Source organism: Sminthopsis crassicaudata, chromosome 3, assembly GCF_048593235.1.
Source record: "Sminthopsis crassicaudata isolate SCR6 chromosome 3, ASM4859323v1, whole genome shotgun sequence".
NCBI classification, from domain to species: Eukaryota; Metazoa; Chordata; class Mammalia; order Dasyuromorphia; family Dasyuridae; genus Sminthopsis; species Sminthopsis crassicaudata.
Window position 1 is genome coordinate 419,862,391 of NC_133619.1, and position 72,089 is coordinate 419,934,479.

Genomic DNA, 72,089 nt, shown 5'->3' on the forward strand with positions numbered 1-72,089 from the left:
TTGAAAAAACAGGCTAGAGCTAAAACAGCTTTAAGACCTCAGAGTTTTTAATCTCATACTGAGGTCAAAGGAATCTAGTTGAGTAACTTGAGCAGAATAGTAAGGCAGTCAGACTTCATTCTTTAGTTAGCTAGTAGAGGACAGGTGTAGAGGGAATATTCAATTGTAATTTTTATTTCTTTCATTCTTAGTGATTTAAGGCATTTTTCATATGACTGTTACTAGTTTGCTTTTCTTCTCAAAGTTTTTGTTAATGTTTTTTGCATATCTATTGAGGTTATGATTCACATATCATCTTAAGTGGTCTAATTAGTTTGTAATCTGTTTCTTTGGGTCCATCTTTTATTTTGTGCTTGCATTTTTACATAAAGATCTTTCCACAATTCTGTTTATTCCTTATAACTTATCATTCTTATTTGCATCATTATCCTTTATTACATACATTTGTCCCAATTTATTTAGCCATTCCACTATTCTTAAAGGTTATTTGCAATTGAAAAAATAACATTGCTATAAAAATATTTGCCAAAAAACAATTCTAGGATCTATTCTCAGCATGAAATTATTGAGTGAAATGCTATTCTTATTTTTATAATTTATGATTAATTTCTAAAAGCTTTCTAGTCACCAGTAAGGAATACATTTGCATTTCCTTACAAATTTTTACAATCCTACAAACATTGCGTTTTATTGTTTCAAATTATTTTGCCAATTTGATCAATGGATGCAACATATTACCTATTAAAATTTATATCATTTGAATGTCAGTAAGGTCAGTTGTTTTTCCTATTAGGTTTATTAATCAATTGCGTATTATTAACATTGCCTGATGGTGTGAAAATGAAATTATATTATTTTACCTTTTGCTCTGTTATTTACTAGATTTTTTTTTTTTTTTGGTAAATTGTTAACAATTTCTTATCCATTTTTATGTCAAATTTTTATTTCTAATGTTTGCTACAAATATTTTCCCAACCTGGTCCTTTTCTTTTTCTACTGGTTACATCATTTATTATCATATAAATTTTTTTATTTTAATATATCTCATCTATTTTATCTTAATAATCTATAGTTTAAAAAATTGTCACCACAATTGAAATACATATATTTCTTTACTTCTTCTGTCCTTTTAAGAACATTAAAATTTTTTTGTCTATTATGTAGCTGAAACTCACTGAGGTTCATTGTATCATTTCTTGAGATTTTTTCAATATCATGTTATCTACAAGTAATTAAATATTTATTTCATGATTTCTAATATGAATCCTTTGAGTGTATTTTTCTATCCTATTTGAATTACTAGAATATCTAATATTAACATCTAATATAATAAATTGATTATTAACCTCTTTGGAGGTTCTTACTTATTTTTTTTTGTCCTGAGGAATAATCTTTCTCTTCTTATTGTATAGTTTTAATATGATTAAATATTGGATTTTTTTCCCTTAGGACTTTTCTTCCTGAGTTAATATAATTATATATTTTAAAAGTTCAAAGAATTTACATGTTATTGGTTGATAGTTTTTCCATTTTTTGATCTAGATTTTCATACCTGATATAAACATCACTTGGTCATGATGAATAATACTTAATATACTGCTTTATTTTGTTAACCAATCTTTTATTTAGTATGTTTATATCTGGATTCATTACAAATGTGTCTGGATTTTTGCTTTTTGAATTATTTTTACCAGACTTTAAAAATTAATATTTACCTAAAATGATATTGGGTAATATTTCATCTTTTTTCTGATCCTGTGTGTTTGTAAGTGAAATTTTTATAGAATATAAATGATGTTTTATCATTTCTTGATAAGAATTCACCTGTGATTACATTTGCATCATGTGGTTTTTTTTTCTTTTAAGAGGAGGGGAGAAGGATAAGAGATGAGAGTAGGGAACTCTTTTTAATCTATCTCTTATTCATTTCTTCATGATTTGTCCATGTACATTATCAATTTCCTTTTATGTCAGTGTTCCAATAGCTGGCATTTTGAAGTTGCTTTTGCAGGGAGTATTGGAGGGAGAAGAAGAAAATAAAACATCTTTATTTCCTTGATTTAAACTCAAGGGAAGGATTTTAATGAGACTGAGGTAGGAAAGAAGAAGGATACAAAGACTGAATAAGATCATAATCACCACACAGATAATAATGAACCTTAATCTTTGAAGACATAGTATATATCTGGAATTAGGCCAGTATTAGGGAATGCACTGGCCTTGAATGATAGGATATTCAGGCTGTGGCAAGAATATGAAGGCAATCAATAACTTTAGGAGAAACTCCCCTAAGACTCATAAACCAAGTCAGACAGTTCTCTTGCCACTTTACCAGTCTTTTATAGGCATGTCTTTGCTATTTCACACAACAGATCTACGCAACATTATGTGAGATAGGTGCTTATAGGGAGTAGGAGAGTCTCAGACCTACCATATTGGTTTCTACCTCAGATTCACAGATAGGAAGGTGCTAGTTAGTTGGAAAGCTGAACATTCCCAAAGTAGAAGACTTCAGGATTGAGTTAGGGCAGAGGTATTAGGAGAGGCAATCTATCCCATTAAGATACTGGTTCTTCTCAAAAATAAGATATTCTAGATTACAACATTCAATTTTATTTGAACAAATGAATGAATAAATATATTTATAGGCAATAATTTATTTCTTTAACATCCCTAATTTGTTTGAATAAACTGTGTGTAAAATTCTTAAATATTTTAATTTTTTCTTGTAGTCACTTCTTTTTCATTTGTTATTTTGATTATAATTTTTTTTAAAAAAGTAATATTTGAAAATGCTTTTTCAGTGTTAATTTTTAAAAACTTCTGGTTTTATCAATTCAACTTCTATTTCTATTCTATTTTTTAATGTTCTTAGCTTTAATTAGTCCATCAGTTTCCTTTTTTTTTCTTATGCAAAATAAATTGGCTTTAAAATTTTTTTTTGGCTACATGATAGACATTTTTTTGGCCATTATTTAAAAAAATGGTTTCCCCCCTGCTTTTTTCCTTAATACAACAACTGTTTTTTAATGTCTGTATAATTCTATAACTCTAACTTATTTTTATAATTAAATTCTAATTTAATTGATTATGTCCTAAAAGAAAATATGTAGTTTTCTCTATTAATTTTATAAGGTTTGTTTATGATTTATTATGGCAATCATTTTTGTAAGTATTCTACATGCACTTTAAAAGACTGTATTTACTGCTTCTTCCTAAATGGCAATAATTTCTGAACATATTTTTGATTATGTTAAGAATTATTATGAAAAATCTAGTATTTATATAGTCCTTTAAGGTTTGGGAAATACTTAACAAAACAAATATTATTTCTTTTGATTCTCACAGCAACTCTGAAAATATTATTATACCCATTTGATAGATGAGGAAACTGAGGCAAACATCAGTTAAATGATTTGACCAGGATACCTTAGGAAGTTTCTGAGCCAAAGTTGAACTCAGATATTTTTGATTCCAGTTTTTCAATCTTTGTGCCACATGAGGCATTTTTTTTAACATTCGTTTTATTCACATTATCATTTCTTCCTAACAGTTAATTTATTAATAGTTAATGAATAGACTGCAATATGGGGAAATTTGTGCACAAGCTGAGAAACTTTGAAAATTCAAAAAATGGTATACAATACCATGCTATTTGAAATATTGCTTCAGATTTGGATGTAAAAAAATTAGGATCTACTGGACAAAAATTAAGGGATATATAGATAGATAGCAGACATTCAACCAAATATAAACAAAAAACCCCAGTGATTTGAAAGAAAAAACCCTTTAAAATAATAACAATAATAAAAAGTCTAGGGAAACCATTCTTTAAATGGAGGAATTTGTTATTAATTTAATAGAAAATTTATTTAGATCCATTTCACACAATATTCCTTATGGGATTTCATCTATATGATATATTTAAACCAAAAAAGAGATAGAATGAATCATTAAATGCTGTTGTTGGCAATTTACTGCAGTAGTGAAATCATAGATCTAGGTAAAAATATTTGAAAAAATATGGTTGGGAATAATAGGACAAATCTGAATTAGTTAGTCCCTCTCATCAAAGAATATATATTTTACTAAGTAGAATAAGAAGAGACACCAAATACTGTTTGGAAAGAGATGTGGACTCAGGGAAGATGGTGCAAGAGTGGTATCTGAATGAATGAACCTTGGATGAAACTATAAATTCTTTTGTTTCTTTATTTAAAAAAATAATAAAGCTTTTTATTTACAAAACATATGCATGGGTAATTTTTCATCATTTTCAAGGCCTTCTGTTCTAGATTATCTCCTCCTTCCTTCCACTCCCTCCCCTAGATGGCAGGTAGTCCAATACATGTTAAATATGTTAAAATATATTAAATCTAATATATGTATACATATTTATAGTTATCTTGATGCACAAGAAAACTCAGATCAAGAAGAAAATGAAAACCGAGAAAGAAACAAAATGCAAGCAAACAACAGAGAGAGTGAGAATGCTATGTTGTGTTCCACACTCAGTTCCTATGGTCCTCTCTCTGAGTGTAGATGGCTCTCTTCATCACTGAACAATTGGAACTTGTTTGAATCATCTCATTGTTGAAGAGGGCCACTTCCATCAGACTTGATTGTCATGGGAGGGCGGATCCAAAATAGCAAAGAACTCTCACTCTTTATTATGAATTCCTCCACTACCCTCAAACTATTTATGAAACTCAGCCTCTGAATTAGAACTAGATTGACAGGACCCATGGATATTGGGAGTACAACCATTACCAATAAAAGATAATCTCAAACATTACCAGAAAAGGTCTGTTTTAAACTGGTGCAGGCACAGGAGGAGGCTGGACTTGGGTGCAAGCACAGACAGGCAGAGCCTAGAATAACACAAAAATAAATAAAATACTTAATCTAATCTTATGGGGAAAAAGAAACAACAACAACAACAACAACAAAACTTCAGGAAGCTATCAATGAAATTCCTCTCTTCTTACCCCCATTAATGAACTTCTTAAGAAAAAAAATCCCCAGGACCAGATGTATTCATAAGCAAATTCTACCAAATATTTAAAGAACAATTAATTCCAATATTGTTATGGGAGTCATCTTCTAGTGGCTGCTGAGGATCTAATTTTGATAAGTAGAATAGATCCCTTCATTTGGGAGGATGACAATGAGCATTCTCATACCTCTCTCCTCTTCACTCTTGCCTCAGATTTTTTTCATTCCCAATTCACAAGTAAACATCTGTGTCAGTAAAGGCTGATTTGCAATTCCTTCAAGTGTGTTATGATTCACAGCTGTGGGGGCTTTCAGAAAACCACCCTGCCCCTTAATGGTACAGTTTTACACTTGGGCATGGTCCTTAACACAATATTATATAAACTATTTGGTAAAATAGGCAAAGAAGAAGTAGAACTAAATTCTTTTTATAACACAAATATAGTATTGATGCCCAAATCAGGAGGGTCCAAAACAGAGAAAAAATTATGGACCAATTTTTAAAATGAATATTGATGCAAATATTTTAAATAAAATATTAGCAAAGAGATCACAACAATATATGACAAGGATCAAATACAAAGACCAAGTGAAATTTTACTCAGAATTCAGGGTTGGTTCAATGGAAAACTATCAGCATAATTGACTATATCAGTTACAAAACTGGCAGATACCGTATGATTATTTTAATAGATGAAGGACATTTTTGACAAAATAAAGCACCTATTTAAAACAGTAGAGAGCACAGGAATAAATGGAGCTTTCTTTAAAATGATAAATAATATTTATCTAAAACCATCAGCAATCCTTATCTGTAAAATAAACTAGAAGTCTTTCCAATAGAATCGGGGTGAAAGAAAGATGCCCAATTATCACCACTATTATTTAATATTGTACTAGATATTTGTCCTGATCTATATTTGGGCACTGGACCCATCTGGCTAGACAAAGGAAAGTGAGGCAGGTGACCTTGCACAATCCTATCTCACTTAAATTCAATTGGATTGCATATCATGGCAACTTATATCATGTTCCTCTTTGTGAATAAAAGACAAAAAATAGCACTAAAATCTATAACTATTAACTTCAGCAAAAAGAGAAGAAAAAGAAATTAAAGGAATTAGAATAGGTAATGAGGAAACAAAACTATCATTCATTGAAGATGATATGTTATACTTAGAAAATCCTAAAGAATCAACTAAAACGCAATTATTAACTTTAGCAAACTTGTAGGAACTCAAAAAAACTCCCACAAAAGTCATCAACTTTTCTACATATTGGCAGCAAAATCTAGTATCTACAGCTATGAAGAGAAATTCCATTAAAAATAACTGCAGACAATATAAAACACTTGAGGGTCTACCTGAAAATTCATGTCTGCAAACTCAAGAACTAAATGAAAATGACTATCAAACACTTTTCTCATAAATAAAGTCAGATATAAACAGTTGGGAAAACATAATTGCTCATGGGTGAGCTGAGCCAACATAATAAAAATGACAACTCTACCTATTTTTTCAGTGTCATACTTATCAAAAGATCAAAAATTATTTTATAGAGATAGAAAAAATAATAGAAAAATTCATCTGGAAGTACAAAAGATTAATAATATCAAAAAAATCAATGGAAAATATGTGAAAGAAAGTAATTTAGCCATATCAGATCTCAAATTGTATTATCATGCAGTGATCATCAAAACAATTTGGTGCTGACTAAGAAATAAATCAGGCAATGGATTAGGTGCAAATTACATTATAGTAAGTAATCATAGTAATTGTGTACATGATAATCCCAAAGATCCAAACTTTTAAAGCAAAAGCTCATTATTTGACAAAAATGGCTGAGGAAACTGGAAAATAGCATGGCAGAAACTAGACAAAAACCAATATTTCACACCATATATCAAAATAAAGTCCAAATGGGTATTTGATTTATATACAAAGAAAAGATGATACCATAAGAAAATTAAAAGAGCATACAATAGTTTGTCTGATTTATGGATAAGGAAAGAATTTGGGTTCAAAAAAGATAGTAGAGACCATTACAAAATATAAAATAAATAATTTTGATTATATAAAATTTAAAAAGATTTTGCTGAAACAAAACCAATACAACCAACAGTATAAGGAAAGCAGAAAATTGGGAAAACTTTTTGCAACAATTGTTTCTGATAAAAGCCTCTTTTCTCAGATATATAGAGAATGGAGTCAAATTTATAAAAAATATGTTATTCCCCAATTGACAAATTGTCAAAGGGTATGAAGAGACAGTTTTCAGAAAAAGAAATCAAGCTATCAAGTCATATGAAAAAATGACCTTACCATTATTGATGAGAGAAATGCAAATCAAAACAGTTTTGAGGTATGACCTCAACCTATTAGAATGGCTAAATATGTCAAAAAAGGAAAATGTTGGATTGTTAAAAAACAAAGAAACAAAAACAAAACAAAACAAAACAAAGCAAAACAAAACAAACAAACAAACAAAAAACCTGGGACTGATGCATTATTGGTAGAATGTGTCATTCCAGAGAACTATTTGGAACTATGCCCAAAGGACTATAAAAGGATAAGTATATCCTTTGATTCAGCAATACCACTTTTAGGTCTATGGACCTAAAATGCCACAGACATTCAAAAAATGGGAAAGGACCTATTTTTACAAAATATTTATAGCAGCTCTTTTCTGCATCTATTGATGCAGATGATAATATAGTTTAAAAGTTTATGTTTGTAATAAGATAACCCCAGATTTGCCAGATAGGTCATGCTGGGTATATTCTGAACTCTAATACTCTTTGGAACATATTTTTCTATTTATTTCTCCTTTTAGTAGTGGTTACAGAATAGTCTTGTATTATTTGAATGTATTTAAAAGTCTTTCTCTGGATGGCTTGCAGAACTTGTTTCTGAATTAAATTGTTAAATTTGACCACTATATGTCTAGGAGTTTGCAGCCTTGAATATGATCTGTGAATTCTTTGAGTTGGAATTTTATTTTCTATGTTCAAAATTTCTGTATAGTTGTCTTATATTATTTCCTTCATTATAGTTTTAAATTTTTTGTCCTGCTGCTTCTTTTGGGGATCTACAATTTTTAAGTTATCTCCATATGTCTTTGCACGTTCCTGATTGTAGGGATCAGCAAGATTTTGCTCCCAAAAGGCTCTAATCAAGCTGACTGACTCATTCATATCAAACCTCTGCTGTTTAGAACCAGGATCTTCAAGTGGCTGGAAATAGCAAGAATGAACTGGAACATATAAGTAGGTTTTGTTGTAAACTTGTGTTGTGTCCTTGGATCTTCTTGGATAGCCTTGCTGTTAGTAGCATGGGAAGTATCTGAGGGTTGCTGAGTGAGCTCAGAGGCACTGATGTTTCTGTTTTTTTTCTTTTAATTTGGATTATAAGTATCTTAAATTATGATGTCAGCAAAAAATGCTTTATTTTTGGTTCATAATTTCTATTTTGGAGAAGTTTGAGAGATCTGGGGAATAGAGAAACTGTCTAGCATGCCCTGCATTTTTTGCTCACACCCTAACCAGTTATTTGTAAGGTGTTTGGCACAGAATACTTTGTCATTTTAAAATACTGATGTTAATTGTAACTAGTTTTTTTATTTGTTTTTGGTTGCCTAATTTGGTAGCCAAAATGTATCTAATATTATTTTTCTACTTTATTCTTATGATATTACAAGTATTGTTGAGTGGGAGGAAGTCTTAGAGGTTATTTAGACCAACCTATTATCTCTCAAATTACTTTCTATACATTCCTCAGAAGGGTTATGTAGCCTCTGCTTAAAATATTTGTGTGGTAGAGAATATATGGTTGGTATGATTGGTACACTTTAAATGTAAAAAGAATATTTTATATATATATATATATAATGTGTGTGTATTATCTCATTTGATTATCACTATAATTATATGTTATAGTTATTACAGCCAATCTTATTCCCTTTTGACAGATGAACAAATTGGCCCAGAAAAAATTAAGTGATTCCCCCCCCATAATTAAATAATCCATAGTCAAATGAATTGTTGGATTTGAGATTTGAAAACATATTTCTTGTGATTCCAACTCTAGTATCCTTTTAACTCCATCACATTGTTCCACAGGGCAATCCAATTTGTTTTTAAACTACTTTAATAGTGAGAAAATTCTACCATATATAATAGGGCTTTGCTTGGATCATGATAAAATCACCTAACATGGAAGACTATTACATTTAATGTTGACATTTAACTACCTTCTAACTTCCACTCAGTGATCTAAGAGAGCATATAATCATCCTTTAGATATTGTCACTTTCCTTTTTCTCCTTTATTAAAAACATTTATGATTGAAGTTTCATTAGGGTAAGAAATCAGAGGGACTTTGTAAGTGGGTTAGAAAGAAATAAGGAATTTTTTAAAATATTAAAAACACATTTTATTTTTTCTTAAGAACATTTTTATTGTCAAAGTGAATCAATGATATCAAACGAGTACTATTATTTTCATTAAGAAAATTCTCTTGTAAGAGCTGTCTGCAGGTCATCTCAGACAACTTATTATACCATATAGGTTTTCTCTTGCTAGCTGTTGTATTTTAGGAGAGGATGAGTCATGAACAGTTGCCTGAGTTCTGTTCAGTAAATGCTTTTATGTTCTGTCAGGAAAGTGTTAATTTAGCCTGCAATAAGCAGGACTATATCCTGACAGGGGCTGAGGTTTGAAGAGTTTGGACCTATTTTCTTCAAGGAAAGATGGTTCTTCTTAGCTCTGGTGCTTCAGATTCTCCTTCTAATGGCATCACTGATACTAATGTTTCTTTAATATGCTCAGAATTTTGCAACTCATTATATTATTTCTTGAAGACTCTCTCTCTCTCTCTCTCTCTCTCTCTCTCTATATATATATATATATATATATATTCTGCACTCCCTTTATATTTTTTGTTTCTTATCTTTTGACCAATAGTTATAATTTATTATATAGTATTTATGAAGTAGATAATGGGGCTCTTCAGACACCCATGGATCTGCCAAAATAGGGTTTAATTTGCTTCTCTCACAAATATCAGAACATTACTTGTACAGTAAACATAAAAAGCTGATTATCCAGAGAGAATCTTAGGACTTCCCCTAAGTTTTAAGCAATGAACAAAGATGTTTCATTCATATTGAATCAAAATAAAGTGACCTTAAATTAAGTGGCTGTCTTATTTTCTAGAAAGAAGAATGAGCAGACAGTGACTTATATTTCTATTCTAATTCAGGAAGATGACCTCTGGACATTGGCAAGAAGAGACACTAAAACAGATTCTTCACTGCATGATTTTAAAATGAACTGTGGTGTTCAGTATGTTTCAGGCAAATCTGTTTCCCAAATGATTAAACTATTTTTTTAATGGAGTATTAGGAGTAACATAATAGCAATGAGATAAAACAAAAATTCTGACTATTGACCTTTTATTCACTTGTGGAATTTTAAAAAGGGCAGGAGAGAACAATCATTTATTAAACACTCACTAGGTCTTAGACATTGTGCAGTGCTTTGCGAATATAATCTCATTTAAATTTTAAAAAAAAGCTGTAGTTATATGGATAACTTTTAATATGTGCATATCCTATTATAAAAAGAGGATTAAAATGAGAAATGCATACTTTTTGTTTCTACTTATTACTGTTGATTTCTTCTCTTATTGCCATACTAGGTAGGACTTAGGGGCTCATGGTAATTTTCATACCTCAGGAAATTTGGTGCCTCAGTCATGAAGCTGACAAAAATGCTTTGTGAAAGCTTGACGTATGGCATGGACATCCCCCAAAGAACATACTACCCTCAATGTGGATACAATCCTAAGAGGAAAGAATGAACAGATCTTTCCTAAAACCTTCATTTTCTTCTCTTCAGGTCAATGCTTCAGGAACCTAGATTTTTTGTAGGGTTATGTGAATCACAGATCTCTGGAAAATACCTCACAGGTCATCTACTCTAATCTCCTCATTCTATAAAGGAAAAAAAAACCTGAGGTCTAAAAAGGAAGTCTAGGAAGAGTTGCATAGGTAGCTATTATTAGCCCAGGTCTTTTTTATAATCTTTGTTCAGTTTTGTTCTTACCTCACTTTTATATGCTTTTCAGAGTAGGCCTGTTTCACTTTCTCTGCCATATGCAACTCCTACCTCCACTTTTACTCACAATTTATAGTTCCTCATCATCTCTTTCCAATTTTTTTTAAATCAAGGCAATTGGGGTTGTGACTTGCCCAGGGTCACTCAGCTGGGAAGTGTTAAGTGTCTGAGATTGGATTTGAACTCAGGTCCTCCTGACTTCAGGACTGATGCTCTCTGTTACCTAGCTGACTCTTCTTTTCCCTTCCTTCTCAACTATATAGCTCCTTTAATCACTTCTACTCTTTTTGCTTTGATGTCCCCCCCAAAAAAAGGAAAACATAAAAAGTCTAATATAATGATCACTTTTAATAAATGAGAATTCATCAAAATAAACAATTTCTCTATCACTATCAATCCCAGTCCTTTCAAGCTTGTGGGTGATGAATTTTGGGGAAGAATACCTTCTAACAAGTAGGCTCAGATAATAGTCCTTGGCTAGACCTTTATTTGAAATATTTCTAGATTCCTACAAAATGTTAGTTTACGTGCACAGTCCTCATCTTTCTCAAGCCAGACTTAGTTCCATACCATAATAAATGGGATTTTTAATAGTAACATTCGTTGTGAATTATTCAAGGACTAAAAACCCATTCCTTCCATTTTATAAGGCATATAAACAAATGTTAACTTCAATTTTAGCTTTATGTACTCATTTATTTAGATAAATAATTTATATATATGTATATATATATATATATATATATATATATATATATATATATATATATATATATATATATATATATATATATATATATATATATATACATATATATATGCTTTCAGTCCTTAGATACTTAGATTACATACAAATTAAATGGCCAAGATTCTCCCAAGGGATTCAGTTAGCCATACCCACCAATAATGTGTATGATTATGGATTTTTCTTTAATCAATATCTTCATCCATAACATTTCCACCTGTTTGGGTTGTCATTGTTGTTAATATGCTTACATAATGTAAGCTAGCACTTTTCAGGTTTTCATTCTATTATTCTTACTGTAAAAATTTCAGTGATTTTAAGGTCAACAAATTTTATTTTGACCTATAATTCCTGTGATTCCAATGCATTTTAACCATACTCTAACAGTAGAAGTGATATTCACTTGTTTCAAATCACTAATTTCGCCAAATCACATGTAAATTCACTAGTATAACCACAGCAAAAATTTATTAGGGTTCTTCTGCAATAGTCTGATCTTTATTAGTCTAACCTTGGTGATAATAATAACCAAAATTGGGAGGAAGCACAATGAGATATTTACTGCAGCGAGTTTCATACCTATGTATAATCTTATGCCCAAAAGTAAAATGAAATGCTAAAAATTGTGGCATTCTTTAAAAAATGTTGAAAAAAACAATATGATAAAATCAGGCATTATAATTTAGTTGAAAAGCACTGAATTAAGAACCAAGTGATTCAACATTCTAGAATTGAATCTCCTACTAATTACCTATATACTATTAAGTCCATCATTATTCTTTGTTGGTCTCAGTTTCTTTACCTGTAAAATATTTTTTCAGATATTTTCTGGCCTTCAAATTCTAAGAATCTATTTTTTCATCAATAGTGTTAATAGGTAGCTACATACATTATATATCATGTTGAATTTGTAGTATTTTTTGAGTATGATACACTAAACTAGTTATGTGACCTCCTGAATATTTTATTGTCTCCTACATTCATATCTTTGCTCAGGTTCTGATCTACATCTACGGTTAACTCTGTCCTCTGAGAATCTCTAGCTTTCTTCCAAGCACTATTTAGCTGTCACTGCCTTCCTTTATGAAGGAAGCCTTTATCCACTTTGCTGCCCCCTGGTGTTTAGTGTTCTATTTCATGTAATAAAATCATATAAATATAACATTATCATATAATATAATTTATGATGTTATGAAAATATATTAATATATTTATGTAATGAAATAAACAATATTTGTAACTTTTTTACATTTGAAAAATAAAATAAGTATATATGTTTGTACATGTATCTTTTCAGTAAAACCTGAGTTCTTTGAGAAATTCTTTGATGGCAAGAATTTTTATTTCTGTCTTTGCATTTATAGCATCTAGCATACTTTGTATGATGTAATATCACTTAATATCTCTGTTTCTGTAATGCACTATTTTAAAAAAAATTCTATTCTGGGAACCTTGAGGTGGCTTGTCAGTGAACTTGTGTAGGTTGTTATGTTTCAGATTGGGGTTCAGATTGTAACAAGAATTGCTGAGAGTGGAAAAGAAGAGAATATCTTTGAATACTACAGTCACTTCTGCTGTTTCTGACTTTTGGTTTTCATCTTTGGAAGGGAAACACTTCAGGTTGATGAAGGAAAAGCCACTGAGAAGGAGCTGGCATTAAAGGAATAAGGAGTCTTTGTTCCTATCCCTAATTTGCTACATTAGAGATCCTGAAAACTTTTCCTTGGGTAAGATCTAGAACTCTGTTATTTGATATATATTTCCTGTGTTTACTTTCTCTGATTTCTGTTTGCTGTGTAATTACATATAGGAATTTCTTTGATTATTCTTATATGTATTCATTATGGAAATGACATTTGATAGGAAAAAGGTCAATTTTGGGTATTAAGCTTAGGGTTTGGCTTGTTCTATTAAAGAAATGAAACAGTGAACAAAACTATTAATACATATGAGCAGATGAGCAGATTGACTAATATTCTGGTCTCAACCTCATGCTTTCTGTACCAGAAGGAATTAATGTCTCTTTTGGAGGAGGGTAGTAAAAAAGAGGTTAGAAATATCTATTCTGTCTCTCTTCAAGTTACAAAATAATACTCCCATGTTACATATCTCTGGCAACAATCTATGCATTATAAGTTTTATTATAAGTGAATGTTGTTGAATAATGACAATTCCAATCCATCTTCCAAAAGCAACCAAAATAGTTTTCCTGTTTTGTATCAATACAACTCACTAAACTCTAGTGTCTTTCTATTTTTTCTGGGATTAATACAAACTCATTTGAATTTTAAAAGTCTTTATAGTTTAGTCATTATCTGACTCCAGCGTCATGTGTATCTCTCAAAAAACCTCTCTTTTTTGAGACAAAACATTTTACAGGTCTCTACAAATGCCACTACTCTGTTTTCTTTAGTGCCCTATGTTTTCTCCTCATATAAATTTTTATTTATTCTATATATGCTTATATTTATTTTAAAATTCAGTTGCTATGATTTTTTAGTTTGGCTTTTTTCTGAATTGCTGAAATTTATCATTGTTGTAAATAAAGCTTTCAACTCAGACGACATGAATTTCTAACCATGTGACTTTGGACAATGTCTTTACTTCTCTGATCCTCTGTTTCATAATTTGTAATAATTACAATTAGAGATATTTTTCTCATGCTTAAATGGGATAATATATGTAAAATGCTTTGCAAATGCTAAAGCAATGATTTATCTTTTATTTTTTGGGGGGGTATATGCATCATACCTTTGGGAATCTAATGAAATTTATGGACTTTTCCACAGAACAATTATTTTAAATGGATAAAATAAACACATAGGTTGCAGAACCAGTAAAATTCTTTATTATTAGAGAATCATTGCTGTTATGAATTAAAATATGGTTTTCATTTTTTAAAAAAGTTTATGGAATCCAGGTTTAGAAATACTTCTCTAAAATAATGTAAACATGTAAATTATTCCTTTTGAGAGGGAGTGAAGCTCTAAACTTTTAAAAACTTTATTTTAACTGTATTTAAAAAAAAAAAAAGCTGCTACCCAGGTGAGAAAATTCAGATTATGTGATTTTTCTCTTCTATGGAGATATACATTGAAGATGGGACAGGATGAATATCATCTTCTGAAATCTGATTATCACCTATTTTATATTATAATTTTCACTAGTTAGTTTTGAATGTGGGATTGGAGTCTGATTTGTGGTAGGTTTCTTTCTCATTCAGGGCAGGAATTTTCTCTGGAGTTTAATCTAATAGTCTAATATTTCAAAGCATGATTTTATTTGTCAGCAAACAACTATGACAACTATGATTGCTGCACTTGGGCAATCCAGTTACAATATGAGCATTTTGGAGAGCAACTAGGAGTTATGTCTATAAAGTTATTAAACTGCTTATATTTTGAACTCAGCAATATCACTACTATTTCTATTTCCCAAGATAAATAGGGGAAAAAAAAGAACCAATATGTTTTAAAATATTTATAGCAGCTCTCTTTGTTGTGGCAAAGAACTGGAAATTGTGGGGATACCCATCAATTGGGGAATTGCTGAACAATTTGTGGAGTATGATTGTGATGGAATATTATTGTGCTATAAGAAATGCTGACCTTGATGGTTTTAGAAAAAATATGGAAAGATTTGCACAAAATTGTCAAGAGCAAAGTGCGCAGAACCAAGATAATGTGTTTTAAGAATAACTTTGAGCAAATAAATCATTTTGACTATTATAAATACCCAAATAACTACAAAAAAGGAAGATGCCATTTACATCTGATAAATAGAATTGATAAATATGTTTGTATGGAATGGTATTACATATGCACATACACATATTATGTCAGATGGTAGTTATCTGTAGAGTAAATTAAGATGAAAGGGAAAATTTACAGGATACATTTATTATATATTAAAAATCTACTATACACAGTAGGTTTTCAGTTTCATGTGTTATCTCTTTTTGTTATTTTACTATGTTATGGAAATTCTTGTTTAATAAATTAATATTTAATAAAATTTAAAAAATAATGCATAAAACTACAATGCACTCTCTGCTTTTCCTGATTCTTTGAACACCTGTGTAAAGCAAACAAGTGTATCATCCTAACCCCCATCCCTCTTTTTCTCTCTTTTACATGTAGGCAAATTATCTGAATTGAAATTACAAAAAACAGGGAGCCTAGACCTGCAAGATTTAGTTTTCCTCCTGGACTAGAGAATTTTATTTTGGGGTTGGATCAACAGGAAATCAATACTTTCAAAATGTACTTTTTAACTTGGCTTACACATTTACTCCTAAATATTATTTGCTAGTAATTATGGATGTCACAGCATAAAGATGATCTTAAATGACTCATTCTCAAACAATTCAAGAGAATGTTCATCTACAAATATCCCCTCTTCAAGCCTAAAACATTCTGAAGTGAAAGGTTTTTTGGAAATCTTTTGTAGAATGGGATCATTATCCTACCTATGTTGGTATCTCCATAGAACAAAGAGAACTGGAGGTTGTTGTTTTTGTTTTGTTTTGTTTTGTTTGTTTTTTGTTTTTTATTTTTTTCAAGTATACTTTGCTTTGAATATTCAATCAGGTCTGTATCCAGAACTTGCTTGACTTCTTGGGTAATCTGGATAATTTTAAGAGCTTCTCCTGACTTAACACTACATGGACACAGGCAAAGACATCTTTAAAATCACATGCTGCCCTAAATGTTCATTTGTTGTTATTTAGAATCAGTTTCAGAGAACATTTGCTTGACCTTGATTTAATTTAAGACTGGGTCCCAGGAGAAGAGAGGTGTACCAATGTTCTGGAGTTCTGATAGTAATACCTGGCAAACTTCAAGCAAAACACAGATGTTAACATTGCCTCAGATGCCAGGTGCTGGTTACTTCAAAATACCAAATAGCAAACTGAACAGATGGTCCAGAACATCTCCACCTAAGACCTTCATAACTGAATTGCTGAATAATACTTAGGGATAAAAAACTGGAGAACTCATTTGGGTTTTAAAAAAAGTTTTTTTTCTCTTCAGTTTTGTTGAAAGAATTTTCCTCCCCAACCAAATATATGAATTGCATTACATTCAAGAATTTTGGATAAGCTTATTCCACTCTTAGGGAAATAAACCTCACAGAACATCTGGCAAGTACAATTAATCTTTTAAAAAATGATTATAGAACACATAATTTCAGAACAAGTCAGTATAGGAAGAAATGAAAAAAAAATCAAAGTCATTGCTGGTTTTTTTCTTTTAGATTGCAGTTTAAAATGTGGTCTTGAATGGTTTTTACTTTTTTCATTTTGAGGCACTTATGCTATATTCCTCATCGAGTCTGCAAAATTACATTTTTTTTTAAGTTCAGTGTACTTCCTACAATCACTTACTTCCTGCAATCTGATTTGATTATCATGTTGGCCATAATGATTCCTTGATGTCTTTAAGTAAGAAACTTTACAATGAATATGGAAATTAACAAAACATGACTTCTTATCCTCCACATAAATTATTTCCTTAAGGAAAGACAGGGTACTTGAAAACACAAACAGAAGCTACCACCACATAGAAACTTTATTAAAATATTGACAGTTGATTCCAGAAGTACAATGTCAAGAGAAATTTGGGATGATAATGCATGATGTCCTAAGGAGAATATTGAATGTCTAGATTATATGAGGTCATCTCTGCATTAACTTTTGTTTTATTATTCAACTCTAAAACCAGACACCTCCAAAGAAAAGTTGATTATTTTTACATTGATGAACTGGAAGTGAGTTGGATCTTCTTTATGTTGAAGATATCCACTTCCATCAGAATACCTCTTCATACAACATTGAAGTGTACAGCGATCTTCTGGTTCTATTCATTTGACACAGCATCAGTTGATGTAAGTCTCTCCAAGCCTCTCAGTATTCCTCCTGCTGGTCATTTCTTATAGAGCAATAATATTCCATAACCTTCATATACCATAATTTACCCAACCATTCTGCAATTGATGGACATCCATTCATCTTCCAGTTTCTGGCCACTACAAAAAGAGCTGCAACAAACATTTTGGCACATATAGGTCCATTTCCCTTCCTCAGTATTTCTTTGGGATATAAGCCCAATAGCAGCAATGCTGGATCAAAGGGTATGCACAGTTTGATAACTTTTTAGGCATAGTTCCAAATTGCTCTCCAGAATGGTTGGATTCTTTCACAACTCCACCAACAATGTATTAGTGTCCCAGTTTTCCCAAATCCCCTCAAACATTCATCATTATTTGTTCCTGTCATCTTAGCCAATCTGACAGGTGTGTAGTGGTATCTCAGAGTTGTCTTAATTTGCTTTTCTCTGATCAGTAGTGATTTGGAACACTCTTTCATATGAGTGGATATAATTTCAATATCATCATCTGAGAATTGTCTGTTCATATCCTTTGACCACTTATCAATTGGAGAATGGTTTGATTTCTTATAAATTAAGATCAGTTCTCTATATATTTTGGAAATGAAACCTTTATCAGAATCTTTAACTGTAAAAATATTTTCCCAATTTGTTACTTCCCTTCTAATCTTGTTTGCATTAGTATTGTTTGTACAGAAACTTTTTAGTTTGATGTAATCAAAATCTTCTATTTTGTGGTCAATAATGATGTATATTTCTCCTTTGGTCATAAATTACTTCCTCCTCCACAGGTCTGAGAGGTTGACTATTCTCTGTTCCTCTAATCTATTTATGATCTCATTATTTATGCCTAAATCATGGACCCATTTTGATCTTATCTTGGTATATGGTGTTAAGTGTGGAATCATATCTAATTTCTGCCATACTAATTTCCAGTTTTCCCAACAGTTTTTTTCCAAATAATGAATTTTTATCCTTAATGTTGGTATCTTTGGGTTTGTCAAAGACTAGATTGCTATAGATGTACCCTTTTTTGTCCTTTGTATCTAATCTGTTCCACTGATCGACTGGTCTATTTCTTAGCCAATACCAAATGGTTTTGGTGACTGCTATATAATATAGCTTTAGATCAGGTACACCTAGATCACCTTCATCTGCCTTTTTTTTCATTAGTTCCCTTGTAATTCTCAACCTTTTATTCTTCCATATGAATTTTGTTGTTATTTTTTCTAGGTCATTAAAATAGTTTCTTGGGAGTCTGATTGGTATAGCACTAAATAAATAGATTAGTTTGGGGAGTATTGTCATCTTGATTATATTCGCTCGGCCTATCCAAGAGCACTGAATGTCTTTCCAATTATTTAAATCTGACTTTATTTTTGTGGCAAGTGTTTTGTAATTTTGCTCATATAATTCCTGACTATTCTTTGGTAGATATATTCCCAAATACTTTATACTCTCAACATTTGCTTGGAATGGAATTTCTCTTTGTAACTCTTGCTGTTGAGTTTTGTTGGTGACATATAAAAATGCTGAGGATTTATGTGGATTTATTTTATATCCTGCAACATTGCTAAAATTCTGAATTATTTCTACTAGCTTTTTAGCAGAGTCTTTGGGGTTCTCTAAGTATACCATCATGTCATCTGCAAGGAGTGATAGTTTGGTTTCCTCATTTCCTACTCTAATTCCTTCAATCTCTTTTTCGGCTCTTATTGCCAAGGCTAGTGTTTCTAGTACTATATTGAATAGTAATGGTGATAGTGGGCAACCTTGTTTCACTCCTGATCTTACTGGGAAAGGTTCCAGGTTATCACCATTACATATTAAGCTTACTGATGGTTGTAAATATATGCTCCTGATTATTCTAAGGAATAGTCCATTTATTCCTATACTCTCAAGCATTTTTAGTAGGAATGGATGTTGGATTTTGTCAAATGCTTTTCCTGCATCTATTGAGATAATCATATGGTTTTTATTAATTTGATTAGTAATATGGCCAATTATACTAATAGTTTTCCTAATATTAAACCAGCCCTGCATTCCTGGTATAAATCCTACTTGATCATAGTGTATTATGCTGGGGATGATTTTCTGAAGTCCTTTTGGTAATATCTTATTTAAGATTTTAGCATCAATATTCATTAAGGAAATTGGTCTATAATTTTCCTTCTCAGTTTTTGATCTACCTGGTTTAGGTATCAGTACCATGTCTGTGTCATAAAAGGAGCTTGGTAGGGCTCCTTTATCCCCTATTTTTTCAAATAGTTTATATAACATTGGGGCTAATTGTTCTTTAAATGTTTGGTAGAATTCACATGTAAATCCATCTGGTCCTGGGGATTTTTTCCTGGGGAGTTGATTAATAGCTTGTTCTATTTCTTTTTCTGAAATGGGACCATTTAAGCAATTTATCTCCTCCTCTGTTAATCTAGGGAGCCTATATTTTTGGAGGAAGTCATCCATTTCACTTAAGTTGTCAAATTTATTGGCATAAAGTTGGGCAAAGTAATGCCTTATTATTTCTCTAATTTCCTCTTCATTGGTGGAAAGATCCCCCTTTTCATTTGTAATACTAACAATTTGATTTTCCTCTTTCCTTTTTCTGATCAAATTTACCAAAGGTTTATCTATTTTTTTGGCTTTTCATAAAACAAACTCTTGGTTTTATTTATTAATTCAATAGTTTTTTTACTTTCAATATTATTGATTTCTCCTTTTAATTTTTGTATTTCAAGTTTAATTTTTGGTTGGGGGTTTTTAATTTGGCCTTTTTCTAGCTTTTTAAGTTGTAGTCCCAATTCGTTAATCTTCTCTTTCTCTATTTTCTTCAAATAAGCCTCTAAAGATAACATTTCCCCTTATTACCGCTTTAGCTGCATCCCACAGATTTTGGTATGATGTCTCATCATTGTCATTATCTTGGGTGAAATTATTAATTGTTTCTTTAATTTGCTGTTTCACCCAGTCATTCTTTAAGATGAGATTATTCATTTTCCAATTACTTTTTTGTCTATTTACCCCTAACTTCTTACTAAATGTAGCTTTAATTGCATTGTGATCTGAGAAGGAGGCATTTATTATTTCTGCCTTCCTACATTTAATTTTGAGATATTTATGTCCTAATATATGGTCAGTTTTTGTATAGGATCCATGAACTGCTGAGAAGAAAGTATATTCCTTTCTATCGTCATTCAGTTTTCTCCAAAGGTCTATCATACCTAGTTTTTCTAATGTTCTATTTACTTTTTATATTTCTTTCTTATTTGTTTTGTGGTTTGATTTGTCTAAATCTGAGAGTGCAAGGTTGAGATCTCCCACTATTATAGTTTTACTGTCTCTTTCTTCTTGCAAGTCTCTTAACTTCTCCTTTAGGAAGTTAGATGCTATACCACTTGGTGCATATATGTTTAGTATTGATATGGCTTCATTGTTTATGCTACCTTTTAGCAGGATATAATTTCCTTCCTTATCTCTTTTAATTAGATCAACTTCTGCTTTTGCTTGATCTGAGATAATGATGGCTGCCCCTGCTTTTTTGGCTTTACCTGAAGCATAATAGATTCTGCTCCAACCTTTTACCTTTACTCTGCATGTATCTCCCTGCTTTAAGTGTGTTTCCTGTAAACAACATATTGTAGGGTTCTGACTTTTGATCCAGTCTGCTATCTGTCTTTGTTTGATGGGAGAGTTCATCCCATTCACATTTACAGTTAAAATTACTAATTCTGTATTTCCTGCCATCATATTATCTCCAGATTATACTTTTTCCCTTGACCTTCCTGAACCCCTTCCCCAATATTTAATTTATAGACCCCACTTGTGACGTGCAGCCCTCCCTTTTTTAGTATCCTCCCCCCTCCTTCCAAGTCCATTCCCTTATTCACCTTTTCCTTTTCCCTTTTCCTCTCCCCCCTTTTAATGAGGTGAGAGAGAATTCTCTGAAAAACAAATATGCTAATTATTTACTCTTTGAGCCTCTTCTGATGAGAGTAAGGTTCACACAATGTTTCTCCCCCTCTCTAAATTCCCTCAGATATGGTATATTTTCTATGCCTCTTCCTGGGATGCAGTTTCCCTCTTTTTATCACTCCTTCCCCTTTTTCTGATACTACCCCCTTCCCTTTACTACTCTTCCCACTTTTTTTTTTAATATCAGTAAAGTCAAATTATCCATCCGGACTTTCTATATATCCACAACAGAGATACAGTTCTCAAGGGTTCTGTGTACCTTTTTCTGTTTCTCTTCAGTTTTGTGGATGTAGATCAAATTTTTTGTTTAAGTCTGGTTTTTTTTCTTAGAAACATATGGAATTCCTCTATTTCATTGAATGACCATCTTCTTCCATGGAAAAAGATGCTAAACTTTGCTGGATATTTTATTCTTGGTTGCAATCCTTGATCTTTTGCCTTTAGGAATATCAGGTTACAGGCCCTTCTATTTTTTAATGTGGAGGCAGCCAGATCTTGTGTGACCCTTATTGTGGCACCTTGGTATTTAAATTGTTTTTTTCTAGCTGCTTGCAAGATTTTCTCCTTTGTGTGGTAATTCTGCAGCTTAGCCACAATATTCCGTGGTGTTCTTTTTTAAGGGTATTTTTCAGAAGGAGTTCGATGAATTCTTTCAACGCCTATTTTCCCTTCTGTTTCTATTATCTCTGGACAGTTCTCTTTAACGATTTCCTGTAAAATAGAATCTAGGTTCTTTTTTTGGTCATAGTTTTCGGGAAGTCCAATGATCCTCAGATTATCTTCTCTCCTAGATCTATTTTCCAGGTCTATAGATTTTCCCAGTAAGTATTTGACGTTATTCTCCAGCTTTTCTTTCTTTTTTGTTTTTTTTGTTTTTGTTTTTGTTTTTGTTTTGGTTTTGGTTTTGTTTGACTGATTCTTGGGTTCTCAAAGAATCATTCATTTCTATTTGTTCCATCCTGATTTTTAAGGAGTTATTTTCTTCATTCACATTTTTTAGTTCTTTTTCTGTATTCCCAATTGAGTTTTTAAATGAATTATTTTGCTCTATTGAATTTTTTTCCATTTCCCTAATTTTTTTTTAGAGAATTATTTTCTTTTTCCAATTCAGAAATCCTATTTTCTTGAGATTTTTTAATGTTTTCCAATTCCGAAATCCTACTTTCCTGTGATTTTTTAACCTTTCTAATTCACAAATTTTTTTCCCTGAATCTCCTGTGGATTCTTTATTTTTTCCAACTCAAATTTCAGAATATTGTTATTCTCTATTAAAGCTTCTCTTTCCCTTCCCCATTTTTCTTCAAACTCTCTTAAATTTTTAATAGTCTCTTCTAGGAGAGAGTTATGTCATGGGGGGCAGGTACCGTTCCCCTTTATTTAGGCTGTTATCTGCTGACTCTCTGCTATTAAATTCCTCAGGGTTGGATACCAGCTCTTTCTCTGTGTAGAATGAATCAATAGTTCTCTTTAGCTTTTTACTCATGGTTAAAATATCTTTTGGGGTCTGTCCTTGGGGTAAGACGTTTATTTCTTTACCAGCTTCCTCCCAGACTGGATGGATGCAGCCGCTGCTGTGCCTGAGCTAAGAGAGAACTATGGCAGAGAGTTCCCCTCCCCCTCCCTGGAAGTGCCTCAGAGGTGATTAGTACAGCTGCACTGTGAGGGTTGCCCAGTGAAGGACCCCTGTGTCCTAGAGACTTCCCTGAGGCAAACAGTAAACAGTAAAGGCATCACAAAGCCCAGCCAATATGTCCTGTGGGGCATGGATATCAGCAGCTGATATGAAAAGCCCCTGCACTCAAACTGGAAGTGTCTGCCCAGAAACCGAGGTCCCTATTTCAAAGGTTCGGCTTCTCTGGGATTTTTGAGGCTGAGTTCCACAGCCTCCAGCCAAGCCAGGCACTGTGTGAATTAGATGTTGCCTTGGGTCATGTCCCCGCTTTTCAAGCTCTTAACTACCCCCAGGTGAAGCCCCAGGCAGCAGAAGCCGGGCACAACTGCAGTGCCAAGATCTGTTAGGTCACTTCTGGATTGGGGTGGTTCTAATATCTGGCTTTATATTTTAAAGTGGATTGATTTCTCTTCTGGACTGCTGTTTTATAAGCAGAGAAGATGTGACAGCCTGTGCCAGATTCCTCTATCTCAGTGGCTTCTCTGATCCCAGAGCCTTCCCCAGCCTGATGGGCGCAGTGTGTTAGCACCTCACCCTGTCTGTGCTGGCCTTTTTTTTTCCTCCCTTGGGAACCGACCTTTTCTGTTGAAACTCCAGATTCTCCTCAGCTGGTAAGTCATGCTTCCAGACCTTGTGGTTTCTATCATTCCAGCATTATTTTCGAGTCTGATTTAACTAATTGGTAATGAGGGAAGAAGGGAGCTCACAAAATTGCGTGTATCTTCTCCGCCATCTTGTCTCTGCCCCGCATATAAATTCCTAAAGGAGAAGTGAAGAGAGTTGCAAGAAAAAAATTGGCAGCAAAAGTATAATAGTGGGAGATCTCAAACTTGCTCTCTCTCTCAGAACTAGATAAATCAAACCATAAAATAAATAAGAAAGAAGTTAAAGAAGTAAATAGAATGCTAGAAAACTAGATATGATAGATCTTTGGAGAAAATTGAATGGAGACAGAAAGAATTTCACTTTCCTCTTGGCAGTTCATGGAACTTATATAAAAATCGACCATATATCAGGACATAAAGACCTCAAAATCAAATGCAGAAAGGCAGAAATAGTAAACGCATCCTTTTGAGATCACAAGGCAATGAAAATTATATTCAATAAAAAGCCAGGGGAAAACAGAATAAAAAATAATTGGGAACTAAATAATCTTATCCTAAAGAATGATTGGGTGAAGCAACAAGTCATAGACACAATCATTAATTCCGTCAAAGAGAATGACAATAATAAGATGACATAGCAAATTTTGTGGGATGCAGCCAAAGAGGTAATAAAAAGCTGTTAGAAATAATCCACAACTTTAGCAACATTGCAGGATACAAAATAAATCCACATAAATCATCAGCATTCTTATACATCACTAACAAAATCTAACAGCAAGAGACACAAAGAGGCAATATCTCTAGATGCTTAGTTGTATAAAATAGAGAAAAAGAAGATAAAAAAATTGGGCTTGCAATTAAAAAAGCTAGAAAAAGTATAAATAAAAAACCTCACTCAAATAGTAAACTTGAAATTCTAAAAATAAAAGGAAAGATCAATAACATTGAAATTAAAAAAATATTGAATTAATAAATAAAACTAAAAGTTGGTTTTATGAAAAAAAAAACAAACAATATAGATAAACCTTTATACTGATTAGAAAAAGTAAAGAGGAAAATCAAATTGTTAGTCTCAAAAATGAAAAGGGAGAGCTTTCCACCAATGAAGCAGAAATAAGAGCAATAATTAGGAGTTACTTTGCCCAACTTTATGCCAATAAATTTGACAACCTAAGTGAAATGGAGGGATGTCTCCAAAGATATAGATTTCTCAGATTAACAGAAGAGTTTATATATTACTTAAATAGTCCCTTTTAAGAAATAGAATAAATAGAACAAGAAATAGAAAAAAGAAATAGAACAAGCTATTAATCAACACCCTAAGAAAAAAATCTCCAGGACCAGATAGATTTATATGAATTCTACCAAACATTTAAAGAATAATTAACTCCAATATTCTATAAACTATTTGAAAAATAGGGAATGAAGGATTCCTACATAATTCCTTTTATGACACAGACATAGTACTGAAACCTAAACCAGGTAGGACAAAAATAGGCATAGAAAATTATAGACCAATCTCCCTAATGAACATTGATGTAAACATCTTGAATGAAATATTAGCAAAGATATTACAGGTAATCATCCCCAGGATAATATACCACAATTAAGGAAAATTTATACCAGGAATTCATGGCTGATTCAATATTAGCAAAGCTATTAGCATAATTGACTAAATCAATAACCAAATTAACAAAAATCATGATCATCTCAATAGATTCAGAGAAAGCATTTGACAAAATCCAACACCCATTCCTATTAAAAATATTAGAGAGTATAGGAATAAATGGACTTTTCCTTAAAATAGCCAGTAGCATCTATATAAAACCACTAGCAAGCATTATATCTGATGGGAACAAATGGGAATCATTTTCAATAAAATCAGGGATGAAACAAAATTGCCCACTATCATCATTGATATTCAATATTGTACTAGAAATGCTAATCTTGGCAATAAGAGAAGAGAAAGAGATAAAAGGAATTAGAATGGGTGAGGAGGAAACCAAATTACCACTCTTTGCAGATATGATAATATACAGAACCCCAGAGAATTAACTAAAAAGCTATTAGAAATAATCCACAACTTTAGCAAAGTTGCAGGATACAAACTAAATCCACATAAATCATCAACATCCTTACACATCACCAACAAAATTCAACAGCAAAAGATACAAAGAGAAATTTCATTTAAAATAACTGTTGAATCTGTCTGCCCAGGTTGCATATACCTTCGGATTCTAATGTTTATTGTGCAACAAGAAAATGATATTCGCACACATGTATTGTACCTAGACTATATTGTAACACATGTAAAATGTATGGTATTGCCTGTCGTCGGGGGGAGGGAATAGAGGGAGGGGGGGTAATTTGGAAAAATGAATACAGGGGATAATATTATAAAATATATATATATATATATATATATATATATATATATATATATATATATAATAAAAAAAATTGTTAAAAAAAATAAAATAAAATAACTGTTGATAATATAAAATATTTGGGAATTTATATGCCAAGGGAAAGTCGGGAACTGTATAAGCAAAATTACAAAATACTTTCCGCACAAATAAAGTCAGGGCTAAGCAATTGGAAAAATATAAAATGTTCATAGGTAGGTTGAGCAAATATAATAAAGATGACAATACTCCCTAAACTAATCTATTTATTTAGTGCTATATCAATCAAACTCCCAAGAAACCTAGAAAAAATAACAACAGAATTCATCTGGAAGAACGAAAGATCAAGAATTTCAAAGGAATTAATAAAGAGAAAAGCAAATGAAGGTGACATAGCTGTACCAGACTTAAAACTATAGCATAAAGCAACGATCATCAAAATTATTTGGTACTGGCTAAGAAATAGAGAAGTTGATCAGTGGAATAGGTTAGGTTCACAGAACAAAATAGCTAATGACTATAGCAATCTAATATTTGAGAAACTCAAAAGCCCCAGCTTTTGGGATAATTTTTCTTGATCCTATTTTTGCTGTGCAACAAGATACATATCAATATGTTTTCACTTAATGAATCTAACATATATTTCAACATGTTTAACATGTATTGGACTACCTGCCATGATTATAATCTGCTCTCAGGAACTCCCTACATTAGTATTGGTCTTTCAGGAATCTGGATATTTTAGTCCTATTGCAGTGTGGAACTGCCAAACCAAAGTGATCTTCCAGTTGCAATCTCCTTCAGAGGTTACAGTTGTGTGTTACCATGTACAGTAAGTGTGGAGTATAAAAAAGAATTAAAGACAGTATAAAATGAGGCAGTCATCAGACTGTTTGGACCTACCAGAATATATAGACTGAAATATTGTGGTCAGTAAATAAGAATCACACAGAGACACATAGATACATACAGACATAGACACACACGCCTGAACACCCATACAAATACCCACATACCCATGCATCCACACAGCCTCACCATAAAACACTTCATAATGTTGCCTTAACATTATAGTCCTTCTTGATTTTTCATTTGGCAATTATTTTGTATTTTATATATGTTTCATAATAATTTATATGTGTATCTATTGTTTACCCTAGTTGAAGCTGAGTGACTTGAGGGTGGGTAATCATGTTTTTGTCTTTGTATATCCAATATTTAATTTTGTTCCTGACAATAAATTGATTGATTTTAATTTAATTAAAAACATACTATGGTAGCTACATGGTGCAGTGGGTAGAGTACCAGCCCTGGAGTCAGGAGGACCAGAGTTCAAGTCTGGCCTCAGACACTTAACACTTCCCAGCTATGTGACCCTGGGTAAATTACTAAGCCCTATTTGTCCCAGAAAACCTACCTTTCCAGACTGGGACTCATTTTATCTTGAAAAGAAATGAAGTATTATTCTGTCTTAAATCATCTCCATCTTTGGTGCTTGCTTGCTTTGCAAATATTTGAAGAATTAGATTAATTAATGCTTTCTAGCATTTCATTGGAAAGAAGGAAACAAGAATTTATTAAGCATCTACTATTTGCCAAGCACTGTACTAAGTGCTTTACAAATATCTCACCTACATTTATAAGGATCTCATTTCACTTACAAATGTCACTACAACCTTAAGAGGTAAATGCTATTATTATTCTTATTTTAAAGTTTAGGAAATTGAGGAAAACAAGTTAAGTGATTTTCTTGGGTAACAGAGCTAAAAAATATCTAGATTCGATACAGGTCACACAGTTAGGAAATGTTTGAGGTAGAAAGTCAGATCTTATTGATTTCAGACATAGTAATCTTATCTACTGTCCTGCCTAACTGATTTTCCATTGAGCCAATTTATTCTCTATTGGAACTAAGCAAAAGGCTAGTCTTTTTAAAAATCAATGTAAAATTAGAAAATTAATTCCATACCTCAACTTCAATATTTTAAGGATCTCTAATTCAGCAATTTGGATATTCTCTCCACCAAAACAAATCTTCCATTATTTACTAAATAGTATTTGAGATTTTTTTTTTGGCTATAAAATTTATTACTCTGATAAAAACCTAATGATGTCTCTGAATTTAGGTAAGCTGGTTCTTACACACACACACGCGCACACACACACACACACACACACACACACACACACAGACACACACTTCCTTCTGAGTCTATTTATCTTTATCTATATATTTCACTGAGCCTATCCTTTCAGGCAATTTTAGATTGCCATAAGAACAACTTAATGTAAAGGGAAAAAGAGTAGATTTGAATCTGGGCTTTACTCCTTATTTCTTGCTGATATCACTTGGTCAAAATACATAACTTCTCATCATGCAAATAAAGAAAACTTATTAAATATTGGATGAATTAAATTGATCTGATGATCTTCAAGTTCCATTCTCTAAACTTATGATTATATACTTTGTCAGATCTTGTAATTTAGCTCACTTAACACTTAAAAATCTAGGGTCACTTTTGCACAAGCAGAAAGCATCATAATAATATTTTAGTAAAGTTAATAAACTAATAACTCATTAATCCCATTAATAAAACCCATTAATCATTTATGATAAGTCTATTTGGGTTGGAGATTTATGAAGTAGTTGGTACATATGAGTTTTTAAGAAAATTGTTATAATGTATAACTGATTTTTATATAGCAATCAAATGTGCAAAAACAAAAATTAAAACAATATGAAATTAAAAAATAATGCTCATATCTTTAGTACAAAGTGGAATTTTCTTAACTTTTGTTTTGAAATAACTTATAACAAAATTTTCTAGGGTTCCAAATATTAAAAATGTAACCTATGATGCACGTGTTCGGTGTAAAAATATTGCTAAGGCAGTAAGAAATGAAAAAGAGATGAAAGGAATTTGAGTAAATACTAAGGAAACAAAGTTATCACTCTTTGCAGATGATATGATGGTACAGTTAGTAGAGAATCTGCTAAAAAGCTATTAGAAATAATCCACAACTTTAGCAAAATTGCAGGGTACAAAATAAATCCACATAAATCATCAATATTCTTATAAATCATTAACAAAATCCAACAGCAAGAGATACAAAGAGAAATGCTATAAAATAACTGTTGATAATAAAAAAATATTTGGGAATTTATCTGCCAAGGGAAAGTCAGAAACTATATAAGCGAAACTACAAAACACTTTCCATACAAATAAAATCAGATTTAAGCAATTGGAAAAATACCAAGTGCTGTTGGATAGGTCGAACAAATATAATAAAGATGACAATACTCTCTAAACTAACCTATTTATTTAGTGCTATGCCAATTAAACTCCAAAGAAACTATTTTACTTACCTAGAAAAAATAACAACAAAATTCACCTGGAAGAACAAAAGTTCAAGAATTACAAAGGGGGGCACTTCGGGCCAAGATGATGGCGTGGAGGCAGACAGAGGCTTGAACTCCGTGTTTTCTCTCAAGACTTATTTCATGAAAAGCCTTAGAGTTAATGCTTGACCAGAAAAGAAACCCACAAACAATCACCAACTTAACACATCCTTGAAATTCACCAGAGAACGTCTGTGTTTGCTCGGGGGAGGGTCGAACAGACTGGGTGCAGACTGAGGGCAGGCAGCTCACACAGCTAAAACCAGAGGGGAGAGGAGTACGATCTCTTCTGTTTCTGTAAAAAGACATTTATGCCAGTGTGGATGTTCCATCTCGGAAGCAAGCCAGGAGCAGCAGAGAAAGTATAATCACTGGAGATGAAGAATAAAACCCTGGAAAGCCAGCTTCTCTGGTGACCCGGCCACCCCCATCCCCACTCAGAGTGACTCAGCCCGTTCTCAGAGCCTCAGAGAGAAGACACAGCACAGCCATCACTGCCCTGTTAGTGCCTCGCTGCTGTCTCCCTCAATCTGTACAGAGAGCTTGGTACACCACCGAACCCCATCCCCCCCCAGAAACAGACCAATTGTTTCTCTTGTCAATTTGTTTTCTTCCATTCTTGCTCTGAGAAAATGAACAAAAAATTCAAAAGGGCTCTAACCATTGACAGCTTCTGTATGGAGAGAGAGCAGACTTCAAAGATTGAGGAGACTAAAATTAGATTGTCTCCAGAGGAATCCCCTAAGGGGGATATGATCTGCTCCTCAATACAAAACAATCTCATAGAGGAAATCAAAAAGGCTCTCACAAGAGAGCTAGAAGAGAAATGGGAAAAGGAAAGGGAAGCTTGGCAAGAGAGCCTGGAGAAGTCATTCCACACATTTAAAGACAGAGTGGATAAAGAAAACAAATCATTGAGAAATAAAATTAGTGAGCTGGAAAAAGTAAACAGCTCTCTAAAAAATAAAATGGATGAAATGGAAAAAAATTCTATAGAAGAAAAAAACTCACTTAAAAACTCAAATGGACAATTACAAAAAGATATACAAAAAGTGAGTGAAGAAAATACATCATTGAAAATTAGACTCAAACAAGTAAAAATTAATGACTCAAGGAGAAACCAAGAAGTAGTCAAGCAAAACCAGAAAAACAAAACAATTGAAAAGAATGTCAAGTACCTTATTCGAAAGACAACCGACCTGGAAAACAGATCCAGGAGAGACAATTTGAGAATAATCGGACTCCCTGAAAAATGTGAGGAAAAAAAGAGCCTGGACACTATTTTCCAAGAAATTATCAAAGAGAACAGCCCAGATGTTTTGGAAACAGAGGGTAAAATGGACATTGAAAAAAATTCATCAGTCATCTACTGAAAAGGACCCTAAAATCAAAACGCCAAGAAATATACTGGCCAAGTTCAAGAACCATCAGACAAAGAAAAAATATTGGAAGCTGCTAGAAAAAACCAATTCAGATATGGAGGAGCCACAATAAGGATAACCCAGGATCTAGCAGTGTCCACATTAAAAGAATGAAGGGCCTGAAATATGATATTCCAAAAGGCTAAGGAACTTGGTATGCAGCCAAGAATAACTTACCCAGCAAAAATGAGCATCGTTTTCCAGGGAAGAAGATGGACATTTAACGAAATAAATGAATTCCATCTATTTTTGATGAAAAAAGCAGACCTACACAAAATGTTTTATCTTCAAATACAGAACTCAAGAGATTTCTAAAAAAGGTAAAAAGAAATCTTGAGAACTATATTTCTGCCATAAAGATATGTAAAGAACACATGTATAATTTTTCCTAGAAAGTAGAGGTGGAAAGGAAATTATATCATAAAAATGGGCAAAGTGATGGTACTACATCTCATGAAGAGGCAAAGGTAACCTATTATATCTGAGAGAAAGAAAGGAGGGAGATGAACATAGTGTGTATCAATAGACATCTTCAATTTATGGTGAAACTTCTGCTTCATTGAAAAGTGAGAGGGAAGGAGTAAGCTAAGGGGAAGGCAATACAGAAATTGTGAGAAAAAGGGATAAAATAGGAAGAGGAACTTTAAGGTGGGGAAGGGATACTAAAAAGGGAGTGCTATGAAAAGCAAGTGGTGTTCACAAGTTTAATACTGGGTAGGGGGGTAAGAGGGAAGGAAAGGGGAAAAACATAAGCAGGGGTTAACAGGATGGCAAGCAATATAGAATTAGTCATACTAACCATAAATGTGAATGGCATAAACACCCTCATAAAGAGGAAGCAGTTAGCAGTTTGGATTAAAAGCCAGAATCTTATGATATGTTGTTTGCAGGAAACACACCTGAAACAGGGAGAAACATTTAAACTGAAAGTAAAAGGGTGGAGCAGAATCTACTATGCTTCAGGTAAAGCCAAAAAAGCAGGGGTAGCCATCCTCATCTCAGATCAAGCAAAAAACAAAAATTGATCTAATTAAAAGAGATAAGGGCATTTTATCCTGAAAAAGGGTAGCATCAATTATGAAGCAGTAGCAATATTAAACATATATGCGCCAAGTGGTGCAGCATCTAAATTTTTAAAAGAGAAATTAAGAGAACTGCAAGAAGAAATAGACAGCAAAACTATAATAGTGGGAGATCTCAGCTTTGCACTCACAGAGTTAGATAAATCAAACCACAAAATAAATAAAAAAGAAGTCAAAGAGGTAAATAGAATACTAGAAAAGTTTGATATGATAGATCTTTGGTGAAAGCTAAATGGAGACAGAAAGGAGTACACTTTCTTCTCAGCAGTTCATAGAACCTATACAAAAATTGATCATATACTAGGACATAAAAACCTCAAAATCAAATGCAGTAAGGCAGAAATAGTAAATGCATCCCATTCAGACTACAATGCAATTAAAATTACATTTACTAAAAAGCCAGGGGAAAATAGAACAAAAATAATTGGAAACTAAATAATCTTATACTAAAGAATGTTTGGGTAAAACAGCAAATCATAGACATAATTAATAACTTCACCCAAGAAAATAACAATAATGAGACTTCATACCAAAATGTATAGGATACAGCCAAAGCAGTAATAAGGGCAAGTTTTATATCTCTAGATGCCTACATACATAAAATAGAGAAAGAGAGGGTCAATGAATTGGGCTTACAAATAAAATTTCTAGAAAAGGAACAAATTAACCCCCCCCAGACAAACACGAAACTTGAAATTCTAAAAATAAAAGGTGAGATTAATAAAATGGAAAGTTAAAAAAACTATTGAATCAATTAATAAAACTAAGAGTTGGTTCTATGAAAAAAAAAACAGAAAAAGCAAATTGTTAGTCTTGAAAATGAAAAGGGAGAACTCACCACTAATGAAGAGGAAATTTGAACAATAGTTAGGAGCTACTTTGTTCAACTTTATGCCAATAAATTTGATAACTTAAATGAAATGGAAGAATACATTTAAAAATATAGCTTGCCCAGATTAACAGAGGAATAAGTAAATAGTCTAAAAAGTCCCATCTCAGAAAAAGAAATAGAACAAGCTATTAACCAACTCCCTAAGAAAAAATCCCCAGGACCAGATGGATTTACAGGTGAATTCTAACAAACATTTAAAAAACAACTAACTCCAATGCTATATAAACTATTTGAAAAAATAGGGATTGAAGGAGTCCTACCAAATTCCTTTTATGACACAGACATGGTTCTGATACCTAAACCAGGTAAATTGAAAACTGAGAAAGAAAACTATAGACCAATTTCCTTAATGAATATTGATGCTAAAATCTTAAATAAGATATTAGTAAATAGACTTCAGAAAATCATCTCCAGGATAATACTCTATGACCAAGTGGGATTTATACCAGGAATGCAGGGCTGGTTTAATATTAGGAAAACTATTATTATAATTGACCATATTAATAATCAAATTAATAAAAACCATATGATCATCTCAATAGATGCAGGAAAAGCATTTGATAAAATCCAACATCCATTCCTACTAAAAACTCTTGAGAGTATAGGAATAAATGGACTATTCCTTAAAATAATAACAAGCATATATTTAAAACCTTCAGTAAACATCATATGTAATGGCGATAAACTAGAACCTTTCCCTGTAAGATCAGGAGTGAAACAAGGTTGCCCACTATCACCATTACTATGCAATATAGTACTAGAAACACTACCCTTGGCAATAATAATTTTGATTACATAAAATTAAAAAGCTTTTGCCCAAGCAGAACTAATGCAAACAAGATTAGAAGGGAAGTAACAAATTGGGAAAACATTTTTACAATTAAAGGTTCTCATAAAGGCCTCATCTCCAAATTATTCAGAGAATTGACTCTAATTTATAAGAAATCAAGCCATTCTCCAACTGATAAATGGTCAAAGGATATGAACAGAAAATTTTCAGATGATGAATTTAAAACTATTTCCACTCATATGAAAGAGTGTTCCAAATCACTATTGATCAGAGAAATGTAAATTAAGACAACTCTGAGATACCACTATACACCTGTCAGATTGGAGATGATAGGAACAAATAATGATGAATGTTGGAGGGGATGTGGAAAAACTGGGACACTGATGCATTGTTGGTGGAGTTGTGAAAGAATCCAACCATTCTGAAAAGCAATCTAGAATTATGCCCAAAAAAAATTATCAAACTGTGCATACCCTTTAATCCAGCAGTGCTACTACTGGGCTTATATCCCAAGGAAATACTGAAGAAGGGAAATGTACCCGTATGTGACAAAATGTTTGTGGCTGCCCTTTTTAGTGGCTAGAAACTGGAAAATGAATGGATGCCCATCAATTTGAGAATGGTTGGGTAAATTATGGTATATGAATGTCATGGAATATTATTGTTCTGTAAGAAATGACCAACAGGATCAATACAGAGAGGCTTGGAGAGACTTACATCAACTGATGCTGAGTGAAATGAGCAGAACCAGGAGATCATTATACACTTCAACAATGATTCTATATAAGGATGTATTCTGATGGAGTGGATATCTTCAACATAGAGAAGAGCTGATCCAATTCCAAATGATCAATGATGGACAGAATCAGTTATACCCAGAAAAGAAACACTTGGAAATGAGTGTAAACTGTTAGCATTTTTTTGTTTTTCTCCCCAGGTTACTTTTACCTTCCGAATCCATTTCTTCCTTTGCAACAACAACAACAACAAAATTTGGTTCTGCACATACATATTGTACTGAGGATATACTATAAGATATTCAATATGTATGGGAATGCCTGCCATCTAGGGGAGGGGGTGGAGGGAAGTAGCAGAAAATTCAGAACAGAAGGGAGTACAATGGATAATGTTGTAAAAAATGTTATAATTATAAAATTAATAAAAAAAGGAAAGGGGAGAATATGCTATGTAATTCACAAGAAATAGTGAGAAGCCAATTAGTGAATACAGATCCTTAAATTTTTAGTATGAGCATTTATAACTTCCAAATCCTACATATCAAGCCTTGATTTATTATTTTTTCTTGATTGTCTAGACCAAAGTAGTCTATGATTAAAATGTCAATTATGGAGATTACACTTAAAAAAATAATTTCAAAGGAATTAATGAAGAGAAAAGCAAATGAAGGTGGCCTAGCTGTACCAGATTTAAATTATATTTTAAAGCAGCGGTCATCAAAACCATTTTATATTGGATAAGAAATAGAACAGTTGATCAGTGGAATAGGTTAGGCTCATAGAACAAAATAGCCAATGATTATAATAATCTAATATTTGACAAATCAAAAAGCTCCACCTTTTGGTATAAGAATTCACTATTTGAATAAAACTGCTGGGAAAACTGGAAACTAGTATGGCAGAAAGTAGGCAAAGACCCATACCTAACACCAAATACCAAGATAAGGTCGAAATGGGTTCATGATCTAGACATAAAGAATGATAGTATAAATAAATTAGAATAACATAGGATAGTTTTCCTCTCAGATTTATGGAGGAGGAAGTAATTTGTGACCAAAGAAGAACTAGAAATCTTTATTGATCATAAAATAGATAACTCTGATTATATTAGGTTAAAAAGTTTTTGTACAAACAAAACTAATGCAGATAAGATTAGAAGAGAAGAAATACTGGGAAAACATTTTACATCCAAAGTATCTAATAAAGGCCTCAGTTCTAAAATATATAAGACAATGACTCAAATTTATAATAGTTCAAGCTATTCTCCAATTGCTAAATGGTCAGATGATATGAACAGACAATTTTGAGATGAAGAATGGTGCTCCAAATCACTATTGATCAGAGAAATGCAAACCAAGACAACTTTGAGATGTTACTACACACCTGTCAGATTGGGCTAAGATGACAGGAAAATATAATGATGAATGTTGGAGGGGATGTGGGAATACTGGGATACTGATACATTGTTGGTGTAACTGTGAAAGGATTCAATTATTCTAGAGAGCAATTTGAAACCGTGCTCAAAAAGTTATCAAACTGTGCATACGCTTTGATCCAGCAGTGTGTCTACTGAGATTGTATCCCAAAGAAATCCTAAAGGAGGGAAAGGGGCCCATATGTGCAAAATTGTTTGTGGCAGCCCTTTATGCAGTGGCTAGAAACTGGAATCTGAGTGGATGCCCATCAATTAGAGAATGGCTGAATAAATTATGATATATGAATATTGTGATATGGGAAACACCTGCCAGTGACTGCTGGAGGTCTAACTCAAACTTGCAGAATGGATCTCTTCTTGTGAAAGGATGATGATATAAGGAGACTTAGAGGCAATTGCTGTTCTTTGACCTTTCTCCTCTTACCTCTGCCTCCAATTTATCTCATTCCCAGTCCATAAGCAACACCTGTGTCAGTAAAGGCTACTTTGTAACTCCTTCAGATGTCATGATTCACATCTGTGGAGGTTCTTGGAGAACTGAGCTTCCCCTTCACCTAGCCATGGTCCTTAATATATGAATGCTATGGAATACAATTGTTCTGTAAGATAGAACTTGCAGGATGATTTCAGAAGGGCCTGAAGAGACCTACATGAACTGATGCTAAGTGAAATGAGCTGATCATTATACATGGTAACAACAAGACTATATAATGATCATTTTTTAATGGATGTGGCTCTCTTCAACTTTGAGGTGATTCAAACAAGTTCCACTCATGCAGTGATGAAGAGAACCATCTACACTCAGCGAGAGAACCATGGGAACAGAGGATAGAACACAACATAGCATTTTCACTCTCTCTGTTATTATTTGCTTGGGTTTTGTTTCTTTCTTCTCAGTTTTTATTTTTCTTTCTTCTTGATCTGATTTTTCTTGCACAACTAGATGGCTGTGTGAGTATGTATACATATATTGGATCTGGCATGTATTTCAGCATATTTAACATGTATTGGATTGTCTTCTGGGTGGGGGAGGGGATGGGGAAAGAAGGGGAAAATTTGTAGCAGGGGGTTAACGTTGGAAAAATTACCCATGCATATGCTTTGTGAATAAAAACTTTAATTAAAAAAGCAAAAAAACATATTGTCAAGATACATATAACCTCAGTCACAAAGTAAATTTCACTCTGCTAAAATTCTGTTGTATATATGATACAACAAATAAAGACAGGCTCTTTGGTCTTTTGGCCCTATTAAAGATTTCTCTGGCTGTTTTGGTTATAAACAAGGAACAGTTTTCAACAAAAGAAAGTCATGCACTTTTATTGACTTGGCATAAAGATGCTAAGGAAGAGATAGAAAGCCAGAATTTTTATCTTTTCCTCAGCTGCCTTCCTCCCCTTCCCCAACTATCACATTAATACTGCTACTAAAACCCATCAGCAGTTTCCATCAGTACAAATCCCTCTGTTAATTTTTTCCCTCTAGTAACAAGGACCACCAAAATGTGTGTGTGTGTGTGTGTGTGTGTGTGTGTGTGTGTGTGTGTGTGTGTGTGTGTGTAAAAGATGATTTTCCTTTTCTGAAGCTTGGACATCAATGGCAGGTGGCATACTAAAACTAAAGACTCTGAATTTGGAATGTGATAGGGAAAAATAAAGATGATGAAAATAAAATATCTGAAACAGATCATGAAAAAGCAATAATGTTTGATTATCTTCTTATTCCAATTAACACCAGAACACAGAAAATTGGAAGGGAATGGGCATGTCAGCAGTAACTATTTAGTTATCTCATCAAGTAAAATTTGGATCTTGATCTAATAATTGAAACTTGAATTTTCTGTTATTACTAGTTATTTTCTTACGATGACCATCTTAAGATAAAATTTCAGATTTATTATTATTATTAAATATTTGTCTCTTGAAAAATAAGATTGCACTGTGTACAATCTTATGTGTGCCTCCACTTTGGAGCTGCTGATTTATATAATAAAAGGAAGATGTAGAAGAAAAAATACAAAGGTGTGCTTTGCATCATTTAAAAATTGTCTATGAAACTCATATATTATATCTCTCATATTCTTTTGTCTAATTCAAATTGTCTAATTTGTCTAATAATGTTTATATCAAATGTTATTGTTTTAGACTTTTAATGAAAGCAATCTAAAAGAAATGATTGCCTTAAGTCCATCATTTGCTAATTGCTACTTGTTCTATGTTTAAAAATGGAAATTTTATTCAAAGTATTTTTAAATTGCTGAGTCACATTTGCTGTCTTATCAAGCTTTATTGATACCTATAAAGTTCCTACTTGCATAATTATTCAGTCTTCTTTAAAAACTTTAGATTTTTTGTGTTTGAAACACAAGCATAAATACTCAAATCACTGTAATAGTGCTGCTGTTTATTCATAATGACACATTTTAGAATATTTGGTGTTTTTGACTGAGCAAGTTGTAGTATATGGTTATGATGAAATATTATTATGCTACAAAACATGATGAACTCAATGATCTTAGAAAACACATGAACAGACTTGCACAACCAAAAAAGTGTGAAATGAATAAAATTAGGAAAGCACATGAATGTACTAATAGCAATATTATTTTAAGAATGACTTTAAGCAAATAAGTCAGTTTAACTATTATAATACTCAAATTAATTATAAAGTACATATGAAGAAAGATACTACCTCTAGAGAAAGAACTGATAAATAGAAGTCTATATAGAATCATTACACACACACACACACCCCTCCCTCTATTTTGTGTAATGGTAGCCATCTCTAAGACTATGGGGAAGGGAAGACAAAAGGGAAAAAAGTAATTTACATTATAATTTTATTATATATTTAAATTAATAACAAATTGTACATAATACATTGCAATTTCATGTACAATCATCTTTTTATTATATTCTGTCACAAAATTGCTTGTTTTATTTCACAAATTAAAATTGAATAAATAAAATTTTCAAAAAAGGAAAAATGGTGGGAGCTCATGAATTATTATTTTGAGTATATGCTGATGCCTCAAAACTTGGATAGCTTTCTGGTGGTCTTTGGATAAGCAGAATATAAAATGATTCTGGCCAGAAGACCTATATGTTAGTCCTACTGAAGAATGTATAGTTTTTCTAGCATGCAAATTTTGGGGGAAAATAATATTATAAATAATAGTAACAATCAGCTTTAGCCTGGCTATTCAAATAACCTTGATGGTATAAAAGTGGAAAATGGTAAAAGCAAAGATATTTACTTTACTTTTCACCATTTCCTGTGAAAGCCTAACTAGCACAAAGCAATGGATGAAAGGAGGTCAAAATAGCTTGCTTTCTTTTGCCAATAAAAGAATGCCATCATTTTACTGTTCTCTGTAGCGAGCTGTCGTCTCCAGAAGCTGCTGGATCGCTCTCTGGGAAGAGATCTGCTGTGTCTTCTACTCAAATCTCTCCGACAGATTCTTCTTCCTGTAATGAACCGTTGTCTCCAGGCAGTTGCTGTTAACTCTTGTCCAAAGAAGTGACTTCCCTTCCTGCAGAGAGCTCCGTCAAGCCTGATGCAATTCAGAGTCTTTCTTCTTGAATCCTGGCTCTGAATCTCCTCCAGCTCTTATCCTTCTCCAGGCCGATCTGCTCTGCGCCCAGTGCTGTCCTCTCTTTTATTCTCCCAGAGAATGGGCGTGGGATAATGCAAGGGCTTCTGGGAAGAACCACCTCAGCCAATGAGCTTGCCCCCTCTATCAAGTCAACCTGAGTTCTCACCTTGTAACTATCCAGACAACCTCAGTTCTCACTTAGTAATCCTAACATCTCCCCCTTTCTTTTGATTTAGAACATAGGACAGTCATGACCTTGAAACATAAATCCATCAATATGGGAAGTATTACAGATAATTACATAAATGACCTTGAAACATAAATCCATCAATATGGGAAGTATTACAGATAATTACATAAATTACATAAGCACATAGTAACATAGTAACGTAACACATGCTAGAAGTATATAACATAATCATAAATTGAAAATTTATAAATGTCCATAAGTCCATTGTCCATTAGTCTCATCTTGTGTGAGGAAGTCCAATGATTCCTGCTGGTTTTAAAGTTCTTTAACAGTCTTCTTATTATCCATGCTCTTTCAGTGTCAGATGTTTCTTAGATCTTCTCCTTTATTTTGAGGTCTTTCTCTTTTTCTGTCTCTCTCTGATGGACAAGGCAAATACGACTTGTTGGCACCCATCTGATTCCTTCTCCTGTTGAAGAAATACAAGCAAACCCTCTCTCCCAGGCAGTTAACCTATCTAATTTCCTTCTATTTACCACTTTCTAAATCTCTTCTCATCATCTGACAATTACATTGGAGTTGTTTGCACTGGGCACAGCCCTGTTGGTTTAAAAGGCCTGTATTCTCCCCAAGTGTAATCCATTTTTGCAATCTGATTGCCTTTTGACTCACTTATCAGGTAATCCCTTTCTACCATGTGATTGCTTTTCTGCTGGTTGATCAAATCAGAGTCCTGACCTTCTAAAGGCTCTTTAGGTGTAACATCAGCTGCCATCATGCCCCAAGTCTTTTTTGCCTGGGGCCCTGGATCTGGGCCCCTCATCCTATTTCCCTGAATTAGTTTACACTCTGATGCCCAATGGAGTCCTCTGTTGCATTTTGGACATGGGGTTTTAGGTCTTCTCTCACCCTGTCTTCTCACTGTATCTCCATACCTACACTGAGCTCTTAGATGTCCAATTTTTCCACATTGAAAACATCGCCGAGTTTCTCTAGAAGTCCCTTGCCAGGAGGGACCCTGTCTTTCCACATTCATCATTGTCCGGGTGTAAAAAGCATTTGTTCCCACTGTAGCACAGCGTCTTATGATCTCCTCTAAAGGAGCATCTTTGTCTAATCCCCATATAATTCTTTTGCAAATCTCATTGGCATTTTCCTTAGCCAGATGTCTGGTCATTATTTCTGTAGCTGAATTTTCTCCAATAGTTCTTTTGACAGCAGTTTGCAAACGTCCCACAAAATCTGCAAAAGGTTCATTGGGACCTTGCTGTATTTTAGTGAAAGCCTCTCCACGATCTTTCTGTCCAGGAAGGACACCCCAAGCTTTTATTGCAGCCTTAGCAATTTGTTCATATATTGTCATGGTATAATTAATCTGTTCCGAATTCTCTCCATATTGACCTTCACCAGCTAAGTGCTCAAAAGTGAATTGTGTGTTAACTCCTATTTCCAAATTGCATCTGACTTGAATTTTACATAATTCATGAAATTCCGCAAGCCATAATAAATTTTCTCCAGGTTCCAGACATGTCCTTGCTATGGATTTCCAATCATTCGGGGTTAGGACTTCATAAGACAAACCATCTAGTAACATTTTGACATAAGCTGATGTAGCCCCATAAAGGGTACAACCTTTTTTCAAATCCTTAATTTTATTCAAATCTAAAGGTGCATATCTTCTCCTTTTTTTACCTACAGAGTCAGTATTTTCAATCACAGGATATGCATGTATAAAATCACTTATATCCTGTCCTTCTCTCTTAGCTTTAACCAATGCTTTTTCTAATCTTGTCATAGGCTTAGGCTTCTTCACAGGCAATTCTGTTTGTGTTTCTGCCTCTTCCCCTCTTTCTTCCTCCATCTCTGAAGGTGGGGTTGATGCGGGCCTGTCAATAATCTGTTCTCTAGGCAGGGTTGAAGCTTCTTCAAGAGAATCATACCATAATTCCTCATTTAAATCCTCTTGCTCTAGGGAAAGATCTTGATCTTTCCTTTTTTCCTCACACTTCCTCCTCTGTTCATTTTTAGAACTTTTCCTTCTCCTACAACTTGCTTGATAGTTTAAGGCTAATTGAACTATGTTGTAGATATAAAATACTTCTGCAGAAATTGAACGAGGCCCATTTTTTGCTTGAAATTCTTTCATTTCATATCCCACTAGCTTCCATTTATCTACATCTATCTTTTCTTCCTCTAAGAACCAAGGGGATGTGCGTCTTAATGCAGCCAAGAGTTTAGCAATCTGTACCCAGGTTACAAGTAAACTCTGCTCCTCAATTATGTTGATTATACTCTCTATAGTACCACTCCTGAATGGAGCTGAGGTTGCTTCTGGGGCTGGGGTTGAGTCGGCTGAGGTCCAGGTATTGAATATAGCTAACATCTGCCCCATTTCAGCTATAAGAGATTCCTGGTTTAGCCCTTAACAAGTTAAGTTCCTTATTTATCTATTAGCACGCTCACTTAATCTTTAACAAAGTTTCCTCGTTACTCACGGTTCTGGGTCAGAGAGACTGAGATCTAGATCGGAAGCTTTTCCACTGGAATCAGGACCGTGTCTGTCCCTGTTCGGGCGCCAAATTGCGAAGGTCTGGTCTAGCTCCTCTTGTCAGGATAAGCAAAAGTCCTTGCCCCACGTTGGGCGCCAAATGTAGCGAGCTGTCGTCTCCAGAAGCTGCTGGATCGCTCTCTGGGAAGAGATCTGCTGTGTCTTCTACTCAAATCTCTCCGACAGATTCTTCTTCCTGTAATGAACCGTTGTCTCCAGGCAGTTGCTGTTAACTCTTGTCCAAAGAAGTGACTTCCCTTCCTGCAGAGAGCTCCGTCAAGCCTGATGCAATTCAGAGTCTTTCTTCTTGAATCCTGGCTCTGAATCTCCTCCAGCTCTTATCCTTCTCCAGGCCGATCTGCTCTGCGCCCAGTGCTGTCCTCTCTTTTATTCTCCCAGAGAATGGGCGTGGGATAATGCAAGGGCTTCTGGGAAGAACCACCTCAGCCAATGAGCTTGCCCCCTCTATCAAGTCAACCTGAGTTCTCACCTTGTAACTATCCAGACAACCTCAGTTCTCACTTAGTAATCCTAACACATTACAACACATCTTAGTAGACTTGTGATTTCATTAATTCAAGGAATTCCGTAGTGAGAAAATACTTTCTACCAAGTTGAGAGCTTCTCTGAAACTTCTGATCTCAGGTAATTGTCTAGAACACAGAAAGACTATAATCTATCATATTTAACTTTTCTTTTTTTAAATTTTATTTAAAGCTTTTTACTTTTTAAAACATATGCGCGGACAATTCTTCAACACTAGCCATTGCAAAACTTTGTGTTCCAATTTTCCCTCCTTCCCCCATGCCTCCCTTAGATGGCAAGTAGTCCAATACATATTAAACATAGTAGAAATATATGTTAAATCTAAAATATGCATACATATTTATAAAATTATCATGCTGCAAAGAAAAAAAATCAAAACAAACCAGAAAAAGAAGCAAAATAAAATGCAAGTGAACAACAACAAAAAAGAGTGAAAAATGCTATGTTGTGAATCACACTCAATTCCCACAGTCCTCTCTCTGGGTGTAGATGACTCTCTTCATCATTGAACAATTAGTACTGATTTGAATCATCTCATTTTTGAAAGGAGCCAATCAGAATTAATTATTATATAGCCTTGTTACGAGTTTCCAGTTACGAACCACTACAAAAAGGGCTGCCACAAACATTTTTTACATATGTGGGTCTCTTTCCCTCCTTTAAAATCTCTTTGGAATATAAGAGATCCAAAAGTAGAACACTGCTGGATCAAAGGGTATGCACAATTTGATAACTTTTTGAGCATAGTTCCAAATTGCTCTCTAGAATGTTTGGATCTGTTCACAGTTCTACCAACAATGTCTCAGTGTCCCAGTTTTCCCACATCCTCTCCAACATTCATCATTATCTTTTCCTGTCATCTTAGCCAATCTTAGAGGCCTGTAAAGGTATCTCAGAGTTGTCTTAATTTGAATTTCTCTAATCAATAGTGATTTGGAGCACCTTTTCATATGACTAGAAATAGTTTCAATTTCTTTATCTGAAAATTGTCTATTCATATACTGTGACCATTTATCAATTGGAGAATAGCTTGAATTCTTATAATTTTGAGCCAAATATCTATATATTTTAGAAAGGAAGCCCTTTTAATGTAAAAATGTTTTCCCAGTTTATTGCTTCCTTTCTAATCTTATCTGCATTAGTTTTGTTTCTACAAAACTTTTTAACTCAATATAATCAAAATTATCTATTTTGTGATCAATAATGATCTCCAGTTGTTATTTGGTCACAAATTTCTTTCTCTTCATATCTAATTTTTCTAAAATTGACTCATCTCTTCAATTTTTTTCTTGTTTACTTAATAGTCAAATGTATCTAGTTCTGAGAGGGGAACCTTGAGGTCCCTCACACAGTATAATTTTGCTGTTTTGTTTTCTTCTTCACCTTATTTATTTTTTCGTTTAAGAATATGAATGTTATACCATTTGGTGTCCATATACTTAACATTGATATTTCTTCCTTTGTCTTTAGTGCCTTTTAGCAAAATGTATTTTCCCTGCTAATTTCTGTTAATTAGATCTATATTTTTGCTTTTGCTTTGTCTGAGATCATGATCATTACCTCTGTTTTTTTTTTTTTTAATTTTGCTCAACTGAAGCAATATAGATTTGCTCCAACCCCTTATTCCCTTATTTTTATTCCCTTTGTGTTTCTCTTTTTCAAGTGTGTTTCTTGGAAACTATATTGTGGGTAGTGATTTTTCACATATTCTGTTATCTGCTTCTGTTTTGTGAATGGGTTCATCTCATTCACATTCACAGTTGTGCATATTAAATGTCTATTTTTCTTATTTATCCTTCTCTCTCTATCTCTTTACCCTTTCTCTCCTCAAAAGTCTATCAACTTGCATCTCCTGTTATTCATTTTCCCTCCTACTTCAACATATGATAGAGAAGATTTCTATGCCCAAATGAGTATCTATGTTATTCTTTTTTGAATAAATTCCAATGATATTAAGGTGCAACTATTGACTGCCATCCCTTTACATATTTCCCTCTTATAAAATCTGTTTTTTATATTACTTTAACATGAGACAATTTTCCCTATACTTCATTTTTCCCTGTCTCCCATTATATTCTTTTTTATCATCCTTTAATTTTTTTGAATTCATCATCTCATCATAATCTTATCAACACCCATTCCCTTTGTCTATGTGTACTCTTTCAAACTGACCAAATAATGATAAAGTTGTTAGGCATCACAATTATCATCTTCCATATGAAAACTTTTTAATCTTATTAATTCCTTTATGATTTCTCTTTTATATTTATCTCTATATGCTTTTTTGAGTCTTGCATTTGATAATAAGATTTTTTATTGAGCTCTGCTCTTTTAATAAGGAATTCTTGAAAGTGCTCTCTATTTTATTTCATGTCCATTTTTAACGCTGAAGAATTAAACTTAGTTGTGTTAATATAGATTATTCTTGTAAGCCTAACCCCTTTGCCTTCCAGAATATAGTATTTCAAGCCCTCTGGTCCTTTAATGAGGAATCTGATAAATCATTTGTGATTGTATATCTCCATGCTATCTGAAGTGTTTCTTTCTGTCTGTTTCCAATATATTCTCTTTGACTAGGGAATCTCTGTAATTTAGCCAGAAAATTCCAGAGAGTTTTCATTTTGAGATATATTTCATGGTGATTGGTGGAATTTTTCCATTTTTATTTTACCCTTTTGTAGTGTTCTTTTGTTCAGTTTTCTTGGGGTCTCTAGGAGCAGCCTTCTTTTCAGATCAGTACTCACCACAAGAGTAGCCAGGGGTTAAAGTAATCTCTTTCAAAGTTTTATCTCCTTTCCTTGGGCAGGTTAGCTTTCTTAGAGGCCTATCACTCTCCTTGGTTCCAAAAGCTTGAGCTCCTGCCCTAGTCCTTTGTCTTCTCTGACTCTGCCGGCTTTGGAGAGCTGTGGCTCTCAGTCACTGCTTATATGCTCCACACTGAGTATAAATCAATCATTATATCACTAGGAAACCATTATTTGTGGTAGGATTAAATCAATGCTAAACTAGATTTAACCATTGTCTCCTCAATTCCACTTAGTACCTTGTTTCAAGTTCTGGCCCATAGTACCCTTTGGTTCTAGGATATCAGAATAATTTTCCTTGACAATTTCTTAAATTTCTTGAATTTTGATGCCTAGTTTTTTTTCCTTTGATAATGGGTTCTAGATAGTCCAAAATTACTTTTTAGGTCAGTTATTAATTACTTTTCAGATCAGTTGTTTTTCTAAAGAGACATGTCACATTTTCTTTTATTTTTTCAATTTTTTTCTTGGAGTTTGCCTTATTTTCTTCATCTGTAAAATGAGCTGAAAAAGGAAATGATACATTTATTATCTTTGCCAAGAGAATTCTAAATGTCTTCACAAAGAGTTGGATGCTACTGGCTGAAGGATTGGATAACTTTACTAGAATTTTTTCAGTTGATGTTCCTTGGTCTCAGTAGAATGTGGCTTGCAGCAGGTTACAATGGAAAGAACATGAACTTTTCAATAGGAGGAATTGGTGTTATATTCCATCTCTGACATTTATTTCCTATTATACTACCCTGGAGCAAGTTATTTAGCTTTCTCATCTGTAAAATGAGTGTGTTGGATTAAATAGCTCCTAAAGTTCCCTTCAGCTCTAGCTCTAGTTTCTATGAATTGTTGCTTTGTCATGGTTTAAGGTGAAAAGGCCTTGTTGGGAAGTTGTCCATTGACTGAAATGAACAAGACATTGGCAAAACTAGCATTCGATTTTATCCTTAATAGCCAAGATGTATCTAATCCTTTTAGATACTGCTTAGCACAGATCTCTGAGAAAAACAAAAAAAAAAAACAACAACTGTAACATTAAGCACACTTTGACTATAACACAGAAGGCTCAAAGCAGAATTATTTAACGATTGCTAGTACACAAGGGTATTCTAAAGTTAATAAGAACAAAAATATATTATATATATATGTATTCACTTTTTTTTCAACTTTTTTATATTTGAATGTGCTTTGAAAACTTTAAACGTTCTGGGTGGCACAATGGATAGTATACTGGACTTTAAATCAGAAAGATAATTTCAAATCTTCTCTCTGAAACTCCCTGTTTCTCGATTCTGGGTAAGTCATTTAACCTTTCTCTGTCTTAGTTTCCTTATTTCCAAGATAGGGATAATAGTAGTCCCTATTTTACTAGATCATTGGGACTATTAAATGAGATGATATTTACAAAGCACATTATCTACCTTAAAACAATATACACACATACATATGCATGTATATTATTATTGTCAAGATTTTTAAAAATCGATGAGGAGATTGCTTAGAGATCAAATGACTCACTGTTGCAGTAATAAGTACAACATGTAAATATCAATGGCATTAGACAACATGAACCTGAAGGCATTGAGTGACTAATTTAGTCTTAAAGCAAATCATTCATACTTTAACTCACTGTAATAATTGGAAAACTTAGAGACTTCAAAATGCTTTGTGCTGAGGAAACCGCCTGCTTATTCCATAGGATATGACTCATTTGATTTTAAATATAATATTGCTCATTTCAAATGTATCTTTATTGATTTAGAAACCTTGGCAAAGGATATAGTGGTGAGTTTATCAACAAGTAGGCACCTAATCTGCAGTGGACACTTGTTTTACATGTGAGATTTCCCAAAAATCTAAGTGAATAATTTGTTTGGATTGATTTTCATGAAAATGACTATTAAGCAGACTGTTTTTGTCTAAGTTTCAGAATTAATGGGCTCAATACTTTTGACCAATCATTTTGATGATTGAAAGTTATTTGTATTTGTTTTTAGTCAAATCGGATGCATACATATGTATATTTAAAAAAATAGATTCCTACTTGATATCTTTGGTATTTACATTTCCTATATTTCCCTTTGCATTCCTTCATTGACCTTTCCTAGAAAGCCTGCTCTTAAAACAAAGCATTTTTAAAAAGAACAAAAAAAGCAAGGAGGAAAAATTAGCAAATTCTTTTTAAAAAATCAGACATCATTTAGAATATTTACTATTTCCATCACCACTGCAAAGCAATGGGGTTGTATATATTAGAGGGTGGGTTTGTGTGGGATACAATATTTGGAGCCAAGATTCCTTTTTGTTCATGAACGCCTTGAGTGGAATCTCTGGGTGATGGGGTATGTATATTTTAGACATTTTATTTGTTTAATTTCAAATAGCTTTTCAGAACACTTATATCAATGCACAAATGTGCCAATTGTGCATTAGTGAAACTTGCTTTCCTTAGGGGAAAAACAACAACAACAACAACAACAACAACAACAACAAAAAGCAACAGATTTTTAAAGGATGGGGTGGGGGCTATGCATTTCTTTTATTAATGAGTTGTAATATTTATTTATATGGTTGTTAAATTTAAAAAATTATAACTCTATATTCATTGACCACTTATCTCCTGGACAATGATTTTTGGTTTTTACATTTCTATTTGTTGTCTATATATCTTGGATATCATATTCTCATGTAATACATTTGATATGAAAAGTTTTGCCCTTCTTACACTATGTGAATTAATTTTGTCACTGACATAAGATTCATAATTTTATACAATCAAAATGCTCTACTTTCTGTTTTGTTATTGTTTCTCTAATTTATTTAGTGAAGAAAGCATTTTATCTCCATAGATATTAAAGGTCTATGATCTGTTCCTCGTTTTCTTACATTACAATCTTAAACAATCAGGTCTTGTATCCATTTTGAATTTATGTAGAATGTGGTATAAAATGGTCCAATCCTAATTTCCTCCTGATTACTTTATATTCCCAGTAGGTTTCTCCCATAAGAAGTCTTTTTAAAAGTATTTTATGTTTTCAAATTTATCAGATATGAGGTTTTTGATGTCCATATTTACATACTCCATTATATTATTTTAAAATATTTATTTTTCCCCAATTCATATAAAATAATTAATTTTTAAAAAAGTTTTAGTTCCAAATTTTATCTTTCCTATCTATTCCCCTCCCTAGGTTGACAAACAATCTGATATGTGTATAATCACATAAAATTTTATACTATTTTGTGCAAGAAGACATAAAAGAATAAAAGACACAAAAGAAAAAAGACAAAAGAACAAAAGAGAATTGAAGAAAGAGAAAATAGCATTCTTCAGTCTGTGTTCAAGAAAACATCAATTCATTCTTTGTAGGTAGCTAGCATTTTTCATAGTCCTTTGGGATTGTCTTGGATCATTATATGCTAAGAATGGGTGTCATCCATAGTTCTTCATTGTACATTAATGTTATTATATTTTTGCTATACAGTATTTTCCTGTTCCTGCTTAATTCATTTTGTATTAGTTCATGTAAGTCTTTCCTGGTTTTTCTGAAAATATTCTTGTTATTTCTTATAGCACAATATTACTTCATTACAATTATATATCACATAATGTTCAACCATTCCCCAATTGATGGGTTTTTCCTCAATTTCTTGTTCTTAGCTACAACAAAAAATTCTCTTATAATATTTTTGTACAAATAAGTTCTTTAAAAATCTCTTTGGGTTGCAGATCCAGCAGGAGTATTGTTGAATCAAAGGGTTTTATAATTCTATGGACATAATTTCAAACTGTTCTCCAGAATGGTTAGATCAGTTCACAACTCCACAATCAGTACAATAGGTAACAGTTTCCATACATTTCTTCCAACATTTATCATTTTTCTTTTCTGTTATATTGACTAACCTGATATGTATAAGGTAGTTCCTCCAAATTGTTTTCATTTGTTTTTCTAATTAATAGTGATTTACAGCATTTTTATATATAAGTATAGATAGATTTATTTTTTATTTAAAAACTGCATGTTCATATTCTTTGACTATTTTCAATTGAGGAATGAACTTTATTCTTATAAATTTGATTCAGTTCTTTATATATTGAGAAGTGAGGCCTTCATTAAAAACACTTGCTGTAAATTTTTCTTATCACACTTTTCTGCTTTCCTTCTTATTTTTATTGCATTGGTTTCCTACGTACAAAAATTTTAAAATTTCACATAATCAAAATGGTTCATTTTATAATTCATGTTCTCTATGTCTTATTTGGTCCTAAATTCTTCACTAATACATAAATCTTGCAGGTACACTACTTTTTGCTCTCCTAATTTGCATATAGCGTAATTTATGTAAATCATGTATTCATCTTGATCTTATCTTGTATATGGTATGAGATTTTAATGTATACCTACTTTTTGTATTAGCAATTTCCAGTTTTCTTAGTAGTTATTATTAAATATGATTTTTTTTGATCCAAAAGTTTGTATTTTTTGGCCCAAAAGTTTGTATTTTTTGGCTTTGTCCAATAGATCACTATGGTCATCTACTATAATTTATTATGTACCTATTTGATTCTACTGATTTAGCACTCTTTCCAGTGATTTTTGCATTGTTTTGATAATTACAACTTTATAATGCAGTATAAGATTTGATATGTAGTATTAGATTACTTCCTCCATATTAATTAATTGATTAGAATGTTGATTTACTTGATGTTTTTGACCTTTTGTTCTTCCAGATGAATTTTGTCTTATTTTTTTCTAGCCCTATAAAATAATTTTTGGGTACTTTGATGGGTATGTTACAAAGTAAGTCAATTAATTTTAGTAGAATTGTTTTTTATTATACTGTCTTGGCTTGTTTATGAGCAATTAATGTTTTTCTATTTGTTACAATTGAATTATTTTGTGTGAGAAGTGCTTTGTAATTGTGTTTATATCATGCATGAGTTGGTCTCAGCAGGTAGACTTCCAAGCATTTTAAGTTGCCAACTGTTATTTTAAATGGAATTTTTATATTTCTTGATTCTGGACTTTGTTGATAATATAGAAATACTGATGATTTGTATGGGTTTATTTTGTATCTTGCAACTTTGCTAAAGTTGTTAATTATTTCAATTATTCTTTTAGTTGATTCTTCAGGACTCCCTAAATCATCAGGAAATCATCAGCAAAGAATTTATTTCTTAATTGTCTATTTAATCACTTCAATCTCTCTTTTTTCTTCTACTGCTACAGGTGTCATTTCTAGAGGAATATTAAATAATGTGATGATAGCAGGAATGCTTACTTTATTCCTGATTTTATTTAAAAAGGCTTCTAGTTTATCATATTACAAAAATGTATGATTTTAGATAAATATTACTTATCATTTTAAGGTAAACTTCACTAATTTGTATAGTGTAGTGTTTTATGTAATCATTCTTTTTAAAAATTTAAAAAAATATATTTTAAATATATATTGCTTTATGTGTCATGTTGGGAGAGTAAAATCAGAGCAAAAGGGAAAAACCATGGGAGAAGAAAAAAACAGAAAAAAGAAGTGAATATAGCACATGTTAATTTATATTAAATCTCCACAGTTCTTTTTCTGGATGCAGATGGCACCTTCTGTCTAAAATCTATTGGCATTGCTTTCAATCTCAATCACTGATATAAACCAAAGCTTTCATAGTCCATCATTGCACATTTTTGCTGTTATTTTTACAAAGCATTCTTGGTTCTGCTTGTTTCAAAATCTCTTGGGGCAGCTAGGTGATACAGTGAGCATCAGCCTGGGAGTCAGGAGGATATGAGTTATAATTTGACCTCAGACACTTAACACTTCCTATCTGTGTGACCCTGGGCTTAGTCCCAATTTCCTCAGCAAAAAAAAAAAAAAAAAAAAAAAAACAACAACAACAACAACAAAACCCTCTCTTTATCCCTTTGCTCTGTAGGGTTTTTAACAGGAATGCATGCTGTATTTTGTTAAAAGCTTTGATTATCTTTGTTCTACTTCTTTCTATGATTTTCTTCTTCCTGAGTTCCTTGGTGCCTTTATACCTTTTCTTTTGTCTGATCTTCCTTTTTTACTCTCTCCTTTGATGGTCATTTTACCTAGGATTGAACCAAAACTCTGTTTTTGCTTCCATACAATTTAGGGAATTTACTTTTTGCTGGCTTCAATTCCATAACCAAATAGGTTTGGAGGAATAGAACTGGCTTCAAATGAATGTAGCACCTTTCTTTAAAGCCTAGTAGACCAATACATACTATACTGCTCTCTCTCTAACTGAATCTTAATTATTTAAGGTATTTAAGTGCTGCCTCTTTCTGCAGAGTTGGGGAGAACAGAGTATATATTTCCAGCAGAATTTTTGCTTCCGTGGTGTTTCCTAACTAGTATTTGTTCCAAGTTAAAGGAAGCCTGAACTTTCATATTTCTGTGCCTTCTTTTGTGGTTGAGTAAAGCTAAAGTTATCTGCTTGCTATAGGGATGGAGTGTGTACTTAGTATATTCAATAGAAGTGAAATCCATGAATAAGTCCAATATAACAACCTTAAATCTGTTTTATTCACTATGCTGGAATGTGGAGGCTTGAAGCAAGAAGGCATTATAAATAAGAGTTATCTATTATAAATCATAAGACATATTACCCTTCTTAAGCTACATTTGCTTTACATTAATTCCTCTTTTAGAATTTTGGTTTAGTTTCTGTTGAGTTAGTGGGGAATGGAAAAAAAATGACATCTTAAATCTTATTCAAATCCCTGTATTATTTTTTTTTAGATAAAATATTATTTCTGGAATTTTGTATTGTAAAAGAATCATAAATAGCTTAAGAGGAAGAAGTAAAATCATTCTTGTAGTCTTTTGTTCATCCTTTTTATTTATATTATAAATTTTTTGACAGTATATATGCATGAGTAATTTTTTTTATAACATTATCCCTTGTATTCATTTTTCCAAATTATCCCCTCCCTCCCACTACTCCCTCCCCTAGATGACAGGCAATCCCATACATTTTAAATGTGTTACAATATAACCTAAATACTATATATTTGTGTAAATCCCATTTTCTTGTTGCACATTAAGTATTAGATTCCAAAGGTGTAAGTAACCTGGGTAGATAGAAAGTAGTGCTAACAATTTACATATACTTCCCAGTATTCCTTTTCTGGGTGTAGTTGTTTCTGTCCATCATTGATCAACTGGAAGTGAGTTGGATCTTCTTTATGTTGAAGATATCCACTTCCATCAGAATACATCTTCATAAAACATTGAAGTGTACAGCGATCTTCTGCTTCCATTCATTTCACTCAGCATCAGTTGATGTAAGTCTCTCCAAGCCTCTCTGTATTCCTCCTGCTGGTCATTTCTTACAGAGCAATAATATTCCATAACCTTCATATACCATAATTTACCGAACCATTCTTCAATTAATGGACATCCATTCATCTTCCAGTTTCTAGCCACTACGAAAAGAGCTGCCACAAACATTTTGGCATATACAGGCCCCTTTCCCCTCTTCAGTATTTCTTTGGGATTGTTTTCCAGAATGGTTGGATTCTTTCACAACTCCACCAACAATGTATCAGTGTCCCAGTTTTCCCACATCCCCTCCAAAATTCATCATTATTTGTTCCTGTCATCTTAGCCAATCTGACAGGTGTGTAGTGGTATCTCAGAGTTGTCTTAATTTGAATTTCTCTGATCAGTAGTGATTTGGAACACTCTTTCATATGAGTGGTTATAATTTCAATTTCATCATCTAAGAATTATCTGTTCATATCCTTTGACCATTTATCAATTGGAAAATTGTTTGATTTTTATGAATTAGGGTCAGTTCTCTATATATTTTGGAAATGAGACCTTTATCAGAACCTTTAACTGTAAAACCATTTTCCCAATTTGTTACTTCCCTTCTAATCTTGTTTGCATTAGTATTATTTGTACAGAAACTTTTTAGTTTGATGTAATCAAAATCTCCTATTTTGTGATCAATAATGATCTCTAGTTCTCCTCTGGTCATAAATTCCTTCCTCCTCCACAGGTCTGAGAGGTAGACTATTCTCTGTTCCTCTAATCCATTTATGATCTCATTCTTTATGCCTAAATCATAGAACCATTTTGATCTTATGTTGGTATATGGTGTTAAGTGTGGATCCATATCTAATTTCTGCCATACTAATTTCCAGTTTTACCAACAGTTTTTTTCAAATAATGAATTTTTATCCCTAATGTTGGTATCTTTGAGTTTGTCAAAGACTAGATTGCTATAGATGTACACTTTTTTGTCCTTTGTATCTAATCTGTTCCACTGATCTACCGTTCTATTTCTTAGCCAATACCAAATGGTTTTGGTGACTGCTATATAATATAGCTTTAGATCAGGTACACCTAGATCACCTTCATCTGACTTTTTTTTTTCATTAGTTCCCTTGCAATTCTCGACATTTTATTCTTCCACATGCATTTTGTTGTTATTTTTTCTAGGTCATTAAAATAGTTTCTTGGGAGTCTGATTGGTATAGCACTAAATAAATAGATTAGTTTGGGGAGTATTGTCATCTTTATTATATTCGCTCGGCCTATCCAAGATCACTGAATGTCTTTCCAATTATTTAAATCTGACTTTATTTTTGTGGCAAGTGTTTCATAATTTTGCTCAAATAATTCCTGACTATTCTTTGGTAGATATATTTCCAAATATTTTATACTCTCAACATTTGTTTGGAATGGAATTTCTCTTTGTATCTCTTGCTGTTGAGTTTTGTTGGTGATATATAAAAATGCTGAGGATTTATGTGGAATTATTTTATATCCTGCAACTTTGCTAAAATTCTGAATTATTTCTACTAGCTTTTTAGCAGAGTCTTTGGGGTTCTCTAAGTATACCATCATGTCATCTGCAAAGAGTAATAGTTTAATTTCCTCATTTCCTACTCTAATTCCTTGAATCTCTTTCTCAGCTCTTATTGCCAAGGCTAGCGTTTCTAGTACTATATTGAATAGTAATGGTGATAGTGGGCAACCTTGTCTCAGTCCTGATGTTACTGGGAAAGGTTCCAGCTTATCTCTATTGCATATTATGCTTACTGACAGTCGGAAATATATGCTCCTGATTATTCTAAGGAATACTCCATTTATTCTTATGCTCTCAAGCGTTTTTAGTAGGAATGTTGGATTTTATGAAATGTTTTTTTCTGCATCTATTGAGATGATCATATGGTTTTTATTAATTTGATTATTAATATGTTCTATTATACTAATAGTTTTCCTAATATTAAACCAGCCCTGCATTCCTGGTATAACTACTTGATCATAGTGTATTATCCTGGGGATGATTTTCTGAAGTCTTTTTGCTAATATCTTATTTAAGATTTTAGCATCAATATTCATTAAGGAAATTGGTCTATAATTTTCCTTCTCAGTTTTCGATCAACCTGGTTTAGGTATCAGTACCATGTCTGGGTCATAAAAGAAGTTTGGTAGGACTCCTCCATCCCCTATTTTTTCAAATAGTTTATATAACATTGGGGCTAATTGTTCTTTAAATGTTTGGTAGAAGTCACATGTGAATCCATCTGGTCCTGGGGATTTTTTCTTGGGGAGTTGATTAATAGCTTGTTCTATTTCTTTTTCTGAAATGGGATTATTTAAGCAATTTATCTCCTCCTCTGTTAATCTAGGAAGCCTATATTTTTGGAGGAAGTCACCCATTTCACTTAAGTTATCAAATTTATTGGCATAAAGTTGGGCAAAGTAACTCCTTATTATTTCTCTAATTTCCTCTTCATTGGTGGAAAGATCCCCCTTTTCATTTGTAATACTAACAATTTGATTTTCTTCTTTCCTTTTTCTGATCAGATTTACCAAAGGTTTATCTATTTTATTGGCTTTTTCATAAAACAAACTCTTGGTTTTATTTTTTAATTCAATAGGTTTTTTTTTTTTTTTTTTACTTTCAGTATTATTGATTTCTCCTTTTAATTTTTGTATTTCAAGTTTGATTTTTGGTTGGGGGTTTTTAATTTGGTCTTTTTAAGTTGCAGGCCCAATTCATTAATCTTCTCTTTCTCTCTTTTGTTCAAATAAGCCTCTAACGATTTAAAATTTCCCCTTATTACTGCTTTAGCTCAATCCCACAGATTTTGGTATGATGTCTCATCATTGTCATTATCTTGGGTTGAATTACTCATTGTTTCTATAATTTGTTGTTTCACCCAGTCATTCTTTAAGATGAGATTATTCAGTTTCCAATTACTTTTTCGTCTATTTACCCCTAACTTCTTACTGAACGTAGCTTTTATTGCATTGTGATCTGAGAAGAAGGCATTTATTATGTCTGCCTTCCTACATTTAATTTTGAGATCTTTATGTCCTAATATATGGTCAATTTTTGTATAGGATCCATGAACTGCTGAGAAATAAGTATATTCCTTTCTATCACCATTCAGTTTTCTCCAAATGTCTATCATACCTAGTTTTTCTAATGTTCTATTTACCTTTTTAATTTCTTTCTTATTTGTTTTGTGTTTTGATTTGTCTAAATCTGAGAGTGCAAGATTGAGATCTCCCACTATTATAGTTTTACTTTCTATTTCTTCTTGCAACTCTCTTAACTTTTCCTTTAGAAAGTTAGATGCTATACCACTTGGTGTGTATATATCCTTCCTTATCTCTTTTAATTAGATCAATTTCTGCTTTTGCTTGATCTGAGATAAGGATGGCTGCCCCTGAAGCATAATAGATTCTGCTCCAACCTTTTACCTTTTCTCTGTATGTTATCTCCCTGCTTTAAGTGTGTTTCCTGTAAACAACATATTGTAGGGTTCTGACTTTCGATCCAGTCTGTTGTCCTGCTCCATTTAATGGGAGAGTTCATCCCATTCACACTTACAGTTAAAATTACTAATTCTGTATTCCCTGCCATCATATTATCCCCAGATTACACTTTTTCTCTAGATTTCCCTCAACCCCTTCCCCAATATTTAATTTATAGACCCCACTTGTGACGTGCAGCCCTCCCTCTTTTTATTATCCCTCCCCCCTCCTTTTAAGTCCCTTCTGTTATTCCCCTTTTCCTTTTTCCTTTTCCTCTCCCCCCTTTTAATGAAGTGAGAGAGAATTCTCTGAAAAACAAATATTAGCCTATTCTTTGAGCCTATTCTGATGAGAGTAAGATTCACATAATGTTTCTCCCCCTCTCTAAATTCCCTCAGATATGGTATATTTTCTATGCCTCTTCCTGGGATGCAGTTTCCCTCTTTTTATCACTCCTTCCCCTTTTTCTGATACTACCCTCTTCCCTTTACTATTCCCCCCCTTTTTTATATCAGTAAAATCAAATTATCCATGCAGACTTTCTATATATCCACAACAGAGATACAGTTCTCAAGAGTTCTTTTAACCTTTTTTCTGTTTCTCTTCAGTCTTGTGGATGTAAATCAAATTTTTTTTGTTCAAGTGTGGTTTTTTTCTTAGAAACAAATGGAATTCCTCTGTTTCATTGAATGACCATCTTCCTCCATGGAAGAAAATGCTAAACTTAGCTGGGTAGTTATTCTTGGTTGCAATCAGGTTCCAGGCCCTTCAATCTTTTAATACAGAGGCAGCCAGACCTTGAGTGACCCTTATTGTGGCACCTTGATATTTGAATTGCTTTTTTCTAGCTGCTTGCAATATTTTTTTTCCTTTGTGTGGTAATTCTGCAGCTTAGCCACAATATTCTGTGGAGTTCTTTTTTTTTAGGGTCTTTTTCAGAAGGTGTTCAATGATTTCTTTCAACGCCTATTTTCCCTTCTGTTTCTATTATCCCTGGACAGTTCTCTTTGATGATTTCCTGTAAAATAGAATCTAGGCTCATTTTTGGGAAGTCCAATGATCCTCAGATTATCTCTTCTAGATCTATTTTCCAGGTCTATAGATTTTCCCAGTAAGTATTTGACATTATTCTCCAGCTTTTCTTTTGTTGTTGTTGTTGTGTTTGACTGATTCTTGGGTTCTCAAAGAATCATTCATTTCTATTTGTTCTGTCCTGATTTTTAAGGAGTTATTTTCTTCATTCACATTTTTTAGTTCTTTTTGTATATGCCCAATTGAGTTTTTAAATGAATTATTTTGCTCTATTGAATTTTTTTCCATTTCCCTAATTTTTTTAGAGAATTATTTTCTTTTTGCAATTCAGAAATCCTAATTTCTTGAGAATTTTTTTATTTTTTCCAATTCCAAAATCCTACTTTCCTGTGATTTTTTAACCTTTTCTAATTCACAAATTTTGTTTCCCTGCATCTCCTATGAATTCTTGGTAACTCTTTAAACCATGTTTGTCTACTGCTTTTCACCTTTGCTTAGTGACACATTAGCAATGTTCTCCTTAAGTGTTATAGGCAAACATGGAGGGTTGTGATATATATGTTAAAATCTTTGGTCTTCAAGCAAAGACTTAGAACATCATTTGCTATTTGTGTTAAACAAGAAGGGATAGTTCTTTGTGTTTAACAAGAAGGTATGAGTTGGATTAGACCACCCCAAGATCTCTTGCTTCTCTGAGATCATGTGAGCTCAATATGAATTTAGTAGCATTTCTAATGAATCATCATTTTCAAGAATTACACATAAGGGTAATTATTTGGTAGTACTGTTCTTGGGTGATTGTTAAAAGTATGATTGTTGGAACATTTTTTTCAGCACTTAAAGGCAAGCACAAGTTATGGTGCGAGACAGCATGTACATTATTCTATATTTCCCTACTATTTTACTTTTTTTTTTTTAGAATAACCAAGGAATTAGATAAAGTTGAGTTTAAAATCATGGTTGAGGAATACTTGATATGGTATTTGCTACTATCAACTCCAGATGAAATTCTCAAGAACAGAAGAGATGTCTATATACAACTTTCATGGATCTGACCAAGGCCTTTGATTCTATTCGTCTTGTGGAAGATTATTGTGAAATGTGGTTGCCTGGTGAAATTCTTAAGTATTGTGTGACATTTCCATGCTTGCATACTTGCATGGGCTATGGATAATAGAGGTTGCTTTTCTCCTTTCCTAGTTACTGTGGAACTTGTGCTTATGTGCTTACTCTCATGTTTTTAATATGATGTTTTCAGTGATGTTATCAAATGAATTTAATAAGTATGAATGTGGCAGTGAGATCAGCTACAACATTGATGGTCAATTATTTAACTTGAAACAGCTATAAGCCAATATAAAGAGAAGAGAGAATTTGTATATAACTTTTTCTTTGCAGATGATTATGTACTCAACTTTGAAGCTGAGATGCAACAGAATATGGATCAATCCTCTGCCTTTTGCATTAATTTGGGCCTCACAATCAACACCAAAAAACAGGTTCTTCACCAAGCAGTACTATACCATCACTTAGAGCAAATGGAGAAAATTTGAAAGAACTAGATTAAATCTGTTTTTAAAAATTGATTTTTTACATTGTGGATTAACATGATTTTTTATTAAAGAGAATCCATATTGTTTTAGAAAAGTATATATGACAAAGCCTGATAGTTATATAACTAAAAACTTCATACTAGAAGCAAATTCTAAAATACTAATTCTAAGAACATCAATATCTGAAAATTAATTTATTAATCCTAATAGGTAGCTGGATGAAGAAGGATGTGAAAAACCATCTCTATCTTTATCTCTATCTGAAGGAAAGATTGCTTCTTTCTTTTTGGAAAATGACTTATTGTGGGGATTTGTGATACTGTGCCAGGCATATAGTAAATGGTTAATAAATGTTTATTGACTAATTGACTGTTGGTCTTAATATGAGTACAAATTTCACTTATGTGAGTATAAATAGTCTTTAGGTACTTGGACAAAATAACATAAAAGTAGTGGGAATGGGAAGGTTGTTCTTTCAATTAAACTCAGAGCAAGAGGGGAAGATGTATTGTCAAAGTAGGTATGTTAGGAGGAATCATCACCTAAGGTAAGGGTTTTATAGCAATTTAGAATGAAGTCAGGCCTATATTTAAAATGTAGTTTTAGATTAGTCAGTGACTAATAATTCTCCTTCAGTTCATTGGACATTTATTATTTCCTTTGAACACAGCATTATACAGGTATTAGAAGAGGGTGAAATTAAATAGGTTAATAGAAAGAGAGAGGTCATTCTAGGCATAGGGAACATCACAGGCAAAAGTATGAAAAACTGCTAGATATATTCATGTGAAAAAGAGTAGACTCATTGGGCTAGAATGTAAAGGTTACAGGGATGAGTAATGTGATAGAAGACTGGAGATAGACTGCACCAAGTCTGTGAAAGGTCCCTTAAATTAACTGAACATTACTTGGTGTAGAGAAAGGATTCATTAAAGACTTTTGACCAGAGTTGCAACAACAAGAATAAGGAATAGTTGATTGAAACTAGTATGAAGACAAAAAGTATTGGAGGAAGAGAAACTGGAGGTGAATAAAACCTATTGATGTAGTTGAAAGAATACCTATTTCAGAACCAGAGGACATCATTCTAATTACAAAACAAACAAACAAACACAAAATGTGGTATAACCACTGGGGGAGGGAGAAGGTTGGTACATCTTCCACCTATGACTGGACCATCATAAATCCATAAATTGTGCTCCTTTCCCCCACCTTCCTGTGTTCACACAACTGGCTAAGCCTCATTTAATTTCACTTTTATTTTTTAAATAGCAAGCTTTTTTAGTAATAATTAGCAATAGTCAGAAAACTACTTTTAATCCTTCTTTTGCTGAAGCCAGTGGGACAACCTCTCAGATGCTCCCAATCTCTTCCATTGATTAGATTAATTCCTTACAACCTAGATTTCCTTTACCACCAGATAATGAAGACCAACATTGGGTTACCATATTAAATTGAGTACCCCATCCTTTTTTCCTTTGCTACCACAGTCCCTCATCCTAGTCAGACATATTTGCATTATAAATTTCACCTGATCCTGACAGTTATTCCATATATCTTAGGCTCAGTTCTTAAATGCAAGTTCTGGAATTAGTGAGATTGAATAAATGAGCCAAATAAGAAAAAAATTTAAAACATTATTTTATTAAATAAAGTTTCCACAGTTTCATCAATGTTTTCCCCTGCTTTTTTCTCTTATTTTCAAACAATTAAAATATTATTGCATTTCTAAAAGTTATATTCTTAGTACTCCAATATCTTTGTGCCACATTGATGATTCACATTTTATTATTTATTTCATAATCCTAATAACAGAATCTTTTTTTTTCTGAATGAAAATCTAACATACATTAAGTAAAACTATATAAACAAACATTCAACCAGATATACAGAAATCACTTTATATGGGTATATCTATGTCAGTAATTAGATTAGTCCTCACAAGAATAAACAATTCCTGAACCTTAAAGAACTGTTTCCTGTTCTTGACACAAGTTCATAGGAGTCTTCAAAAAATAAGCCTTAATGCACTCAGTACACACTTGACTCTGGACTCCATGACTGAACAGTATAAATGTACTTTAAAATATTAACATCTAGCAGCAAAAGCATCCTTTGGGGCCCAATAGTTTGGGCAGAACAAACAATAAGTAATCCAACAAGGGCTAGTAGATTTCCTTTGATGTGGAGCTTCACTTAATGAACTCCTCAGTCATTTTAGTTGTTTCTGCTTACATGGCTTCTCTCTCCTCCCATGAGAGGAATTAACTACATTAGCTCTAATTATTGAGAGAAGGGTTTGTTTGGGAACTTCAGAGGAAAGGAGAACTGTTTTTTAACATCTCCTGTGAGGAATGAAGATTAGCAGGTTGGGAACAGTGTATGCTCATGTGGCAAATGATTCTAAACTAATGTTAGTAAAACATTACATGATACACTATGGGGTCAGAGCTGGTTTAACAATGAGTATGGGAAGGTAGAATGGAGAAAAAAGCCTTGAAGAAGAGAAATGGGTAAAAGAAATGGAAGTCATGATAAAGGATGGGTAGATTTAATGTTAGTTAGAGTTTGAGAAGATTTAAAAATAGGAGTCTATGGTTGAAGAGTATAATTTCAAACTTGGAGTTTGAGGAATTATTGAGTCAGGATGTTAGAAGGGTCTTTGGCATAAAGTATTCTCTGAGGAGGACGGCAAGAATAGGGTTGAAATATCTTTATTTAGGTATAAATTTTCAGAGAATGATTTCTGTGTGTGTGTGTGTGTGTGTGTGTGTGTGTGTGTGTATGTGTGTGTAAATGATAACAATGAGGTGTGTGAGAGGTATCAATGAATTACATCAACTTCAGAAGAAGAAAGGTGATAGAGGGTTAGAAGCAGCAGAAGACAGCAAGGAATAAGCCTACTATTGAAGATTGAACATCAATGGAAAGAACTTTAATTAATTTTGGGGGGAAAGTTGGATTTTATTTAAAGTGAAAAAAAGAAAGAGTAATGATTGAATAGTTTGTAGATGGAGCAGAAGCTGCAGGGAGCATAATACAATGTACTAGAAGCCAGGAGAAAGGAAGTGTCCTAGGACCAGATTCCACTGTTAGATTTCTTATATAATCATTTATACCTAAAACTGCCCAGAAATCCCACAAATTAGAGTTTATTTTATGATTTTGTTGGTTGTTTAGGCTTAGCACCATGTTAATAATGCAGGCTAAATTTAAAAGTTTATTCCTTCCACTTTCATCCCCTGAATGAGAGTCTACTTGTTAAACATTTACTAGCACACTTCTGTATTGCTCTATAAAAATTGCATGAGCTCACAGTAGGAATGCAGTAGTAGGCTTGGGGAATGAAGACATCACCCACCTAGAAGCCTCTGACTATAGACGATGACTATTACTACTACTACTACTACTAACTGGCATCTATATAACACCTTAAAATTAGTAAATGATTTACATCCATGAGTCTTAGAAGAACCCTGATTAGGTGAGTGCACTTGGAGAGGAGAAAGGCTGATTCAAACAAGGATGATGGTAAAGAAGGTAGAATGAGCAAGCAGTTTGCAGCTAAGGCAGTAAGACCAAATAAGAAAGATTTCTAGGATGTTTTAATTTCTGTTTTTATAACTATATCATCTAACAAAGTGCTTTGCACATGTAGCATTTAATAAAAACTAGTTATTGCATAGATTGACTGAGACTGGGACCAGTACAATAAAAGCAGATTGGCATGGCATATTGCAGCCACAAAATTTAAACATCAGTTGTGTAGTTAATATAAGTTTGTTATAGAATTCAAAATTCTGGTGTTTTGGAATATACCTGTATTGAACTATACTTCTAACTCCTCCTGTTCCTTGATAATCAGTCAGTTGATAATTAAGTGCCTACTATAAATTAAGCACTGTGCTAGCCTTGTATAAGTAGGAAGAATGAAACAAGCCATATATGCCATGAAATTACATTCTAATGGAGAAGATAGTGTTATGACAGTGGGAATTAAGAGAAAGGGAGTAGATGGTGAGGTACTTTAGAAGTAATTTTTATTTGATAAAAAGGATAAATTACTAAACAGATAAGTAAGCTAATATTTATCTATTATAATCCAGTTGTTAACTAATTTATGAGAAGCTTGTTTGAAACATAGCTAAAAACCATCTCTCCTCTGGTGATGATGGATTCTAATTACAGGCAAAGTACCTAAGGAAAAATAGTTTTTTATTCATTGAAAGTTAAACTGAAATCTATAAAGTGACAGTGATATCACACCATCAAAAACTATAAATAAGGATTGAGGAGACTAATGATAAAATAAAATAATTTAGGGTCTGCCTTATGAAAGATATTTAAAGATATTAACAATTAGATAATAAATCACTGATTTTTATAATTTTAACAGGTAGAATCATTGTAAAAGGTATAAAGGACCCTCTTAAAAAGACATTCTAACCCATCTGTTTTGGAAATTCTCAAAGTAGAGAGATGTCATTTTAGAATTTTATTACACTTTGAATGTTGTTCAAATGGTAACAGCTTGTTTCTTTGAAAAAGTCCATAAATCACTGTCACTCAGCATTAAACAATAGTGTGGGAACATAATTTGAAATAAGTTTTATTCTTGGAGTATAACAAGTATGTAGTTAGGAAATATGATTGACATGACCTTCTTTTGCTTCATATTTACATAAATTTATCTATGAATAAGCAGTTTTGTTTCTGACACATGAGAATTACATAAGGATGTTAACTAAAGAATTAGTGAATAAAAAAGATCAATTCCTATAACTATTCTTTGTCAAATCTTGTTGTCATAAACATTTTATGACCAGTAATGACTACCTATCTTCAACCTGATTATTCAGTTGCAATCATTTGCACTTTTAAATAGAAGTCAGATGACAGAGAAAGAAAAACTTTAGTCTCAAGGATTAAATTTAGTAATCACAATGTAGTGATTTGATGTAAATTCTTAACAATCATCTGATATTAAAAGGAAAAAAAATATATAATTTCAGATGAGCAATTACAACAAATGTTTCTTAATACATAGGATCCAAATTGTACCAAAATACCATTGTTTTTCTAAATGTTATTTTCTCAGTAATTTAGCATCTTCACATCATATTAGTTCTTTCGCATTTTATTGTTCCTTATGTATTGCTCATAAAATGTAATCTAATTCTGAATGATAATTTTGTCAGCTCCAGAGCTGACATCATTGTAAAACTAAGAAATTTTTAGGAAATAATCATGGCCATTAATAAAATAGAATATTTATAAAAATATTTCATCTGCTATGTTGAACTATGTCAGAGCATTCTGATGTAAATAGTTATGTCTGAGTTAACAAAATCCAGAATCATAAACCGAGTTCTCTCATGAAGGTTTGTTTAGGGCATAAAACATTTTTAAGACAATTAAGTTTAAAAGAAGGTAGATTGCCAGGAAGGTTAAAGAAAAAAGAAAATCAAGTCAACAAGCATTTATTGAACATCAACTATGCCAAATATAGTTCTGGTAAAGAAAGACAAAAAATAGATGTTCTTAAGAAGCTCACAATCTAATGCGATGAGAAAACAAGCATGATGGTGAGAAAACCTGCTAATATATTGAGAAAAATAGCTCTTCACCAACATGAAATGTAAAAGATACATTTGTCATGTATCCACATTCTTTTCTATAGCAAACAATTTCTCTTAATAGTGATTTTTTTCTCTAAACCCTCTAAATATAACAAAATATAACTACAGTTTCTGTAAGCATTGAAAGAGTCTACAAATAGTTTTATTCATATAGCTATATGGCTACAATTGGTTATATCTTCTTGGTAGTGTTTGTTGGTTTTTCCATTGTATATAACAAATTTGGATCTTGAAAGAAAAAAAAAAAGATGTGGCTATTGAGGCACAGACAATTAATTTTATAGGACATGTTTTTTCCCTAGCTAGAGTCTTCCATGGAAAAAGCAGAATTTCAGATGAGATACTTTAAGTTTCCATTCTTGGTATTTTTTCCGAAATTGAGACTAAAGTTATTAAAATATAGAGTACTTAATAGTAGAAACAAGGTTGAATGATTTTATTAGAACAAAATGGTGTTTGAAAGAAAGAGGTAATTTTGATTTGCCCAGGCCTAAAGTGATCTTTCTGTCTAATAGTTTTAGTACATGCATGGTGTTAATTAGTATGTAAAAATCATATGGATTGATTATCCACTTAACTAACCTCAGAGTCCCTTTGTAGGAGATTTAAATACCTATAGCATATGTTTCAAAAAAGACATACTGCTTTGAAGTTTAATTCAGGATTCATAACTAAAATTGTTAATGCATACTTATAATGTCCCAGCTAGCTTTCTGGAGTCTGTGAGTCTGAGATCTAGCTTGAGCTCAAGCACATACTCACTTGAGTCTCCAGTCTCAAGTCTGATTATTTCAAGTTCTCTCAACCCTTATATACCTTAGTACAATTACATCACTATAGCACACTTAGCATGTTGCTAACTGTAGAACCATTACATCACCATACTAAGTATATGTGAATTAGAGAACGATTATCTTCTTATCACACTGAATTAACACCCTGCTGTAAGTATCTCTGCTTCAAGTATACTTTTTCTCAGAGTTCCATATCTGCGGTCCTGTACACAATGCTGGGATAGATTTTTAAAAATAAATATAACAGTGAAATTTGTTAGGAAAATGTCATTCAATATTGATTTTTTTCCTCAAACAACTCTTTTGTAATAATCTAATAGTAACTTTAGAAATATGTAAAAAATTTTGTATATAATGTAAAAGTCAGTTAATTTGAAGATATCACATATAGCACCTATTATATGGAATAATTTAATTTATTGATAAATATGTGATATGTGATGGATTTCCTTCCCTTCCCTTTCCCTCTCTTCTTTTCTCTTCCTTTCTTTATCATTCCCTCATTCCCACTCTCTCTCCTTCTCTCTCTCCTTCCCTTCCCTCACTTCTTCCCTTCCTCCCTCCCTCCTTTCCTGCCTCTCTCCTTTCTCCCTTCCTTCCTCCCTCCCTTCTTTCCTTCCTTCCTTCCTTCCTTCCCTCCTCCCTCCCTCCCTCCCTTCCTTCCTTCTTCCCTTTCTTTCTTCCTTCTTCCCTTCCTTTTTCCCTCCTTTGCTCCTTCCTTCCTTCCTCCCTCCCTCCCTCCCTCCCTCCTTCCCTCCTTCCTTCCTTCCTTCCTTCCTTCCTTCCTTCCTTCCTTCCTTCCTTCCTTCCTTCCTTCCTTCCTTCCTTCCTTCCTTCCTTCCTTCCTTCCTTCCTTCCTTCCCTCCCTCCTTCCTTCCTTCCTTCCTTCCCTCCTTCCCTCCCTCCTTCCTTCCTTCCCTCCTTCCTTCCTTCCTTCCTTCTTTCCCTCCCTCCTTCCCTCCTTCCTTCCTTCCTTCCTTCCTTCCTTCCTTCCTTCCTTCCTTCCTTCTTCCTTCCTTCCTTCCTTCCTTCCTTCCTTCCTTCCTTCCTTCCTTCCTTCCTTCCTTCCTTCCTTCCTTCCTCCTTCCTTCTTAGATTTTTAAATTTACACTTATGAAAAAACAATAATTCTGATTATTAAGTAGTGATTTCTTGCTTCTGAACTGTCCATAACAGAAGTTTAAAGTTTACAATCTTAAAATCCTGTCTGGGACAGTTCCTTAAGTTGTTGAGTCAGTGCAAAGGAGAGGACAGTGGACAATAATAACAATAAGGTATTAGAATCTTTAGGAGAAAGCTGAATTTCAGTTATAATCAGAAGACATAATCATTTGCAATTAATTTTTTGGATAACAATCACCAAGTGGAGAAGTTTTCCAGAATAAAACCATTATTAATTTGAGACAGAGGAACATACAACTGAACTTGCCCATAGATGCTATATCCATTTGTCCCAACCTATTCATCTGAAATCAGAAATCCAGTGAAAAGACTTAATAATAATAATAATAATAATAATAATAATAATAAGCTGTTGGGTTTTCTCTTCTCATAGGATTTCTGATTTCAGGTAAATAGGTTAGGACAAATTTAGAAGGATGCCAAGGTTGCCTGGTTTGCTTTAAATAAATGCTTTTATTGGTTGGTTTAAGAAATATATAACAGGTAGGGGAGCAGAGGTTTTATGATTTTTTTCATTTGTCAAAGCAAATGTCCAAGATGGATTTGATGTTTTCTATTAATTTATGTCTGAGTTATATTTCTCAACATTCCTGATATTATTCTTGTGATGATTTGAAGGATACACTTCCTTTAAACAAAAATGTGCTGCGTACAGAAAGAACTGAGGTGTAAGTGTTCTGTTGATAGGATCTTGACCCAATATGCAGAAGATTAAATTCTCTGGGCTTGAATGAGGTTTTCACAAAGGAGAAGGAAAGGCTTAGCATTCAATCTCTGTTATTTCATGGAATACTTGCTGGAGAAGCAGACATGCATATGGTATAAACTAAACCTTCCTCACCTAAAGGAGAGGAAAGGAATAACACTCGAGGCATAGCAAAGATAGACTTCATGTCCTAGAATTTAATTTCTTTCTCTGGTAATAATAGTTATGATGCATGTTATTAGAACACATTTTCTTTGATTATAATTAGAAATACACAATTAGAAATACAAAATTAGAACACACCATCCCAATCCAGGTAGTATTCTTAATAAATGCTTATTGATTGACTGAAGCTTAGCAGAAAATGATTTCAATATTCTGAAGTTTTATTTCAAAATAAAGGTTATTGGTGGGTAAGTCAAACAGATTAAAGGTAAAACTTGTGAGATACATAAAATGCCTGTTAATTGTGCTTAGATCACATTGTGTCACATATGAAAGAAATTTGACATTTTAATTTTCTTTAAAATTTGACTTTCTAATAACATCTCAAAGAAATTATGGAAAACAAATAATAGTAATATACTTTTATCTGTGATATATATATTTATGTATATATATATATATACATATGTATGCATATATACATATGTATATATATATATATATTTTAAAACACATGCATTTGACTTTACTTCCTTTTTATATCATCATTAAAGATTCTTTATCTTTTCTTTGCTTTCAAAACTTTTTTTTTAAAAGTAAAAAACATGACCTCTTCCAGACTGAATACCAGACTATCTTCAAATCAAGTTGATATACAGGTTCAATTTCCAAGTCACTGCACTGAATATACTGTTGGTGTTGGAAACAAAATGTAATTGAGTGTGCTTTCAATAATTAGGAGGTAACTTTGAACTAAAGTAAATAGCTTATGATATTTAAACCTTTGTCTTTAGGACTCAAATCCTCACATTTGCAGCACATCAAAATAGCAAAACATTACTATTTAGAATTCACAATGATTTATTGGTTCATTTCTCTGCCTTAGATGGCTATGATTTCTGACAAATGGCAAGAGAATCAGGTACGTCTCTATGATGAGAGTGGCACAATTACAAGTGACACATGGCAAAGTTGGAGAAATGAGTTGCCTCTACTGCAAGAAATCCAATTTCCATTTGCTAATATACTGTCAGAAAAGCCCACTGGTCTGCTTGGCTGCTGTCCTACTGAGAGAGAGCCAATTGTCAAGCTCAATTAGCAGGGGCATTTTTCTTTCCTTGCTTAAGCTATTTATAGATTCATCTATGGGAGAAAATACACAGAAGGTGTTTCTCAGTAAGCTAATATATGAACTGGTGATTCTATGGAAAAAGGAAAGATACATATAAATGAATTTTGTAACCCATCACAATTCTCATGTTCCCTTGCCACTGAAATAAAAGGAACCAATTGTTACTCTTAAAATAAAAATTTAAAATCAGTCTTGAGTTTAGGGGAAAGAAAGAGTAAACATAATTCATAACAGAAGAAAATTATGGTTCTTTCCTCTTTCTGAATAATGTATTAGTTTTTAAATGGAATCTTTATTTCATGATCAGTTATTGGAAAAAAAAATACCACCACCTAACTTAATAATGCAATAGGAGAGGATAAAATTATTCCTCATATTTGTTTTTCCTTTATCTATTTTAAATCTCTTCTGCTGAACAGAAAAAAATATCCTGATTAAGAGTCCTGAAAAATTAATAATTGTGTAATCTTTTGAAATAATAGGTAATTCTTTCTATTGGTCATCCAAAATAATAATAATAAAAAAACAGAGATATGCAGAAAAAGTAGATAGAAAATGGGTCTCTAAGTTTAGAAGATTTGAATTCAAATCCTGCCTTATATATTGTTTATAAAACTGTGAACAAATCACTAAACCTTGCTCAGTGATTCATGTAATTAGCTCACTAAATCTAAAAGTTGCAGATGCTGATTTTATTGATGCTTTTTCTCACTAAGTATTCCTCTCACCAATGAAGTCAGAGGTCTGAGGAGAAAATGTCTACAAATACACAAGCCAACTTTCTCTGTATTTTTATTTCTTCTACTACCTGGGCAAAAATAAGTTGTCATTAATACATACTTGGATTATTGTAATGTCTCACCAATTATGGCACATAGATTACTCAGTGTAGAGAATACTGATCTGGGGTTCAGATCAGACACTAGCTCTGTGACCTTGAAAGGCCATTTAACTAATACCTGCCTCATTTTCCTCATGTATAATATAAGGATTGTAATAGTACCTCCTAGAGTTATTGTGAAGAACAAATGATAATAATTATAAAACATTTCTCAAAAACATTGAGTGTTGTATAAATACCCACCATTAAGAATTATTTTCCTAGACTTTCTGGGGCAGAGCCAAGATGGCAGCGAGGACACAGTTTCTTTCTGACCTTCTTGTACAAACTTCAGACTAGTTAGGAAATCCAGCCTCTGAATCAGTTCTTGATGGGCAGAATCCATGAATATTGGTAGTGCAACAAATTATAAGCAGAAGATAATTTCAAAAATTGTCAGAAAGGTCTGCTTCAATTGGAAATGGAGGGAGACTAGCCAAGTCCAAGCAAGTAGAGCACAGTCCCCAAAACAAAAAGCACAGATGGGGGTGATGCATACTCCATGGGGTGGAAAATCTATGGGAAGGAATCTGTGGCAGTGTTAGCTACTCTGCTTTGGTTGCAAGCCAGTAGATCAGATGAGAATTTATAAAACATCTAATACAAACCAAATGGTAAATAGTGAACTCCAAAATGCCAGAATCTCACAGGACCTGGCCATGCCCATCCAACACTGGGAGTGAGTCAGCACAAACTCGACACACAGCTGTTGCTGCTTGTAGAAAAAGCTACAGTCTGTAGAGACAACTTGGAAAACCTCTCCTACTCGAAAAGGAGACCTTAATTTTTTTTTTTTTTTGTAAAAAAGCAAAGCAAACTCTGACCACAGACAGTTTTTACAGTAAAAGAAAAGAACATATTTCAAACCTTGAGGAGACTAAAAGCAAATAGCTTCCAGATGAAGCTTCAAAAGGTGATATAACTTGGTACCCATCACTCAAGGCTTTCCTAGAAGAAATTAGAAAAGGATCCTAAAAAAGAACTACAAGAAAAATGGGGAAAGGAAATGAAAACTTTAAAAGAGGGTTTGGAAAAGGCAGATAAATCATTAAAAGATAGATTTGATAAAATGCAAAAATAAAATAACTCCTTAAAAACAGAATTTGTGAAACAGAAAAGAAAATAATTCCTTAAAAAACTGAATTTGTGAAATGGAAAAAAATCCATTTAACAAAAGAACTCATTTAAAAATTCAATTAGACAAATACAAAAAGAAGTAAAAAAAAAGTAAATGAAAATAACTAAAATTCAAAACTGAACAATTGGAAATGAATGACTTAATTGGACAATAAGAATCAGTTAAGCAAAACCAAAAAAAAAAAAAATGGGGGGAAATGTAAAATACCTAACTGAGGGAAAAAAAACTGACCTGGAAAATAGATTTAAGAGAGACAATCTAAAGATTATTGGACTACCTGAAAAACTATGATGAAAAAAAAAAAAAAACACTAAACACTATTTTCAGGAAATTATCAAAGAGAAATGCCTGATTGTCATAAAATCAGAAGGTAAAATAACCATTGAAAAAATTCACTGAACACCTCCTTAAAGAGACCCCAAAATCAAAACCACAAGGAATATCATGACTAAATTTCAGAGCTATGAGACCAAGGAAAAATATTACAAGCAGCCAGAAAGAAACCAAATATGGAGGAGCCACAATAAGGATTACCCAGGACCTAGTAGCTTCCACTTTAAAGAATTGAAGGACCTGGAATCTGATATTCCAAAAGGCAAAGGAACTTGGAATGAAGTCAAGAATTAATTACCCTGCTAAACTGAACATTTTCTTTCTGAGAAGAAGATGGACTTTCATTGAAACAGGTGAATTCCATTTATTTTTGATGAAAAGACCAGAGCTAAACAAAAAATTTGACCTCCAAATATAGAATTCAAGAGAAGCATAAAAAGGTAAAAAGAAAAGAATTCTTGATAACTGTATTTTTGTTATGGGTATACTTAGAGAGTGCACATATAAACTTATTTTACTGTCATTATAAAAAGAAAAGAAACTAGAGGTGGAAAGGGGATTGTATTGGTAAAAAGGGGAAAGTGGAGGTAAAATGAGTGAAATTGCATCTCATGAAAAGGCAAAGAAAACCTATTATAATTGAGGAAAAGTAAGGAAAGAGATGTACATTGTGTGAAAATTACTCTCATCAGATTTGGCTCAAAAATAATATTAAACATATTTAGTTTCACTGAGAAACTTCTCTCACCTTCTAGAAAAGTGAAAGAGGGAACCAAAAAAGGGAAAACGTAGGCTAAATAGAAGGGAAAACAGAACTAGTAGGGGAAAGATATAAGAAAGGGACAGGAACTCTAAAAGGGGAGTTTGGTTTGAGGTAAGTAGTGCTTATAAGTAAAATATT